The following is a 56407-nucleotide window of genomic DNA, read 5'->3' on the forward strand; positions in this document are numbered from 1 at the left end:
TGATTCTGGAGCTCCTCACCTCGGAGACCCATGTCTGCAAGTCGTTCAGAGCCTTCTGGCGGGCCTCTCCTTGCCAGCGAGTGACAATAAACCCTTCCATGCGGAGTTCCAGGTAGATAATGAACTCTGGGGGTGGGCCTGTGAAGAGGAGGGTACATGGTCAGGGAGGTGGCCACATCACTCTTCCAGTGCTGCCCCTCCATTCCCTCCACACTTTCTGGATCCTCAGGGCTGCCTGCCAATCAACCTGTACTCAATGGTAGGCAGAATAATGGCCCCCAAAGATGTCTACATCATATTTCCCAGAACCTGTGAATGTGTTACCTTACATGGCAAAAGGACCTTTGCAATACGGGGTCAGGAAAAATATGTGCTGCTGAAAGCAGATGAGGGAGGGAAACAGAGGAGGATTTGAAGATTCCATGCTGCTACTTTTGCAGATGGTGGAAGGCGCCGTTGAGGTGAGAAATGACGCAGGCACCCCACAGACACCCCGTAAAGAGCAAGAAAACAGACTCTCTTTTTGAGCCTTGCGAAGGAATGCAGCCCTGTTCACCCATTTTAGACTTTTGAACTCACAGCTGTAAAACAGTATTTGTGTTGTTTTAAGCCACTAAGTTTGTGGTAATTTGTTACAGCAATGGTAAGAAACTAACCCACTCTTAGAGTTCTTGCACAGACTAGGCAGCCAAGGAATGTCCCTGTGTCAGAGGTAAGGCCTACCAACAATTCCCAAACTGTTCAAGGGAACAGACAGAGTACTGGAATTAACATAGGAAATGTTCCTGCCCCACTCAAACCGATTGCCCTGAGACTCCAGGTACTTAATCTGTTCTTTCATCATTATGGCTTAATGCAGCCATTCTGTGGCATAAAACCATCTCCTTCTGTTGTGTTCACAGAGGAGATGCAAAACGAGTGTCCATCTCCAGCCTAAAAGGCTAGAATAGAGAGTTCAGCAACTTCCCATCTGTCTCTGCCTTTGCCGATTCAGGAACTAACACTTAGCCTGAAGCATGGGTTTCATGCTATAGTATCAGAATCATATGGAGGACTTATGAAGAGATTTCTGGGCTGGTCCCCCAATTTCTGATTTTGTCGATAAGGTGTAACCCAAGAATCTATATTTCTAACATGTTCCCAGGAGACATTGATGTTGCTGGTCCCGGACCCATACTTTGAAAACCACCAGTCTAGAAGAAGCATGAGGCTCACTATCATTAGGTATGATGTTTTTGCATAAGAGAAAAGTTGCAGAATTTCTGGACATGAGAGGCCAGGCACAATCCCATCTGATTAAAATGGAATGGACAACACGAGCTGATATTTCAAAGACCTGAGCAGCTGAACTTCTTCCAAGGACTAACTGCTAAAATGGCTAGATCAAGTTTCTGTTTCCAAAATACAAAATATTTGATGATATCTAATTGAACTCTGGGCAAGTAAACGCATCCTGGTGCTTTGCTCAATTGGCAGGGAGAAGATTTCCCATTATTCGCAATTAAATTAGTTTACCCTCAATTAAAAAACATTTGTCTGGTGGCAGGGGGGTGCAGGGAGGGCCCCTAATAAACAGTAAGATTACCATGTAAACCTGGAGTTTTCTTCTTAGAGAAGGTAATGTCTTTGCTTTTTCACAACCTAATAGGAAATCTACAAGTTGTCCTTCCTCAGTCCTTCTCACTCTCACCTACTTGCCTCAGTGCAGTTGTTAACTTGCAGGGCTATAAGGGTTCATGAGTCAAGCCCATTGTGAATGAATAACTCATTTTTGTTGTCTAGATCCTGATGATAATCTGCAAGATTCCTTTTTAGTTCTTCTTTCTCCTTGTTCTTGTCCCACAGGTAAATCTGTAATTTCACTAACAGCACAGAATCATTGTAGCAGAGAAGAATTCTGTGCAAATTCAGAAGACCTGACTTTGATTTGAGTCTCTGGTTCTCTAGACCATTTGTAAAATCAGAGGCCTGTACAATATCTCTAAGAAGACTGGGATTTAATGAACGTAGTTTTCTAGTTAATAGTTCTTTTGGACTTCTCTGGTGTGGAGGTGAAACAGTGGTCTAGTGGGGGATGGAGGACATGACAGGCCATAGTAGAAACTGTCAGTCTGGTGAGAGCAGGATGTCCAGCTGTTGGAGGAAACACTGCCCACAAGTGTCTGAAGGACAAGACTGCCTTTTTACCCCCTTTAGCCACATCAAATCATACTCTACCCAACCCCCCACCTCCAGCAACATTAATATTTTACCAGCCAGATCAAGGTGTTCTGTCTCTAAATCAAACCATAGCTGTCTTTCTACAATTTTGCAAAAAACAACAGATAAAAAACTAAAACTTAACTACAAATGTCCCTTCTGTTTTTTCATATTCTGTGATTTCTCTATATCAAAATCAAATAGAAGCTGATGTAGCACAAGTATATAAAATTATTTATTTTTATTTAATAAATACTGTTTCATAAAGACTATCAGGGAGCCTTAAATATTTTCATAGTCACTGGCTGATACTCTATCTCTGAATCTTCTTCTTGTCCAGCCTTCCTACATCTGTGATCATTTGCATGAGTTCATTACCTGGGGGAAGTGGCCCAGTACTGTTATATGTAGAAATGGCCCCACATAAAGCAATTCTTCCGAATTTTTTCATCTGGGGGATAACAACATTTGAAAACTCTCCACCTACCTAAACAGACAGAAAAAAGATTAAATAATCTAACTACTAGAAAACTCGGGAGAATCATTAAGTCACAATTATCACTTATTAATGCTTATATTAGCAGCAACAAAATAAACTGAATTAGCATAATAGAACAGAAAAATTACAGTTGGAAAAAGACATTAGAAACTAGGCATTTCCGTCTGACTGTAGGAATATAACTTACATAACTGATAAATTTCACTTTATTATATTTTGGGGTTTCTAATCTTAATAATATATGTTAAGGTAGATTATTGCCCTATCTTGCAGTATGAAAAAATACTCAAAAGGCAGATAAAGAACAAAGTTTGAGGACTCACATTTTCTAATTCTAAAACTTACTGCAAATTTTCATTAATCAAGACAATGAGAATTATGGAATTAGAGAATTGAAATCAAGAACAAAATTATAGACCAACAGAGTTAACTTGAGAGTCTAAAAGTAAACCCTTCTATTTATAGTCAATTCATTTCCAACAAGAGCACCAAAATTATTCAGGAGGGAGGGGAAATAGTCTTTTTGACAAATGGTGCAGTATAACTGGATATTCCTGGAAAAGAATGAAATTGGATTCCTTTCTTATACCATAAGCAAATATTAATTTAAACTGCATTAATAGACCTACGTGTAAGAGCTAAAATAATAATAGAACTCTTAGGAGAAATCATAAACATAAATCATCATGACCTTGGGTAAGGCAAAACCTTAGACATGATGCCAAAATCCCAGATAACAAATGGAACAAATTGGACTTCATCAAAATTTAAACATTTTTGCTTCAAATGATACAACCAAGAAAGTGAAACACAACTCATAGGAGAAAATATTTATAAAGCATGCATAGTCGATCCCCATTATTAATAGATTTCGTATTGTGAGTTGGATTACTTGCTAAAATTTATCAGGAACCCCAAAATCAACACTCAGAGCTTTCCCTGCTCATTTGCAGGCACATACAGAGCAGGAAAGAAATGCAAAATTCCCAGCTGAGGTCAAACAAGGCATGGTTCTGCCTTTTTTTCCCAACTCTCACACAGACAGTATCAGAGGATGCAGACAGAAGAGGCAGAGCAACTCCACCTGGGGTCAGCTGGGCGGGCTATGAATCTCAACTCTGGGTTATGAATATAAATCCCAACTCTGGGAGGATTAGTTAATGGGGTGACCTCAGGCAAGCACTTAGAACTGCTGAACCTGTTTTTCTTTTGCAAAGTAAATAAAATAGAAGCTCCCAGAAGAGTTGTTTTTAGGATTTAAGATTGAATCTAGGCAAGATACATGCATATATGTACACACATGCCCTGGGAGCAAAAAGGCTCAATGTTTGTAGTGACTTTAGAGAATACAACTATGAAGAGTATTTAAAATTTACTGTATCTGATAAAGAACTTTCTTCATATATTTTGGAAACACTAGAAGTAAATTCTCTTCTATAGGACTTTGGTAGTAAATCAGGTGTTAAGTCCAATTTGTTACTCACGTTATCAAAATAACAATCATAACCATCAGGAGAGGCTTTTTTCAAAGTTTCTTCTAAAGAGCCTACTGTCTTATAGTTGAAAGCAACATCAAATCCAAGTTTTTTAAGATGGGCAACCTTTTCATCAGACCCTGCTGCTCCAATAACTTTGCAGCCCTAAGTGGAGAAAAACATGGAAACCATTTAAAAGCCACAAGCATGAACCAACATCAGATTCCTAGTCTAGATGGCCAGGCTCATTAAGGCCCCACGGGTGAAATTAGTCCCTGAATCAGTCTACAACTCAACTTGCTTTTGACTATCCAACAGATTCCTTCTATGTTTATTTGGTTTACAAATTAATTTCAACTAGCTGAGTCTTCAAGTTTCCAAGTCATGGCCCCACCACTCTGGACTGACTGTAATGGCCTTTGCAACGGGGCAATGCGGACGATGACTCTTAGTTGGCTGAACTCAAGTCTCTCTTATTATTGGAGCAGCCATGATGGAAGATTAAGCTGTAACAAGAAATCTTCAGTAAAAACTATAAAAATAGTTACTACCTACAAGTCTAGACAGAGGCCATTCCTGACTTGATACCTACCATGTTGCTAAATAACAATGTTCAGGTCATCTATGAGACACTATTTTCCTCATTCACCCATTGCTCAATCATTCTCAATTTCCAACTGCTAAACAGAATTCACTTGACTCAATGACCTGAGACTAGGGATGGCCTGCTGTGTTTACTGTTGCACTCCCAGTGTGGATGTCGAGTGAATGGTTGTTACGGAATACACTTACCTTGAGCTTAGCTATCTGTCCCACAACAGAGCCCACTGCTCCTGCTGCTGCATTAATGATCACTGTTTCTCCACCCTTCAAACCACAAATATCAAGTAGGCCAAAGTAGGCTGTTAGGCTGAGGGAAGAAAAATAAGAATATGTGGATAGATGTGCTTCTATCCCCTATAACTCAATTGCATATATCCTTAAGTCCTTCTCAGCAAGTTAGCCAAACTCCAAAAATGGAGCAGATTGTGTGATTCTGTCCATGAAAACAGAATCCTCCCCAATCTCCTTTCTAGATTATTTCCAAAATTAGCTTTTTTTGGGGGACATATCAACCTAAGATACACAAAAGGCCTTTACAAACATCACTTCTTTTTAAAAATAAAATAGAGATAGGATGGAGAAGACAACAGTAATCTATTATTTTACAAAAAAACTTTCTCCAAGTCCTGGGAGACTTACTCTGAGATTTCCTCATGTCTACCTTTACCCACGAACTCCTCCACTTGGGCCACCATTAAGAGTGAAAAATGGATGGGAAAACAAGGTGGAAGGAAGAGCTCTCAGGAATGGAAGACAACAGAGCAGTCAAGAAAGACTGGAAAATTTTGTCATTTTGTTTGCTGCCCACTACTTGAATGTAAGGCGACATTAAGTATTCTCTAAGTTTACAATAAATCTCCTCTTGGTTGTGGTAATTCCGAGTTCAAATTCCAAGTGGAATATGAACTTTGGGTGTGTGGGGCTGGTTGCTAGCAGCAATCATTTGGGGAGTATATATTTCCATTCATTCTTTTCAAATCCTTCAAATGCATAACAAATCCAGTCATCTATTTTTGGGCATTTGGGTTGTTTCCATAGCTTAGCTATTTTAAATAGGCCTGCTATAAACATAGGGGTGCAGGTGCCCTTTGGAATTAATGTTTCTGTGTCATTTGGGTAAATACCTAGGAGTGGAATTGCTGGATCATATGGAAGCTCTATCTTTAGTAGGTTGAGGAATCAAGAAGATGTACATATACACAATGGAATATTACTCAGCAATCAAAAAAGATAAACTCATGCAATCTGCAGCAACATGGATGGAACTGGAAGGGATCATGCTCAGCGAAATAAGCCAGAAAGAAAAAGAAAAATACTGGATGGTCTCACTCATAGCAGGAATTTAGAAAACCTAAATAAGAAAAACTAAATAAAGAAAAATTCAAAATGAACAAGCAACTATAAATCAGAGACACACTATGGGGAGGGGAGTGGGGCGGGGAGAAGAAGGAGCAGGATCAAAATAAGGGGAGTGCAATTGTTTGGGGAATATAACCAAAATGAAAATGTATACATTGTGCAAAAATGAAAAATGATTTAAGAATTATATAAAATAAAATATTAAAAAAAACAAAAACAAATGCATGAAAGAAAAAACGGTGGGAGGGTGGGAAGAAGGAAGGAAGAAAAAACAGAAGGTGAAAGGAAGGAAGAAGAATGGAAGGAAGTAAAAGATGACACAACTTAGAGCAATGAATTCTAGGCTAGGAAAGTTTTGGGGACACCAAGAGGCATCCAACTGACCTTGCTTCTCTAGGGCATAAAAGGAAACGAGGTCCAAGTGCACCTGGGATCTGGAGCATAGACACAGGATGAATTGACCAGAATCTTTCCTGAGAGATAAGGCCAAGAGACACTTGAGCATTTTATATCTGGGCCAAGTTGAGTGAATATACAACAGCATTTGTGATCTAGCTGAGTTACTCAGACTTCAGGTCTGCTTACACCTCAGGGAACTCACATGCATACAGGGAAAGGTGAGTAATGAGAAACAGTAGAAGGCCAACACAGATGAACTCCTTCCCATTTTAAACTCTGAAATGGAGGCAGAGATGAGTGATGAGCAGCCAAGACCCTCCTAAGGACAGGAGGAAATGGTTCCATTGTGTCACCATTGCCAGCGACCTCAGAGGGATCACGTTTCATGCTGCTTCTCATTGTTAGTTTTTCTTTGTACCTACCAACCTTTGACCTGATTTCTCATCTTTCCTTGAGTCCTCAGGCTAACTCTACCTTACCTGTCTTCTGTGATTCCTGCCATCTCCTCTGATCAGTCCCTGAGCCTGTATTGCCTCAAGTCTTGCTGGCCAAGCTCCAGACAAACCATTTTGGAAAACCCGAGTGTCAAGCATTCAAACAAATGAAATAGACCCATGAAACTCACCCTGTCATGCCAACTGTCCCCAGAGCCAGGGAGAGTGGTAACTTGTCTGGCCACTCTGCAGATAGCTTTTGCAGCCCCTTCCCATCAGAAATGGAGTGCGTTGTCCAGCCTGAAGAAGCTACTACAATAGTTCCTGTTGGCAAAGCTGAGTTTTTACTTTCCACGATTCTGAAAGATAAATTACATAAGACATGTGAAACCTTATAGGAGGAATACAGGGAAACTGTACAAAGGGTCATAAAAAACCTAGAGAGACAGAATTTGCAGGCAAAGATAGAGCAGGGGAGGGGGAGGGGAGATGAGTCAACACAGGGCAGGGAAGCGCACAGGGGCTATGGTGATGCTTCACTGGTGAGTTGGTGGTGGGAGATTTCTGGGAACTACATATGAGTGGAGAATCAAATACTGTGTAAATATAAACAACAATGTAAGAAAGTTAAAAAGTTTAATTAAAAAAAAAAAAAGATGTGAAACCTCTCCCTTTCAAGGGAGTTGGGAGGCTGTGTGTTCAGTATACATTGTATTAGTCTATGTTAACGTATGCTTTCCCGTGTTTCTAAGAATCCTTCAAAAACTGCAATAAGTTTAAATATTCTCTCATCCTTAGACATTTGGGTTATTTTTTCCTAATGTAAATTATACTTTAATCAACAGTCATAAATATTTATTTATTACTTCCTTAGGCAATGTTCTAGTATTAAAGTATTGGTAACTCTTGCTCAATATTCCCAAATTCATCCAGGTGGTCAAAGAATACACACACAGAGATACATAGAATAGAACTATTTGTGCTAGAAAAAACGGAAAAGAGTTGCAGTCGGGAATAAATCAGTTAAATGGCTGATAACAGTGGAATAATTTGCAGTCATTAAAAGGTAGTAGTATTCTTTCAACAAAAGCTAACCATAATATTTTATTTTATTTTTTTTTATTTTATAGAGGCATGTTTTATTATTTATTTATTTATTTTGTTTGTTTGTTTTGTTTATACATGCACTGGGTACAGTCAGAAGCGCGGGAGGGTGAGAGAATTCACCAGAGCCAGAGCAGGGAGCAGAGCAGGCAGAAGGACCGAAGTACACTGCTGAGGGGAGCAGCGGGCGGCAGGAGAGGTCTGCGCGCCATATGGGACCCTCCTCCGGTGGCTGGGGAGCAGCCGGGGATCGAACCTGCATCGCAGTGGCTGCAGGCAGCTTCGCAACCCAGCGCTCAACCGCTGCGCCACCGGGGAGGCCCCTAACCATAATATTTTAAATGATAAAAAGCAAAAAGCAATTTGCTGAAGGGCATTTAATCTCAGTTAGAGAAGCATAAATATTAGTACATGTACTGAACAATTTCTGCAAAACAACACACCAATAGCAGTCACCTTTAAGGTTCAGAGGAAGCGGAAACTTCTGGTATCTGAGATGTACATTTTTATTTTAAGTTTTTACAATGACCACATACAAGCTGAACACATTTTGTTTCTTTAGTCATTAAGAGTAAGGGTAGCGGGCCTCCCTTGGTGGCACAGCAGTTGAGCGCCGGGCTGCGAAGCTGCCCGCAGCCTCTGCAGCGATGGTTCAATCCCCGGCCACCTGCGAGGGTCCCACATGGTGCGCAGACCTCTCCTGCAGCCCGCTGCTCCCCTCAGCAGTGTATTTCGCCCGTCTGCCTGCTCTGCTTTCCGCTCTGGCTCTGGTGGATTCTCTCACCCTCCCGCGCTTCTGACTATGCCCAGTGTTTGTATAAATGAATAAATAAATCTTTAAAAAAAAAAAAAAGAGTAAGGGTAGCAAAGTGAAGTTGAAATAGTGAATTTCACAGCCTTCTCTCCCTCCCCCCCCCACCCAGTTATTCAAAAAAAGGAGGCCAATGGCCCAAGTTACCACCAGGATCCAACAGTGAGTGAACCGGCAGAGACAGGGCCCAGCATCATTCCCAAACAATGGAAAAAACGGAAATAACTACCTGGCCACTTGTTGCCCCATCATCATGTCACCCTCCTTCAATCTTTTGGCTGCCATTCTGGAAAAAAAAATTCCATTCTTAACTATAAGAGCATCTGGGAAAAATTATCTTGAGTTCCACTGCCAAATGGAAAACCACTAGGGAAGTCTGTGCTGAACTGAAACCCAGAAATGTGAGGGCATTTATTTGAGTCAATAGCAAATTAGCCAAACTAAAACAATACAATTTTAGAAAGGCAAGAACATTGCTTCTTCCTCTACCCAATTATTGCCAGTAGTGAAATGGGAAAATTAGAGTTTGAGTTCTTTTTTCTTTTAAATTTTCTAGAAGCAATTCTGGTGAGCAATGACAGGCAAATTGTGCATATTAAAAATGGAGGTAAAAAGAAGGGGCCAGGGTACCCCTTACAAGCTTCTCAGACTTTTGCCTGCAAAAGATGAACGTCCATGAACACTGTTACAGGACTATTTCTCCCATTGGAGAAATGGGGGTGACAGTGTTTTGAAATAGTTGGACATTTGAATTACTTCTAAAGAGGGCCCAACACTCAATTTCAGAATTTTTAGGAGGAAATAACAATACCTCATATAAGGATCCACAGTGAGAAACAAAGCTTCCAGCAGAACCTCTACAAAATAAAGCATTCCAGAGTCAATCAGAAACTCAAGACTGATGTCTTGTCTTTTTTTTTAATAGTTTTTTTTTTTTAATAGAGGCATGTTTTTATTTATTTATTTATTTGTTTGTTTTGTTTATACATGCACTGGGTACAGTCAGAAGCGTGGGAGGGTGAGAGAATTCACCAGAGCCAGAGCAGGGAGCGGAGCAGGCAGAAGGACCAAAGTACACTGCTGAGGGGAGCAGCGGGTGGCAGGAGAGGTCTGCGCACCATGTGGGATCCTCCTCAGGTGGCCGGGGAGCAGCCGGGGATCGAACCGGCACCGTAGAGGCCGCGGGCAGCTTCGCAACCCAGCGCTCAACCGCTGCGCCACCGGGGAGGCCCTCTTGTCTTTTTTTTTAAAAGATTTATTTATTGTTATACAAGAGCTGGGGTATAGGCCAGAGGCGCAGGAGGGTGAGAGGATTCACCAGAGAGAACAGAGAGCAGAACAGGCAGATGGACCGAAATACACTGCTGAGGGAAGCAGCGGGAGAGACAGGAGAGGTCTGTTGTGCCATGTGGGAATCTCCCTGGCTGGCTGGGAATCAAACTGGTGCTGCAGAGGCTGCGGACAGCTTCACAACACTGCGCTCAACCCGCTGCGCCACCGTGGAGGCCCTGATGCCTTGTCTTTAACATTATAGACAAACAGAGATAATGTTTCTGCTTCAGGGTTGAGCTCTCATCTGTGCTTCCTATTGAAAAGCCAAGAAGGGCTGTCATATCTGACTCAGCTGGGTCGTCTTCTTCAGCTTCATTATCATGATCTTCATGATGCTATTACTTAGCACTCACTCTATGCTTTACATAAATTGTTTCATTTAACATTCTCAACAATTATTGATTCCATTTTATTTAAGTTTAGGTTAAGTAATTTGCCAGGGCCACATTTGTAACCACTATGTTATGACATTTGCATAGGGTTTCATTACCAGCCCCAGTTGGTATTAAAAAATATGCATTTTTTGAGGGCCTCCCCGGTGGCGCAGCGGTTGAGCGCTGGGTTGCGAAGCTGCCCGCGGCCTCTGCGACGCAGGTTCGATCCCCGGCTGCTCCCCGGCCACCAGAGGAGGGTCCCACATGGCGCGCAGACCTCTACTGCCACCCGCTGCTCCCCTCAGCAGCGTACTTCGGTCCTTCTGCCTGCTCTGCTCCCCGCTCTGCCTCTGGTGAGTTCTTTCACCCTCCCGCGCTTCTGACTGTACCCAGTGCATGTATAAACAAACAAACAAACAAACAAACAAACAAATAAATAAAACATGCCTCTATTTAAAAAAAAAATAAAAAAAATAAAAAATAAAAATATGCATTTTTGCTGGAATGACGACCCCGCCCCTGTGTGCATTCTCTGGAATTTGTAACTGAGTCCTGGCTGTCAACTGACATGGACTTGATAACTGCCACGTTACTTGCTTGCATGCCCTTTCCTCAAAGCTTACCTGCATATTACCTACACCTCTATATTCTGCCTACAAAGCTAATTTCCAGGTATGTTGGGTATGTTACCATTACTCCCCATTAGATTGCTTTAGACTTTTCCTGGCCCATTACTTCCCACAAAAGGATGGGAGGCTCCTCACTGAAAGATGCAGGTTTTTCCCTCCTTGTCTGCTCACAAGGCAGTCTGAGCTCTCCGCCAGGCAGTGCTTACCCCACTGTCCTCATCTGGCTCACCAGGACACAGAGGAAATCCTCCCCAGGGTGTTTCCAAAGTCATGAAGAATAATGCATGAGTAAGGAAAACAGAAGGATCCCACAACATGGCTTCAACACTCTTCACACAGAGGACCTTGAAGAAGTCTGTGGCAGACAGCAAAATGGCCACCAAAGCCTGCCATCTCTGTGCACCGGCCTGTTTACCATTCCTCCCATTAAGAAGTTTATTTCCGGGCCTCCCCTGGTGGCGCAGCAGTTGAGCGCTGGGCTGCGAAGCTGCCCGCAGCCTCTGCAGCGCCGGTTCAATCCCCGGCCACTGGCGAGGGTCCCACATGGCGTGCAGACCTCTTCTGCAGCCCGCTGCTCCCCTCAGCAGTGTATTTCATCCGTCTGCCTGTTCTGCTCCCCGCTCTGTCTCTGGTGAATTCTCTCACCCTCCCGCGCTTCTGACTGTACCCAGTGCTTGTATAAATAAATAAATAAATCTTAAAAAAAAAAAAGTTTATTTCCCACTACTTGAATTTGGGGTTGGCCACATAGGGGTGAACAAGGCACAGACCTCAGCAAAAAGCCAGCCAGCCACCGGGCCTGTGGCTACAGCCCACTCTAAATGCACCATTTGGCCCTACGCAAGAAGCATCATGTTAACCTAATCAAAACTGCTAACCCTCAGAACTGTGAGCTAATAAATAACTACTGTTTGAAATCAATAAATTTGGGGGTAGTCTGTTGGGCAGCAAAGACTGTAGTCCGTTTCAACTCAAAGCTGAGGGGTATGACTTACCTCCATTTTTTAAGGATGGGAGTTCAACTGTCTTCAATTCAAAGTTACTATCGGTAGGGCTGCCTTCGAAGTGTTTCTTCAGGAGCCAGCGCTTAGCATGAACCATCCTGAAGCTCCTAGAACACAGAGAACATGTAGTTGACTGCCTTTAAGTGAAAGGGTTATTATGGTTCCCTGGCAGAGGCACTGAGGCTAGGGAGCAGTCTACCCGTCCTCACTATCATTTACCATCAATCACACTGATTTAGTATTCACTGTTTTTGTTGACGTGCCAAACATCACACAGGCATCACCACATTTTGTCCTCATTAACTTCCCTATAAGACAGGCATTATAATCGTGCCCAGCGCGCAATGTGTACATGGAGATGGAGACAGAGAAAAGGAGGCTTTCTGAGAAAATCTCCAAGGTAGGGAAGCAGGCAAAAAAGTAACCCAATTGAACAGCTACCCGGAGTGCAAATATTCCTTTTCTCATCTCACATGAAGTGAATAACTATAAGAAAGTGAAAATCAAAATCAACAAAAAACTATGAACCAGAGACACTCTATGGGGGGTAGAGGGCGGGAGGGGAGGGACTGGGGTCAAAATAAGGGGGTTGCAATTGTATGGGGAATATAAAAATAAAATTTATTATAAAATAAAAAAATAAATAAAAAAGAAAAAAAAAGAAAAATAAATAAAATTAAAAAAAAAAAAAGAACGTCGACGAAAGAAGCGACCAGAAGATGCACAGCGGGTCAGGTCCAAGGCCCAGTCTCAGAACCACGCGGTGGCGCTGCTGCGTCTCTCCGCTCGCAGGCGCGCGCGTTCTTTGGCACCAAAAGGAAAACCAGGATTCGCTTGGCTTTAAATCTGCCTCCACGCCTAACCCAGAGGCGATGGCTGAACCTGTCCCCACGCTCGGGCCAGGAGCGCCCTCCCCCGCGCCCTCCCCACAAGTGAATGTGCCGTCCCCGCGGGAAGAGGGGGCAGTAGTGGCCTAGAAGGGACACTTCGCACGTGTCCCCAGCGGCGCGGTTGGGGAAGTCCAGTCTGCAGCCCGGCTGCTCCTTCTTGTTTCTTTTCTCAAAAAGGGAAACGCTAAGAATCTTGAACTCGCCACAAATGGAGCAGCCCCAGGAAAGGGTGTGGCCGCAGAGGGGGCGGGTTCCAGGGGCTTCCCGCCAGCAGAGGACGGGGCTGGGGGCTGGCACGGAGCGCTCCGGTCCGCGGCGCCCACTTCCTCGCCCCCTCCACACACACCCGTGCCCACTAATCGAATTCCGTCCCCTATATCTCTTCTCCTTCTGTTAGGGGGAAATGATGTCCTGCGCTAATCCCATACAAGCTTTGTGGACGCCACCCCCACTCAAGACTAAAGCCATCAAGACTCTGGGAAAGACAAATCCCATCACCACCAAGGGAGGGTGGCTGGGACCTGAGGGTGGAGTTGGGCAGCCAGGTTGGATATAAAAACCAAACTCGTGGGCCTTGGGCTCTCTCTGGCTCGCGATTGCTCGCCTCCCGGCTTCACCGCTCCTGGCTGGCGGCCAGCTCTCAGAGCGCCATTTCGGGATTCCTGATCCGTGGATCGGGTAGGACTCATTTAAAACTTTGTCTCCCACTTTTCTCCCTGAGCTGTACATTTCCTCATTTCCCCTTCCCTTGTAAATAAACCTTTTATTAACCTTTCACGTGTGCCTGCAGTAGAGCATTGATAAGTCCTTTTAAGCGCGCAGGTGAGGACCCACAGTCAGGCACCCCGTTTTGTATCAGGGTTGCTCTACAACACTTCTACACTGGCCTCAGTTTTGCAGTCTCGCGAGTTCCTCCGCCAGCCTCCTCCCTGGGCAGGCCTGTCTCCGATGGCTCCCAGGACCTGCTGAGCAGGAGGCATGGGTGGGGACATCCCGCTTCCAAGTTTTCTCCGAATGCAAGCACCAGGAGAAAGGAGCAACACGCAAAAGCCCCGCAGTAGGGGAATCTAGAAACCCAGCAGGAAAACAACAAAATGGAGGCGCAGGGCGGTCTGCTTACCAGAATCCGCAAGTTGCACCACCTGATGAAAGTGGCTGGGGTTCCGAAGCCAGTGCCCTGCGGAGATTTGGGTTTTGATCCGTCTGGGAGAGGGTGGGGCTTCCACCTGGGCGGGGCTGCTTCAGGAAGTGTGTGAGCCCGGGTGTCCTGGGGTCCTGCGGCCTGAGGACCCGCTGCTGTCACTGGTCCACCCGGCCCTGCTCAGCTCTGCGGCTTGCCCTGCGTACTCTTCCCCCAGGTCGGAGGCATCCCACTTCATCACAGCCTTGCAAAGAGCAGCCCCGACAGAGCCTTTTCTGAACTCAGTGAACACTACCTCCTAGTGATCATCTTTGTGACCTCTGACCCTAAGTGTATCCTGTCGTGTAGGCGTGTATCATGGGGATAGGATTCCTTTTTTCTCCTTCCTAGGCTTTCAGTTAACAAGGCAGCGAGTGAAGTATTCAAGAGATGGACTTCTCAGTTTTCTGCATAAGTTGTGTCATGTTAAGGAATAGTCAGATGTTAACTGTACTACATTGTCAGTTTGGCAGGAAAGATTATTCGTTGCCCTCAAAAACTTTGAACAAATGGGGCCTCCCTGGTGGCGCAAGGGGTTAAGCACTGCACTATGAAGCAATCCGCAGACTCAGCAGCATGCATTCGATCCCCGGCTGCCAGGGAGTAACCCACATGGCGCAGCAGACCTTTCCTGCCTCGCCCACCGCTCCCCTATTTCAGTCGGTCTGCCTGTTCTGCTCCCCACTCTGTCTCTGGTGAATCCTCTCACTCCCCACATCACTGGCTGGTACCCCAGCTCTTGTATGCATAAATGGATAAATCTTTAAAAAAAATTAAAAACAAAAACTTTCAACAAATGGAGGCCTCCCTGGTGGTACAAGGGGTTGTCTCAGCACCATGAAGCTATTCGCAGCTACTGCAGCAGGAGTTCGATCCCCAGCCAGGGAGCTACCCACATGGTGCAACAGACCTCTCCTGTCTCACCTGCTGCTCTCTTCAGCAGTGTATTTCAGTAGATTGCTGCACCTCCCCCTGCCGTGACCTTCAGGGCTAATGGCTGTTGCCATGGTCCCTGAGGTCCGGCGTGGGCAAGGAACCATGCGCACAGGGGGAGAACAGCAAACTCCCTAAGATACAGATAAGCCGGATGCCTGTTAAGAGATAAAGACTACCAGAAGCTGCCACAAAGATTGTTAAAAGGAATGCTGACCACACGGAACCTTATCTCGCTTTCTCAAGGCCCACAAACTTTATTCTACTACAACTGTCTTTCTAAAATCTTTTCTTTTTCCCGGTCTAAAAAGGTCACTGGTTGCTAATTAAAAAACATACGTAATTTAATAACTGGGCTAATTCAAATGAAACATTACTAAACTCTGTGTAATAATGGAATTGTTAGTTTAATGATTTCTCTGTTGTGTGCTTGGCTTTGTTAGCTTTAATCTTAATGAAAAGATATTACTTTGTAAAGAGTAAATTCACCCATGCTAGTTAATAATGATTTAGTGGTAGTGAGTAGTTATTAAAACAAAAAAGTAATTACATAGAACAGAAGAAAAATTAATAGCCTGACTACTTAGGAATGTGACTAGGTCCAGATGTAACTTCGGACATAGATCACTGCCCTGTCAATGATAAGCTAAACCTATGAACAAGCTGATTTCGCTCACTGATGTTCGCCGTTCCTATGCTTTTAGAGAACATATATATACTGGCCACCGACTCAAAGAAAATTACACTCAGATTTTCACTCTCTTGAAGTGTGTCTATGTGTCATTTATTCGCCTAATCCTTGACCACTCTGTGCGATCTCTCAATCCTGAGACGGCCTCATCATCCACTGCTGTGCTGGTCCGCGGCAGTAGATCTCCCTGTTCTGCTCCCCACTCTCTATCTGGTGAATCTTCTTATCCCCCCTACTTCTGGCCAGTTCTTGTATGCATAAATAAATAAATATTTTTTAAAAATTTACACAAATGAGTTGGAAAAACTTGTTTTCTACAAGACAGGGTATATTGGTTGCTATAGCTGCCATAGCAAAATATTAGGTGGTTTTAACAATAGAAATTAATTTTCTCATGGTTTTGGAGGCTGGAAGTTTAAGATTAAGGTGTTGGCAGGTTTGACTTCTCCTGAGGTCTTGATCCTTGCCAATGGTCACCTTTTCTCTGTGTCCTCACCGAGCCTTTTCTCTGTGCACGCACACCCTATATCGCTCTCGCTTTTATAAAGACACCAGTCACGTTGGATTAGAGCCCCAGCCCATGTTTTCCATTTAACTTACTCATATCTTTGAAGGTTCTGTCTCCAAAAACTATCACATGGATTAGTAGCAAGCTGAAAAGAAGCAAGCCCACCAAATCCTTACTTTCCTCCCCAATTCTCCATCTTTTTTTTTAACATTTTATTTTATTTTATTTATTTTATTTTTTTGTGGGGCCCTCGCCGGTGGCCGGGGATCGAACCGTCGCCTCAGAGGCTGCGGGCAGCCTTGCAACCCAGCGCTCAACCACTGCACCACCAGGGGAGGCCCCATCTTTTTTTTTTTTAACATTTAAAAAAATTTCTCATTGAGTTCCTCTTATGAACAAAGTATGTTTCAGATACATAGGAGAATTAAAGATGAGAAGACACTGCTGTTGGATATTCAGTGAGCTAATAAAATGACAGGTATAGAAAGTCTTTGCAAAGCAAATAAGAATTGCAGAAATAAAATGCCAGAAACAAAGTATGTCTCAAGCACTTACTCAGTTGACACTAATGACACATATGGATAACATTTTGGCCACAGCCTCATTTTCCCAGGCATGGTGATTCAACCAGGCTCAATGACTGAAAATAGCCAACTCATGGTGATTAAATGAAATCATGGCTGTTCAATTATCAAACAGAGTTTAAAATATGGAATAGGGGCCTTCCTTGTGGCAAAGGGAGTTAAGCATCAGCACTGTGAAGCAATTTGCAGCTACTGCAGCACAAATTCAATGCCCAGCCAGGGAGGTGACCCACATAGTACAGCAGACCTCTCCTGTCTTGCCCACTGCTCCCCTCAGCAGTGTATTTCAGTAGATCCACCTGTTCTGCTTCTACCCTGTCTCTGGTGAATCCTCTCATCCCCCATACCTCTGGCCTATACCCCAACTCTTGTATGCATAAATTAATAAATCTTTTAAAAATATATGGAATAAAGGGTCAAGGAACAAGATTTCCCTTTCCTTTGCTCTGCAATAAAACTGCCTTCAAATCAATCTTCTGACTTTAGGTTTCCAGGAGCACTTCACTTAAAACAATATTGCCACACAAGTAATAAGAGAATGCATGCATCAAATAATCCAGCCAATACAGATATGGATAGTATAAAAATCCAGACAATGCAAACATGGACAGAAAGTCATTGTTACCTATTTGCTGAAAATTCCTTCCCGATGTTTTCCTATTGTGATGCTCTTCAAAACTAGACCAACAAGGCCTCCCTGCTGGCCTAGCAGTTAAGTCTCAGCACTGTCATGGCTATGGCCTGAGTTCAATCCTGGCCAGAGAGCTAACCCACATATGGCACAGCAGACCTCTCCTGTCTCTCCCCCATCCTTTCTCCCTACCCCTCGACAACTTCCATGACCTCGGTCCGGAGAGATAATGCATGCAAAATGTCATTATAAAACTGGAGAGTAATATTAGCTGCATAATTGAAAGAATCCCTTTATCCACGTGGGACACCATGTATGGAGAGAATGCCAAGGCTTCTTCCCCGGCACGGTGATACGTGGCTGCTGCAGCACCCTGTGAGCCCCACACTGGAGGACAATTTGCCATCCGCTGTTTCTAGCCGTCGTGACATCCAGGGAAAGGCAGGGGGGATAAATGATCTCCCCTCTGCCTATCTAATCTGAAAACCCTCTATAATAAAAGATAAACTGACAGGGAAATAACGTGTATGCTTCTCTCTAGACATGGGAGAGGCCCAGAAGAACCGAGTAACTCTCTGAAAGGGCTCCAGCCATCATCTTAAGTATCACTTTCAGCTAAAGACAAGACACTGAGGGTTGGGTGAAGGAGGTCAGTTATGGGAGGTTACCGGGAAGGCAGAGCAAACTAGGGGATGGCTGCCATGCAGATTTAAGTCGCTGCCTTCTCGACTGACAAGAGCTTTTAGAAATGTAGGCATTCTCCAATTCCTGGTACAGAGTCGGAGATGGCCCGATGAATGGAGATTTCCCTTATAAACGTTAAGTGTCTCCTACAAAAGGGAAATTCTACTTGGGTTTTCAGAGCTTTTCCTATTTTCTGTTTCTTAAAAAATAACAAGCTCAAGGTAATCCTTACACTGAAAATCCAGGTTTGGGGGGTGGTTTACTTTGCTCCCCTTCAGAAGCATATATTCATCCCTATGGACCAAAGGAAATTGAAGCTCTAAATGGTAAAACAACTAAGACAACTGCATAGTTTAGCCAGCTTGTAGCACAGCTGAGATTTGAACCCAAGTTATCCTGAGAGAAACACCAGCTCTTCTTTGTTAATGGTGATCTGGGTGTAAGGGTGTATGTGGGTGCACATGTGGGTTTTCCAAATGGCCCTGTGGCCCCTAATACTTGGAGTGTAAGCGTGGGTTACACTCCATCACCCCCCAAGGTGTCCCAGCTCCAACTGCTGCCTGGCATTCTGAAACTTGTCCTGGGGTCTCTGCTTGCAAATTCATTATCTTATACCAGGTTATCATCTCCCCAACACTTAATTGTCCACTCTTCACAATTCTGTCCTTGTGTCTCCTCTCTTCCTCATAGCCACAGGGCAATCTTATTTTGCCTGTGCCCCACAAACCCCATGTGGACCCTCCCAAATGTTGCTTGTGTGGAAGTGGGGTTTAATTTAAAGTAAGTATTTCCCTGCTAGTGTACTACATGCCCAGCTGGAAGTTTGGGGGCAAGAAAAATACAAGTCAGCAAGAAAGTGGTTGGTATTCCCTGATCTCTCTGGGATGATTGAGAAAAACGTCTCTTGCGTGGGTCCCCACAGCCGAGACTAGTGCCTGGGACACTCCTGTTGGGTGAGCCTGATTGGGCTGAGTCCTGAGGCAATGCTGGTATTTGTACTTGTCAGGACTGAAGAGAGGGGAAGGAGGAGCTGGCAGAGTTGGCCAAGCATAAAGCTCAATCTTAGTAATCTCATGGGGCTGTTATTTATGTTCTCTTCTCTCCTTGGTTTTTACTTTCTGGCCACTGCTAACCACTATCATAGTGAGTATGAATTTTAGTTCAGGTAAGATTCTGTGTTGCTTCATTATAATTACTCCCTGGCAGATGTCTTCAGCTTCCACACTCCTCTCCTCCTCCATCAGCAGCCTGCACCACCCTAACCCCAAATAAAACCAAGCACTGTTTTTTCACATCTCCTGATAAGCAACCAAATATTATTGCAAAGAAAAATCACACAACCAGACTGACTGGTTTTACTTTATCACAAACAACATACAAGCATGCAGTCTGTCTTTATACAAGAACCAGGGTACAGGTCAGATGCGCGGGAGGGTGAGAGATTCACCAGAGACAGAGCGGGGAACAGAACAGGCAGACTGACTGAAATACACTGCTGAGGGGAGCAGCAGGTGAGACAGGAGAGGTCTGCATCGCCATGTGGGTTTCTCTGAGGCCGGTGGGGATAGAACCGGCACTGCAGAGGCTGTGGACAGCTTCACAGCGCTGTGCTCAACTGCCTGCACCACCAGGGAGGCCCGATCTGATCTGATCTTAGGCTTTGTTGAGAAAATAGAAGCCACTAGACCAGAGACTTCATCTTTTCATGAGAAAGTTACAAAGTTCTTTGCACTTGTACCTACCTTCTCTTTTCTCCCTGCTCTGATGAAGAAAATTTCTCTCTTCCTACCAAAGGTTAATGTGCTTGGATCTCATCTCTTCTGTCTCAGGCTTTTGGAGTTGTCTATTTTCTCCTGTATTTTTAAAGGTGTCTGTATCAACTAGAATGCTTTCTGCTGCAAATGAAAAAGCAAAGTCCACATGTAGAGGAAAGGCTCCCAAATTTTTATCTCTCTTGCCCATGATCCAGAGCCATCCAGTGGGTCTTATAATTGTAGAACTTTTATAGGGCATTATAATTATAGGCTGACATGTCCTTAAGCTTCCTGTGTAAAACATTATCATGGAGAATATTTCTGAAGTGACTGCTTACCTAACTTCACAGATTATTGAAACAAAAACATTGGAGATGTTTCTTTGCAAATATTTTTCCTTTTAAAAACAGAGCCAAAGCCAAGTGTTTAAATTATATGTTTGGCCCAATTCTCTTAATTACCACTATCCCCTTACGAAGCATAAGGAGTGGGGCTATGTTTAGCTTTCCTCTTTTATCTATGCAAGAAATCAGGTTTATTTTCCCTTCTTAGATGCTTGGTTTTAAATATAGTTTCATTCATGAATTCTGAAGGAAGCCTAAGAAAAATAGCCACCAGACATCTGTAACCGGCTGTGTAGCACCCTCTGGTGGATAATTTTGGAACCAATATAGTCTTTGCTGGGTACTTCGGCGTCATTTCCGAGATAGGGGAAGCAGGAGGAGTCCCCTCCATGATATTGGATCTGCAGGGTTTTATCTGGGTTCTCCGGAGGTCATAGGTAAGCAGCTGGCTTCTGCCTCCCTGGTGACCTAGTAGGTCCAGGAGTGGGCTGTGTGAACGGTGTGAATTTTCTGCTTGCCCTAAATAAGAATGCCAAAGGAGCGGGGGAAATTAATAGGAAAAGGAGTTAATTCACAGAAGCTGCTGAGTGGGCTGAACAGTAAAAGGCAGTGGATGTTAAAAAAAAAAACCCAAAAACCCAGAACTGGAAGTAATATTGCCAGAACCAACCGGTCCCAATTCTCCAAATTGATGACTAAAAGAAACATAAGGAAGAAATTGGCATTAATGTTTTAAAAGTCAGTATATATGAAGATAGAAGAAGTGAGCTTATATTCCTACAAGCATGACATTTGAAAATGGGTTTGGCAGGCCTCCCTGGTGGTGCAGGCAGTTGAGCACAGTGCTGTGAAGCTGTGCAGCATCTGCAGTGTGATCCCGGCTAGCCAGCGAGAATCCCACATGGCGCAGCAGACCGCTCCTGTCTTGTCCGCTGCTCCCCTCAGCAGTATATTTCAGTCAGTCTGCCTGTCCTGTTCCCTGCTCTGTCTCTGGTGAATCCTCTCACCCTCCCACATATCTGGCCTGTACCCCAGTTCTTGTATGCATAAATAAATCTTTTTAAAAAAGGGTTTGGCAATGAGATTTGGGTATTTCAACTCCACAAACTACCTAGCTCATACCAGCAGACCATTGATATCATCAAAGGAAGTTCAAGAGCAATACATGCATGTGTGTAGACACATACATACACACAAGCACGTATCTGGGAAGGGTAATTCTGACCAAAATCCTCCCACAGCAAGTCCAGAATCTCTCTGATCCTTGTCTGGCATGAAGCTTTTGTGTTTTTTTAAATTTTTATTTAGTTTTTCCCTGACCTTTTGTGGTTTAGATGGTAAATTTTGTTAGGTGCATTTTACTGTGATAAAAAAAATAATCTTAGACTTGGGACAAGAGCTTCCTCTGAGTTTCTAAGTTCCTTATTTGTTTACTTTTCTCTCAACATTAGGGATAGTGACCCTTTTCCACATTTACTATTAAAAATTATTTTCTATTGTGCATAAACATAGAAAAATACTGTCCTAACCATTTTGAAGTGTACAATTCAGTGGCCTTCAGTACCCTTACTATGTTGAAGGAACATCACCATGACCTAGTTCCAGAATATTTTATCACCCCAAAAGGAAATCCTGCCCCCATCAAACATGTATTTATCACTTCTTTTGCTCTGAGAGTATGATTGTCACCGGACACTGGTACTGTGGGGAAGAAACTAACTCTGCTGAGAAGTAACAGCTGCAACCACTCCAGGAACAAAGATACTGACTGGAATTGTGTTAATTTTCCAGGGCTGCTACCAAGTAATCACAAACTGAGTGGCTTAACACAACAGTCAAGGTGTTGATAGGGCTGGTGGGTTTCTCCTAGGACCTCTGAGGGAAAATCTGCTCTGGGCCTCTCTTCTGGCTTCTGTGGTTGCTGGCAATCCTCCGCCTTCCCAGGCTTGTGATGGCATAACTCCAGCCTCTGCACCTGTCTTCACATGGATGTATTTCCTGTGTGTGTCTTTGTTTTCTCTTTCCTGTGTGTGTCATTGGATTAGGGCCCAACCCAATCTTGTGTGAATTCATTTAAAGTAATTTCATCTGCAAAGACCCTTTTTAATTGTCACATTCACAGGCACTGGAGGTTAGGACTTGAATGCATCTTTTGGGGGGAGTCACAACTCAATCCAGAACAGGAGCTATCACCAATGTGGTAGCAAAGAAATGGAGCTGGACAGGGAACTCTGCCTGTTGATCAGTTTATTTTGAGGGGGGAAAAAATGTTCCTTTTCCTATTCCAGCCTTGCTTGCAGTGTGCCTCCAGCGCCCTCTATTGGCAGAGTTTCACGTCTAGCCAGCTAGGGATGGAGAAATGTAGTTTGCAGAGGACAATTCTCCAGGGTAAGGTATGGTGAGTTTGCTGCTCAGAAGAAATAAGATAATAGTCAAAGGCCAAGGTTCTACCTGATGGGAAGTGAGTCTCCTCTGGGCTAGTTTGATCTTGACTGTGAAGTTCTAAAGCAGCTATGGGACTATTATCTGGGGAGGGAAAATCCAAGTAAAGAGATACTTAGGCTAAGTTCCTTGGCTAAGTTCCACAGAAAATAGAGAATTGGAGGGCATGGCAGGGAGGGAGAGATGAAATTTCAGGTAAAAGGACCAGTATAAGCAAAAACATAACACGTGAAAAGCTAGACTGTCACGGAATCCTGACAGCCATGTTAGTTATTTGAACATCCGATGGTAAAGTTGGGTAAGAGTAACATGACCACATTGAGTAATGTAGAAACCACTTTATTTCAAGGCAGTATGACTACTTCTTCCTTTAAGTACTTCACAAGTTCCTTATTCCTAAGCACCTCCCTCGCACCCCCCCCCATATGCCTTTTTAAGTCAAGTTAGATGTTAAGTCCCCCTGGAATTTATCCTAACAATTGTCCCTGACTCTAGTAAGTTAGGTGACTTTCTTATGTGTTCTATATTATATATTTATTTATATAAATATATATACATACATGCATGTGTGTATAAACATGCATGTATATACAGTGCATGACGTAGATGTTATATATTATTACCTTGTTTATTTCTTTAGCTTAAAATTTATTTGCTTGTTGTCATCATCCTCCACAAGAATACATTCTCCGTGAGATAGTAGATCTTATCTACCTTGCTCACCACTGTATCCCCTGTGCCTCAATCAGTACATAGCTCACAATAGAGACTCATTAAAAACTCAACGGATACAGGATTTTTTTTGAGACAAACTTCTTCATGTTGCGGTATTGTCCTATGCAATGCTTCAGACTTCATTATACTAAAAGTATTATTTATCTGAAATTCAAATTTAACTGAGCAACCTGTATTTTCCTGGCAAACCTACATTCAGGACACGATTGGGAGTAGCTGGAGACATTTGCGCTTGTCAAAACTGCGGTGCTGCTACCCCTGGCCGTTAGTGTGTAAAGGTTATGTGTTGTAAAACATCTTACAATGCATACAACAGTCCCTGCAAGACGAAGTATAATGCTGTTCCAAATGTCAACAGTGCCATTCTCAGTCAACAGGCTGAGCGACCCTGAGCTAGGCGGCCATCAACTCTAAGTTTCCCTAGAATCTCCAGGTTCATCTATCTTCCTTTTGAAAGGCAGCAGGTGCTTACTGAGAGGAAGCGGCAGGGGCTGGGGCGCCGGGTTTAAACCCTCGCGCTCCAATCTAGAATGCTGCCACCCTGACAAGAGAGCCAGTCAACCAGTTGCAGGAGGTGAAGTCCTGAAGTCAAAAAGATGGAGTGCAAAGCGCTCTGCGCCCACTGCTTAAGCGCGTCTCAAACACAGAAACACCCTTTCGGCCCGACTAAGGAAAACGCCCTCCCACCGCCGGGCTCCGGAGGGCGTGCAGTGACCTACCCGAGCGGCGCTGCGCCGCGGCGTCCTCTCCCTTGACAACGGTCGCCAAGAAAGTGGCTGCGGCCGCCGCGCCTTGTGCGCCTGCGCGGGGGCGCCGCCGGCTGACGTGGAACTGTGGCCGCGGCAGCCGAGGCGGCGCTCGGCAGAGTGCGGGCGGGCGGCGGGGGTGGCGGAGCGGCGGCGGAGGCCGGGATGGCTGCGCGGCGGGCTCCAAGCGGAGGAGCGGGCGCTGCCGGCCGGGGCTGGCTGGTGCTGCTGCCGCCGCTGCTGCTGGCGCTGCTGCCGGCGCGGCCGGCGGAGGCCCTGATGGAGGGGCTCTACTGCGGCACGCGGGACTGCTACGAGGTGCTGGGCGTGAGCCGCGCGGCGGGCAAGGCGGAGATCGCGCGGGCCTACCGCCAGCTGGCCCGGCGCTACCACCCGGACCGCTACCGGCCCGAGCCCGGCGACGAGGACCCCGGGCGGACGCTGCAGAGCGCCGAGGAGGCCTTCCTGCTGGTGGCCACCGCCTACGAGACTCTCAAGGTGAGGCCTGGGGGCGTGGATGGGCTGCGTGGTGGGCTGGGGAGACGCAACCCTTGGGTCCCCGGCCCGTGGAAACAAGTTCTCCGTGACCCCGGCGCCGGGCGCGGCCACCTGAACTCGAGCTTTCCCACGTGGCCCTGTGCTGGAACCCGCACGGCACATTGACAAAGATGGGGACCCCCCCTTTGGCTTTGGAGAGGGGGACAACCAGCCCCCTCCTTTTCGTGATAATCGTTGTGATGCAAAGTTTTGAGCCTCGTATGATTCAGTGAAAACATTTCAATTACTCTGCAGTTCACACTCAGAAAGCAAAATGATCACCAGGAGCTGTAATAGAACACAGGCGAGGTCTCGGAGTACTGAATGACAGTGTGATCACGCTAATTTGACGTGATAGAGACTTGGTTTCTGGAGATGGTATTGTGACTTTTAGCTTGGGTTGAAGAATCTTGCAAAACACTAAGAACAATGGACAACCAATCAGAAGACCGGATGTTTGACTCTTGGCCCTGACACCCCTGCATGACCTTGGATAGTGACTTTATATGTCGGAGTAGTTGTTTCTTCATGTGCAAAATTAAAGCCTTGAGACGTCTTCGGGTTATTATGAGAATTAAGTAAGTGTGAAAAGCCCCGTATAGGACGTATCATTAGATGGTCAATGACTTTGGGATCAAGAATCTGAGAATTTCTAGTAGGAAATATTTTGGGAAGATATCATTTTACAAAGGTTTCATTGGGTCTTATGGGGCTGGGACTGGGAGACTTAGCCCTACCTTGCATTTCTCTACTATTGCAAAAATCAAATCATATAAAAAAAATCACAAAGTATAAGTCATATTTGCTAGATGTATTACTGCTTCAAAAGCCCCATCATGCTAATGCAAACGCAGTTTTCCATGTTGCTGTATATTCTGCTTTTAATGGCTACTTTGAATGGGTATGCTATAATTTAACCATGGATTATTTCTCTGGATTAACTTTCCAGAGCTGAAAATACTGAATCAAGGAGCTACAAGTTCTTCATTCATGCTTTCCAGAGCAGTATGGATAATAGGAAGTCATAAAATGAGTATGCCTAGTTAACTAAATTCTCACTAGCAATGGTGAGATTGTTATTTTTATTGGCAATTAACTGAGGAATGGATGGGGAGACAAGAGAGTTGGGAGAGTGCTAGTCCAGAGGGCTTCATTTTCTGTAATTTAGGGTAAAGGGTGATTAAAAAAAGACTTCAGAAAAATGGGAAAGAATGTGCCCAAGTCTATTTTTGCAGTGAGGAAAGAGAGTAGTCCTAAAACCAGCCAGACTGGCGGTCCTTCAAAGCTTTGGTGACATAGACAGAGTACTGGACAAACACAGCTTCCAGAATCAGGGCAGCAGAAACACTGTAACTGTTCCTTCTGCTGTGTTGGAGCATGGCAGTTGTGAGCATGTTAGTAAAACAAGTACCCAGAAATAGAGACAGCAGAGAAATTCTTGCTGGAGAGGAACCCCGGGCTCTAATATTCTTGCCATTTTCTTGAAGAGACGAATTTAGAGGCTGATCTGGCAGATCGGTTTGCCTTTTGGGGTGTCTGCCCCTAAAAGTAAGCATGGATCCGTCAAATACTTGATAAAATAATTTGTCCACTCAAGAACAAGGGACTTTGGGGCAGTTAAAATCTGGTATGCTGGCAAAAGTAACTTTTACAGTTGATTTTACACAGGTTTGTCATAGCCACAGGTGCCTCCAAACAGAAAATTCGAAGTGGAATTGCACTGATGGAGGAGGGAGAACGCTTCTGTAGCTCCCCCAACCCCATTCAGTATGACTGCAAAAGAATAAAAATTATCTGAGTGTAAAGGGATGTCTGGGGGTAGTTTGGGCCCTTGAAAATCAGATCTAGCTGAGCTCGATGAAACCACTCAGTTTAATTATATAGAAATGGGCATGGATTCCAGGGCATGGAACACCTTTAGAAACTTTTTTTTTTTTTTTAAATTCAGTGCAAATGTCCTCTCCTTTGGATAAGAAAAGGAGTTTGACTGTGTGTGCAGAAGTTTTTAAAAACTAACAGGGTGGTCTGATTTTATTTGTCATAATGGAAAACTGTGCAGAGGTTGCCAGAGAATATCATTTCTAATGCAAAGATTTAATGAACTGGGGTTATCCAGTTTGGAGGGCCTGAGCCTTCCAAATTATACCCTTGAGACTATAACCACTGTTTTGCTTGGATTGTATCCACAGGCTGGAATGAGGACTTATGAGGGATAAGAAGGCCCTGTGGACTTTGCTAAGAGCAGATCAGATAGAATAGTGGGAGATGTTGATAAGTTCCATTGACTCTGGAATAAAAAAAGGATATGCAGACGTCTCTCCAGAATCCCACCTTATCATCTCTGGGAGGCAGCAATGCAGATCTGCAGCATCACTTCATTTCTTCCTGTTCACCATTTTTGTTATGTGCTCTTTCTCCATAAAAACAAAACAAAAAAAACAGTAAACCCTGTGAGAGGTGTCTTTATCTTGGCGCCAGCCAGAAAGGGAGGAAGGGTGTTGGGAAGAATATGTCCTTCACACCTAAGTTTAGTTATTGCTGGCATATGGAGGAAAAAGTTGACTTGATAATTGCTTTGTAGAAGCACAGGTAGATTCCATCTCTGGAACCGTGTATCCAACAGAAATTGTTTCTTTCTTCAAATCTGAAAATCACTTCCTTGTAAATTTGTGGGAGTCAGGAACCTTTTGTCTCCCCCCCATAATTTATTTTTGATAACCTTTATAATTTCTGTAGTCATCTAAGAAGCTATATCGTGTCCTCATTTACCCTCACAGTGGTCTTCCTCCCAAACGTCTAACAATTGGTAAATGTCAATAATAAATACACCTCCAAAATGGGAACTGGGTCCTGTAAGATATAGAGGGTTCGTGTCTCTCAGGTTTTCTGGGCCAAATGAATGACTCTTTGAGAGAGGGATTTATGGTTTAGATGGTGGTTATTTAAAAAAAATTACGCATACTAACAATTTAAATACAGTTTGTGAAACAAGGAGATATTACCACACTTGTGTGTAGAGAGATTGTACTTGTGCGTAGAGAGACTGAGGGAACCGGGAAAAGAAGGATGGTAATAATGGAAGGCACTGGTCAGACGCTTTCAGCAGGACTTCAGACCATTATGATTTCACACAGTGCTTCGTATTTGCCTCCTAATGTAAGACAGTGAAATAGTATTTAGTATATTTGACAGCTTGGGATTCAGGGAACTCATGGACTTTGGAAGTAAACAGACTCACACTCTCTGGATCACGTGAGGTGGGACGATCTAGTCCCACCTACGTGTTTTTATGTGGATATAGCACTTATCACTCTGCACTGGAAATACCGAGGAGCCCTTCTCCCCTCTCCACTAAACCTTGTTTTTTGTATGTATATCCTTGTCAACTAGCACCGTGTCTGGCACATCAGATAAAAATGAATGTTTATTAAATGAAAACTCATACCTGAAGATAGATTCAGATAGAATGGGAATTGAAAGTGGATTTTTGGCATTTTGACTTGTTATGTGAAGCCTACTTTGCTATTGGACTCCAAATTAATGATAGTTTTAAAGAGTGGTACAGATGATGTCGATTAGATGGGCACAAATAAAATTTTCTTGCATAAGAGAAAAACTGCATTTTTGCTTTTAAAGAGAAAGTATGTTCTGAGGGCTTTAAAATGAGCATGTTACTCATTTTACATATAGATAAGAATTGGATGAAATATTTGGGATGGCGTAGAAATAAACAAATGAGAGAACAAGTGGAAAGAATACACTTAGAAAAACCATGATTGATAGACTTGGGAAAATATTAGCATTTGACAGCATTTTGCAAGATCACAAGAGAACATAAAAAAGGTCGTGGAAATATTAGGAGCGTGAAGGTTAGCTGGTAAGTTGAAGGGTGATATAGAGAGGGCTTCTACTTTAGCCTTGTTTTGGCAGAGGATTAGCACAAGAACACTTCAGTTTCTTTTTATCAGTTGATTGATGTGACAGCGATTTAGCACTTTAGATTTTGGTGAAAAGGGGGATCCTAAACTCTCTGCTCTGTTATGTTACTGTTGATTGTTTTGCCTTTGTATATTCTCTTACTCAAGCCTTCCTCTTACCTGCACTGCTGTAGACCCTGGGGGAGGAGGCCATAACAAAGAAAAGGCATAGTTCCTGCCTTAAAGCTTTTATTTTAACAAGAAGACACATACTTATTGTTTCGTTATTTACTTAAGTTATATAATGAAAATATCTTTAAATTGCAGTACTGATAGGACAGAATTATTTCTTCTTGGGGAATTAGAGAAGAATATACTCTTTGATCTCGAACTAGAACAAAAGCCAACAAATGGTGAAAGGACATTTCTGGAAGAGGGAAAAAACTTGATCAACAAAAATAGGGAGTTCTAAGTATCCAAAGCTTGCTCCAGAAATGAGTGGTAGTTTAGTGATGTATTTTAGTAGTGCATAGTTTCTCCACTTTTATTATACTCCCCCAGGGATACTTCATTTTGAGGAAAACATTAATTATACTTATTAGTGTTACTATTTTTCTAGCATCAATCCAGATTTTGATCAGCTGTTCATAATAATTGGGTATTCATAAAAATAATAGAAATGATGTAAATTTCTAATACTGTTACATTCTGATGAACAGCCAAATTAAGTAACTTATAGACCAGGAATGACAAATCACTCTCATTTCACATGCCAAGTCTGATTGGACTCTGTTCCCTAGAACACTACAGAGGTTTTGAGGCTTTGTCTGGGTTTAGCAAGAAAGATGACATGTTGGATAGTGATTTCTCCATGGGCTCAGAAGAAGGGTGTGGTAGCCTATCTGCTGTATTTGCTATTTCTGCAGTGAACTCTCAAAATGTTGTTTACTTTTTATGGATTCTTTAATTTTAACTGTTATTCCCTACTTATGGCCAAGGTTGATTATATACCAGATGTGTTTAATTCTAGTGCTGTGACTACCTGACACATTGATGTCATCAACACCCAATCTGAGCTTCTATCAACACAAAAATTACTGCATTGATATAATTTTAGCCAGAAATTGAGCACTTGACATTTTAATTTAGCTTGTGCAGATTTAGCGTGTAACTTTTGGAGATATATTTACAAGCCCAAAGACCTTTATTGCACTGTTCACAGGCTTTAGGGGATCACCTACTTATAGGTTAGAAGCTTGTCAATGGGAGAATGTTTCAGGAGACTATAGCACAGTTTCAGAGCAGAAGATGAATGACCCTTTAAGTCGTGTTCAGGAATTTTAACTTTATATGTTGAATAGTTACCAGAGGTTTTCAAGTAGAGAAATAATACAATCTGCTGTTTGTTTTTCTGGAAACATCATTGAGGCTGAGTTGGGGAAGGCTAGGGAGGTATTCTAGACTACACTCATTTTATTTTCACCATCTTCTGGAATCTCATGATTCTTTGGTAATTTAAGAATCTCCTGGTTCACTTCTTATTTCCTTTTGCTCAGTTTTGCTTCTTTTAAAGTGCTGATCACATTTTTCTTCTTTTTTCCCCATTGGCTATCTTTGTGTCCTCATCCCCCTTCCATTCAGTCTGCTGCTTTCAGCCACACACTTGGCATTCTGCAGATCCATGGCAATGTGGGGAGCCGGCTCTTCATTACTTCCTACCTTCATGGCTCTTGTTTGTGGTTGACATGCATGTAGTGCTTGAAGCTGTTCGTCCTTCACTTCCTTGATATAATCTCTCCCTTTTCTCCTGTTTCCAGTCACTTCTTGTTGATTTTTATAGTCTTCTTTCCCTCTGCCCATATCTTAAACATTGCGTTTCCTTACAGTTCTGTCTTTTGTGTCCTCTTTTTTATTTTCTAAGCTCTTCCTTACTTCAGCCACTGCTTTTACGCAGATAACTCTAAAGTCTATGTTTGCTATGTTCGTATTTTCAGTTGCCTCTCTCTCCTCTATGGCACAGGCCCTCACAATTAAACATGTCAGAAGGCAATCTTGGTATCTTCGCTAAAACATACATTTTAAAAGAGGACCTATCAGGACTCAACAAATACAAAATTAACATGTGTCACAGATTTTATGTAACTCACTGAGGAAGAAACCAGCAAGATACTAAAACTGGTTCAAAAGAGAAGTACCAGACATTTATAAATAAAAAAAATGCTATAAATATGGCCAGTATGGATAGGGCAATAATAAGTTGCTTTCCGCTGGACACAATTTGCCTTTCTGTGAACAAGAATTGTTTGCATTACTCCCATTTTTTACAGTTGCTCTCTCAATGAAGTTAAAATGGGTTTGTCTAAAACAAACAGAAATATTCCTCTCCTGCAGGAATGGATGTGCCCTGGAGGCTCCAGGGATTGAAAGGATATCCAGTAGCTTTTTCCCCCCACTACACAATCTTCTGTAAGTTTGCCCGGCAACTCTGGACTTGTTAGCCTTGTCCTCTGTTCATTATCTCAGGGGTCTGCTTAGTAGCCATGATTAGCAACTTCGCCATCATGGTCAACATCTCCTATACCGTTTTATCACCGAGTCCTATTTATGCCACTCCTTAGTCTGTAAAATCTGTTTTCCTTTCATTTTAGTCTTTATGATGCTATCAGTTATTTTTAAAAATAGATATATAATATATATGCAGTAGTGCTATTCTCATACTTTGCAACATTTTGTATAGTGTAGGCCATAACACCCTAACTCTTTTTTTTTAAATTTTTTAAAGATTTATTTATTTATTTTTATAGATTTATAGATTTATTTATTTATTTATTTATTTATTTATGCAAGCACTGGGTATAGTCAGAAGCGTGGGAGGATGAGAGAATTCACCAGAGCCAGAGCAGGGAGCAGAGCAGGCAGATGGACCAAAGACACTGCTGAGGGGAGCAGCGGGTGGCAGGAGAGGTCTGAGCGCCATGTGGGACCCTCTTCCGGGGGCTGGGGAGCAGCTGTGGATCAAACCGGTGCGGCAGAGGCTGCGGGCAGCTTCACAGCCCAGCGCTCAACCGCTGCACCACTGGGGAGGCCCAACACCCTAACTCTTTAGCGTTGGCACATAAGATCTGCTACAGTTATAGCCATACCTGCCTTCCTGGCCACATTTATTACTTCGTTCTTTCTAAATTTCCTCAATACTCAAGCTTCACTGAAGCCATTGGAGTCATTGACGCTTCTGTATCTTAACACTGGCTGTTCTTTTGCTTAGAACATATTTTACCACATTGTACTTAACTTTCAAAATCTAGCACTTGTTTCGTCTCTCCTCTAAGTCCAATTACCAGTAGTGTCAGGTACAGTTACTCGGTCCTTTACTCCTTAGCACCTGGAATTGTGTCATCTTGCTTGCTGGAATCTTCAGATGGGGGAGCGTTCTTGCCCAGGACCATATCTTACTTATCTTTTATCCTCCTTCGTGTTCAATACAAGGCTTATTGCTCTATATAACGATCTGCTAAATTGCAAATTGCTAATATTTGTAAAGCTTAGGTAACCAAGTAGGTGGTGATACTATAACTGAAACACAGAAGAACAGTTTTGGATTTTGAGCATGTTGAATTTGAGATATTTATTTTACTATATTCGGGAAATGTTCAGGATCTATTTGAAAATAGAGGCAGGAAAAACTGATGTGATCGTCATTAGCATATAGGTGATACTGTGAATCTTGGAATTTGTTGAGACCACATGTAGATTAGAAGAGAAGGTAGTTGCATGAGTGGTAGTGGGCAGAGTACAAGAAAAGAAATGAAACTGATAGCAGCTAATTTTCTTCCTCTTTAGTAGGGTGTAATGGCCTGGAAAAAAAATAAGGGAACAGATTTTATTTTTTAACAGGATATTTGTGTATGTGCATTTCTGTTAAAAAGAGATTAACATATTTTTAAGAATGAACAAAATTTTATGGCATTTTCATAAATTTTTGTTTCCTGGCCTTTACCATCCTAAAATGGTTTCTACTGTTCATTTAATAGAACAATTTTAATGTGAAACTGGCTGCAGTATGAACTTATTGCAATTTGTGTTTGTTGAGATGAAACAATTCATTATTTGAAGGGCAAGAACATAATATATTTTGCCTCTGGGGAAGGGGGGAAGTGACCAATTTCATAAGAGAAGGAAGGATTCAGTGCTTTCGTTGCTTGTGGGTTTCCTCTTGTTCACTTTTGATCTAGATATTGGTGGTTGTGTTCCAGTCCTCCTGCATATGCCCAAGAGGATTGGGAGTGGAGTGGACACCAGCAGAAGCACCATTTTTTTCCTGTAGAGATTAGAAACAAGGAGCTTATTGCCCTGCTTGTCAAGACTCAGGACAGAGAGGAGGAAGAAACAAGTATAAAGGTTTTGGTTTTGGAAAGAAGTTGGAATCTCCTGACCCTGGGACCTTAAGATCCACAAAATTGCTGAAAGAGTACTACCTTATTGAAAGGTAAGATATTAAACTGTTTTAAGGTTTAAGCCATTTTAGCCACATTAGTGTATTTTCATAGCTGTGAAATCAAGCCAAACTTTTTGTGACATGATAACCATCCAGCCTTCTTGGTGGGATGGAGACCTATGTGGCTGGAGAGAGGGTTATAGCAAGGGAGAGCCTTTGCAAAATTTCACTTAATTTTGAAATGACATTTTTTGAATGCCAGGCACTGTGCTAGGCTTTGGATATACAGAGATTGAGTCATCCCTATCTGTCTTCTAGGTGTTCTCACTTAAGGGAAAGAAAAAACTGATTAAATGTGATAAGTGCTATAATAAATGGTTAATAAGCATAATGAGAGTGGTCTGTCTGAGGTAGTTACTGTTGCGTCCTAGAGGATTAACAGGTGCTCATGAAAGGGGAAGAAAGGGGTGGACATTTGATTTAGAAATTATATGTTTAAGGACATAGGTATGAAAGAGAATGCTGTCCTGGGAGAACACAACCAAATTCTAGAAACTGCTATCAGAATGTTTGCTATGGGCAAAAGAGGGGTGGTGAGATGTTGCTAACTTAGGTAAGTTTGGGCCAAGGAAATTTTAACTTACTGGCTACAGGGAAGCACCAGGGCTCCCTTAGTTCCAAGATGGCTAGAAGGGAAAAATAAATAGGTGATATTCAAATAAGAATTTACCTATAGCTGTCTAATTGGGTCCCAGACTCTGTCTTTTCTTTTTTGCTAATATTTCAGGTATTCTAGTTTTCTTACTAGATTGATTCAAATCTTTGAAGGTCACTAAAGGATTTTGACTTAGCCTCTTGGGAACTCCTGCTTCTCCAATTTGTGCCGACCTTGAACACCTAAAGTGTATTATGGATACCTCAGGCTATAAACTCAGAACTGAAGTTTCTGATTGAATAAATGCTTATCAAGGAGATCACTGACCTTCTTGTCTCTAACCAGGGCCAAAACAGGGTCATACATTTATAGTGACCCCAAGGAAGAGAAAATCATCCTAAGATGTGTCAGGCTTGACTCTGAAACTGTTTGCTGGAATCACATAGTTTGAAAACTCTTTAGAGGGCCTTGAACAGACCCCAAGGTTCTGGTTGCCATAGAGAAGTCAGACACAGGGCCAGATTGTGGAGTTGCTGGTGCTGGAGCATTTGTTGACCATTCTGTTAGAGGAACTCAGGACTTGATGAGTCACAAATCTAAGGATCAGTGAGAAAATGGTGATCCTGGGTAAAGATCTGGGCAAAATGCTTAACAAGGAATATTTGGCCTTCACTAAGACAAGAAGAAAGAAGACAGAAGAAAAGCACGGGATGTCGACATCTACATAGCAGTTTAACAACACTCAAAGATCTTGGTGATACTGCAACCAAAAAGAGTCCAGTCAGTCAGGCTGGGCAAGGGCCTCTGTGTAGAGAGTGATACTGGAGGAGTCTGATCTCAGTGTGGCAGTTCCTTTCAAAGCTACATGTAACCTAGTTGGAGCAAGGAGAACTGTATTTAAAGAAATGCATTTCAGAAGGCATATGCCAAAATTGGGAGGCTGAGTTAAAAAGCCAAGGACTTCAGGCCTAAAGCAGAGTGTTTCTATAAAATCAGCCCTGAAAGCAAAGAATAGAGGGAGGATAGAAAAGTTCTCAAAAGTTCTTGAAGTATCCCAAGTGAAATACATCAAGAGACATTGACTTTGGTCTTCAGAGACACATGACCTGTAAAGTGTAGGCCTCTTCAGGTAGGATGCTCTACAATGTGAAATGAGGGTTTCTCTAAGGAATAATGGAGTTACAGTTGTGGTTAGTGGCACTGAACAAGAAAAACCTTTTTGACAGAAGAGAACATATAAGGACTTAATGTGAAAATAGCCTGAATTCAGCCCTCTAAAGAATTATGTAATAGATAGTTCTCCTGTTAGCACACCACCTGTAGTGCCATGGTGTAGACTTTAAATATATTTGTATGTCAATATATCAGATACTAGTTTAGCTAGTTTCAAATTCTAGTCAAAGGTAAAAATATTTTGTATATATGAACTCTCACTGAGAATGCTCTCACTCAATCCAGAATTCTTAAGAGAAAATACAAAATGATTTTCATGGGTACTGGGAAGACTGTGTCATTAGCAAATTAAGGATCCAGCATGTTGAGGGTCTCAGAAGGCCTGCAACAGGCCCCAGAGCATTTGTTTACAGTAGCAAAGCACTAGGTACAAATTTTGCAATGCCGTTAGCTAAGAATCTGCAACTTTATGAATGCTGAATAATTTATCCTAGCAGAAATCCTCCTAGATTAAATTTTTTTAAATGAATTCTGTTGCATTCATTTATAGAGAGTAAAGAATCTTGTGGTTTTAGTCTTTAATATGTTTTTTAAAAAACAGCACAAGTTGAAAAATAGCTTTCCTATGGAATAAAAAGCAAATCATAATATATTTTAATAAATCTTTGATCTGTGTAGCTTATTAAAAGGTTAGCATTTATCCCTGTTGGAAATTTACTACTATTAGTGAATTTTTATTTGCAAATAGTCACAACAGCATTTCCCAATGCTATAATTTTTTCAATTTGTATGCATCACTGAGAAAGTGCTATATGTTGTTACCTCACTTGTGAACTAGGCTGTGATAATGTATTTTAATAGTAAAGTACTACATATCTGTAACGTGTTTTTATGCCATTTGATGTTTAAAACAATCTTATAAAATTTGCAGGCATTGATCTCTCTTTTACAAATTAAGAAGAGGGAGGCTCAGAGAGGCTACAGAGTTTGCCCAGGGTCACAGAGCCACCAACTTTGACCACTAGCCTGACACTGTGTCTTATGGTTTCTTTGACAGGAGAATAACTTAACTTTATAAGGACAGACTGGCTTCGTCTCCTTTTTAATTGTCTTAACATTTGCTTGCAACAGAAATGTTCTGCACAAAGCTGGAAAATGATTGTGAATATATACAACAGAGAAAAACTCTTTTTTTCTATCAACAGTTCTTGAGGGTAGGAGTCAACTTGTTCTTAAGTTACAAGAACACAGTGACATTTAAAGTTCTGAAAACACATGTATGTGTGTTTTTGTGGAATCATGGAATTTTTTTTTTTTTTATTTTGACAGTGTCAGTTCTTTTACTTGGATTACCCATACATTAATTCTAAAATTCTAGATCTGACTTAAATTGTAAAGTAAGGCCATTCTATGAAATGTCTTATGAAATCGGACATCTCATTATTTTACAGGATGAAGAAACACGGAAGGATTATGACTACATGCTGGATCACCCAGAAGAGTACTACAGCCATTACTACCAGTATTATAGCAGGCGCCTGGCCCCCCCAGTGGACGTCAGAGTGGTGATTCTGGTCAGCGTGTGTGCTATTTCACTGTTTCAGGTGTGTACTGATGGCAGGTGTATCTACATAAATGCACATGAGTACACGTTGCCTAGTGGTTCTGGGTGACCTAATTTTTTACATTACAAAGATATTCCTTTATTCCACCAGTTGATAACATTGGAATCTTCATCAATGTGAGCTCCAAGGAACTGATAATGAATGTCTTACACAACCACAAAAATAAACAAGCCAACTGCTCTTTTTCTGATGGCCCCCTCAATTTTTCTTACAACAGCCAGATCATATCAGTTACTTTTGTAGGGCTTTTTTTTTTTTTTTTCTCAGTGATTTCCCATTAAACTTGGGAAAAACCTGACTCCTTAATATGTCCCAAACAGTCTTGGCACCTGTCTACCACTGTGCCAGTGGTACTTTGTATCACTGTAGCAACCAGAAATAGTAGTTTCTGCATGCTGCTATAGGTGCTGCTGCTTGGGAAACAGATTAAAAGAGCTATAGTAATTTTTATGTTGTTTCAAACTACCACAGAAATTTAACTTCAACCTTAAATGAGTTTTTCCTATTATTTTTAAAGTAATCACATCTATCATGACTCTTTAGAGGAAGAATATATATTGTCAGGTGACTAGGATGAAGTAATTTGCTAATTTAAAAATGCTTTTTCTAGCTTAAGTCCCAGAAATGAGATTGAATTTATATGACCAAAAAATTCCTACTGAAAACTGAGATTGTATATTTTAACTGTATCAACTTTTGTAGAAGCATTTCAAAGAGGAGAGCAGGAATAATTTTATTTTTCTGTTTTAGATAATAAAACACCCTAGACACTTTTCCCCCTATTATTAATAGATAGCTATGGTAATATTCCAAGATTTAATTGATATAACTGCTATATTTACTCAGTAAAACAACAGCTGAAATGTGTAGAGCTACTATGTGAAGAACAGACTTCTTCAGACAGGTAATAAAGCCTTTTGGAAGTGAGTTAGTGTTTTTCTGTACAAATAAGTGAAGAATAAACATACTCTCATCTTTCCATTTAGAATATGATGAGCATTACTGTGATACAGGTAAATGGTTTAGGAAGGAGAGGAGGAGGAATATAGTTACCTGAGTCTGTGTCCTGGATTTTCAAAATCAAATTTGTCAGTGGCTAGTTTGTCATTTCACTTTTCCTCCAGCATGCAGACTGCAGTCTTAAAAGGAGAGAAGTTTCTTCAGTGTGACCTGGGGAAGAGAAAAGGGGTTGGGCTGTAAAATAAACAGGTGTGGTGTGATGGTCCCTTGGTCATCCTCTGTGTTTGGGGATCGCTTCTCTCAATCATGGCTTTTGGTTCAGCTCAGGGCTTACCTGACATATTTAGCCTGACGATCCACATACATAGAAGCATTATTCAGTTATGTCCTTTACTTGCAGAGTAAAATGTTTGAGGTGCCTATATTTAAGCAAAATGGGTTTTTGGAGTAGTGGTATTTACCAAGATGAATTCTGGTAGTAAAAAGACTTATTTTTGTTTGTTAAATATTCTAGTTTTTCAGTTGGTGGAATAGCTACGATAAGGCAATCAACTACCTAGCCACAGTGCCCAAGTACCGTATCCAAGCCACGGAGATTGCCAAGCAGCAGGGATTGCTCAAAAAAGCCAAAGAGAGGGGCAGAAACAAAAAGTCCAAAGAGGAAATTCGTGATGAAGAGGAGAACATCATAAAGAACATTATAAAAAGTAAAATAGATATAAAAGGGGGCTATCAGAAACCCCAGATACGTGACCTTCTCCTATTTCAAATTCTCTTAGCCCCTTTTCACGTGTGCTCATATATAGTGTGGTATTGCCAGTGGATCTATAATTTTAACATCAAAGGCAAAGAATATGGAGAGGAAGAAAGGCTGTATATAATACGTAAGTTTATGAAGATGTCAAAGTCTCAGTTTGATAGTCTAGAAGATCATCAGAAAGAAACTTTTCTTAAACGGGAGCTCTGGATAAAGGAGAATTATGAGGTAAGTAATTACTCTGCTGTGATTTTAGTGTCATGTTTCTTACCGAGTGAAAATTAGATATATAAGGGGTCACAGAAGTGAATAAAAATGTTTACTTTTATTGAAAGTATGACTATTTGGTAGTGAAACAATGGGTTTTTAACCTTTGTCTTTTTTTTTTTTTTTAAAGATTTATTTATTTATTTATACAAGCACTGGGTACAGTCAGAAGCACGGGAGGGTGAGAGAATTCACCAGAGCCAGAGAGGGGAGTACAGCAGGCAGAAGGACCGAAGGACACTGCTGAGGGGAGCAGCGGGCGGCAGGAGAGGTCTGCGCGCCATGTGGGACTCTCCTCTGGTGGCCGGGGAGTAGCCGGGGATCAAACCGGCACTGCAGAGGCTACGGGCAGCTTCGCAACCCAGGGCTCAACCGCTGCGCCACTGGGGAGGTCCACCTTTGTCTTTTTAAAAGATGAACTTCAAATACTTTAAGAATCATCTAATTTGTTAAATTGCAGTGGGATATTTGTTTTGCAAGGATGTAACAGCTCTGTTTATTGCACTAACTCAAATTTGGTCTTCCCTTCATAACAACTTAGCCACAGAGATCAAAAAAGCAAACAGCAACACAATTACGCTTACATATATATAGAGAGAAATTCTGATGGAAATTATTTTGAAATAATTTCATTTCAGCATAAGTGAGCACAGAATCTGCATAATTAACATATATGAAAAGTTACTTCTATCTTAAATTAATTTACTATAATACCCCTAAACCTTGGGTATTTTAATAAGTGCCATATTGCACAATTTACAAGAGCACTTACTTTGAGATGATCAGCTACTTAAGTTTTAAAGCAACTAGCAGTCTCATTCTAATATTTTAAGTTCTGGCTAAAATTAATTGGTTAATGTATTAATATAAGAATAGAGCACAGTAAAATGTTCATTAAAAATTTAAGATATAGGGCCTCCCCGGTGGTGCATCGGGTTGAGCGCCACACTGTGAAGCTGTCCGCAGCCTCTGCAGTGCGGGTTCGATTCCCAGACAGCCAGGGAGATTCCCACATGGCGTGGCAGACCTCTCCTGTCTCACCCGCTGCTCCCCTCAGCAGTGTCTTCGGTCCGTCTGCCTGTTCGGCTCCCCGTTCTGTCTCTGGTGAATCTTCTCACCCTCCCGCCTCTCTGACTGTACCCCAGTTCTTGTATAAATAAATAAAAATTTTAAAAAATTCTGATATGTATTAAAAAAATTTTAAGATATACTTATGCTTTTAGTTTTATATACTTTTTATATGTGGTATCCTAGATAGATTTTACCAAAAGTGAAATTTCAGTCTGAATTATATGTAAATAATTTAATTTGATGTGAAATGCCAGAATGCTTTGGCCAGTAGATATATTTAGCCTGTTTATAAATAACACAAAAATGAAAGGTGATATATTTAACTCCCAAACTATATGAAATTTTTCTCTTTAAGTTAAACAGCCTAGTCGACAAAACTTCTTTTTTTTGTAAAGATTTATTTATTTGTACAAGATTTATTTATTTATTTGTACAAATAAATTTATTTATTTATTTGTACAGTCAGAAGCATGGGAGGGTGAGAGAATTCACCAGAGCCAGTGCAGGGAACAGAACAGGCAGACTGATGAAATACACTGCTGAGGGGAGCAGCAGGCGTGGCAGGAGAGGTCTGTCACGCCATGCGGGACCCTCGCTGGTGACCAGGGATGGAACCGGCGCTGCAGAGGCTACGGGCAGCTTCGCAGCCCAGCACTCAACTGCTGCACCACAGGGGAGGCCCCTAGTCCACAAAACTTTTTCATAGAGTACTATCCTGGGCTGAATGTTCAGATTTTACTATATGAGGTTATCTCAGTTATCCTGAAATTTGGAAGTGAAATAATTTCTTTTTAAAATTTGATGTGGGACCTCCTTGGTGGTGCAAGGGTTAAGTCTCAGCACTGTGAAGCTATTGCCAGCCATTGGGACATGAGTTCAATCCCCAGCCAGGGAGCTAACCTGCCTGGCACAGCAGACCTCTCTTGCCTCCCCCACTGCTCCCCTCAGCAGTGTATTTCAGTCAATCTGCCTGTTCTGCTCCCCACTCTGTCTCTGGTGAATCCTCTCACCCCCAGCCACCTCTGGCCCACACCCCAGTTCTTGTATACATAAATAAATAAAAATAAATCTTTAAAAAAAATAAAATTTGATATGGCTGTGAAACTGGTTTTGATAGCCACTAAAAGTTTACAGAAATGCACATTGTTTTTGTTCTTAATGTGTATGGTTTATTTAACCTTCTTTGGGAACTTTAATGAAAAAAATAGAAAAACCAATAATTATCCTTGAAGATAAAAGTAGATGTAAGTTCACTTTGGAGGCAGCATATAAATAAGGTCACTTTGTTCCTTGGATAGGATCAACAGATACTAAAAGTCATCAATTCTACTTACAGAGCACCCTCTTCAAAAAAATAAAGTGGTGAGCTTTCATATTGGATGTTAGTTGTACAGAGGAAATGTTTAAACCTTTTAAACTCAGTTTATGTATGATATCAGTGAGGAAAATAATGTATTCCCAGATTGCAGAAATGAGTGGCAAAAATTACTAGTTCTTGGACAAGTTTTTCTTTTTAAAAATGTTAAAATGGGGCCTCCCTGGTGGCGCAGGGGGTTGAGCGCAGCGCTGTGAAGCTGTCCACAGCCTCTGCACTGTTGGTTCGATCCCCACCGGCCTCGGAGCAACCCACAAGGCAAGCAGACCTCTCCTGTCTCGCCTGCTGCTCCCCTCAGCAGTATATTTTGTCAGTCTGCCTATTCTGTTCCCCACTCTGTCTCTGGTGAATCCTCTTACTCTCCCGTGCATCTGGCCTGTACCCCGGTTCTTGTATAAATAAAATAAATCTTTAAAAAAAAGTTAAAATGATTAATTGCTTAGTATTTTTAGATGCATGGTCTTCAGAAAACAAATCAATACATTAACTGGAAACTTTTAACCTAAGGTTATATTTGAGAAATGCAAATAATACCCTATAGCTGATGATAAATATTTCTCTTTGGATTGTAAAGTCAATTAATGTTATTTATACCTATAGGTCTACAAACAAGAACAAGAAGAAGAACTAAAGAAAAAATTAGCAAATGACCCTAGATGGAAGAGATACAGGCGATGGATGAAGAATGAAGGGCCGGGCCGGCTGACATTTGCAGATGATTGAAGAGTGCTGAAATGCTACTATGCCAAACCTTAATTGTAATATTATTTTCATAACTAAATTATTTTAGAAATTTATGAACTGCTCTTCAGCAGTAACTAAAATTCCTGAAGTATTTGATCAAACAGAATGATGGAGAATTGTAAATGTTCCCTTAAATCTTTATACATAAAACATTTATGATTGTTCAATTTTTATAAACTATTTGTGGATTTTGTTAAAAATTTGACATGAAGATTTATTAGTTGCCTTTTAAGAACTTTATATGTTTAGGGCCTCTCCTGGTGGCACAGTGGTTGAGCGCTGGGCTGCATGGCTGCCCGCAGCCTCTGCAGCGACGATTCGTTCCCCAGCCACCGGCGAGGGTCCCACAAAAAAAAAAAAAAAAAAAGGAACTTTATATGTTTAGCTAAAAGATTTGACATGAAAATTTATTGGATACCATTTGAAATTTTTGTGTTAAGTGTTTATTCTTCAAGTGTTTCCTTTTGTTATAGTGTTACATTTTTCTGCTTTCATGGCCTCTTATATTCTCACAAAACATAAAAAAATTCAACAGCATTTAAGTACATTATTGTGAGTGTCTTTCCAGACACAGAATTCTTCACCAAAATGATTCAGCTATCATGTCATCTTCATTACAGTCATTCTAGGATTGAATTGTTCAAAATATCTCTCTAGGAGAGTCTTCTGCTAGAACCTCTATGTACTCTCCCCCGCGCCCCCCGCTCCAGTCATAATGTTCTTAATAAGATCAGAAACTCTCCAGGAGAGTGAATCTACCTTTGTGTCCTTGTAGGATGATCTTGATTACAGTCATTATAGGACTATAATTGTATTCTCAAATATTTCTCCAGAAGAGACCTTGTGAAAGGGTCTTCTGTACCATATTGCTCCCCACCCTTCAATTAAAAAGACAGATATAGTGTTCAGAAAAGTTGTTCATGTTATGAAGTCCTTGAGCAGTGAAAAATTCATTGTACATGGGTGCATTTACATGCATTTGAACCAGAAAGAAAAAGTGCATGACTGTGTGCTGTTCTTTTCAACATTGAAGTATAAATGTTTTATACGTGTGGAAGTGAAAGTAATTCAGACATAATTTGACTGAAGCAGGTGTAATACTATACCAAAGTATAGTACTACACATTCATGGTAGTGAATCAATACTCCTGTTAAAGGATTTATCCTATTGCTTCATATTAATAAAGTGATTGCCATATGTCATAAGTTTGTTGGTATGACATTTTAAATCAGATTAATAAAAGATGATTGCTTTTATATTAATAATTAAGAAATTTCTGATTGACTATTTTTTACCTAGTGATAAGGAAAAATAAGAAGATGGGATATGTTAGCATTCATAAAAATTGACTGATAAAAACATATCTTTGGAGATTATTTTGCCTATCTGTTAGATTGCCATATTTACTCCTGCCTTTCTAGAAATCTCATTTCTGGACTTTCTCCCAGCAGCCCTCTCACTTGTTTAAAGTTCAGTCAGCCTTTTGAAATCATGGTCATTACATGGGTCAAGTTAAAGGAACTCTCTCATTAACAGGTAGTTAGGACTCTTCCCTACCGTCCTCTATACTTCAGAATCCTAGCAGGAAGGAAGGATCATTAGTTGCTACAAATGTCATTCAAGTACTTTGGGTATCTCTACTATCTCTGAGCTATGCCGTCCACCTTCCCACCAAAACCCAAAAGTCTCTCCATTTTGGAAACATCTAGAGAGCAATCCCGGGTCGAGGCTCACAATCCTACTATTTAGACAGTTTTTCTGTATGCTTCATTTTAGGGTTACCAAATAATGGTTACCCTAAATATATTTGGTGTTCAGGGGTTTACACAACCTATTTGTTCATTACTTCATGTAATTGAGGTCTAAGCTCATTTACCCTTAAGGTTACATTCATATCAGATATCTTCATAACAGGTTCTACCACTAACACCTTCCCCATTGGTCTTACCATCTCATGGATTCTCCAGGTTCTACAAATCATAAGTTGCTGTTTCATAACTTACCTGTTAGGTAGGGACAGTGCAAACAATCTTAAAAGCTACAACTGGTATACAGGATTTTTAAAATGTTACATAAAAAAAGTTGGATTTAGAGAATTAACTATTTTAGTACTGCATTTATAGCTAGGAAACCATAGTTCATTTCCTTTCATAGTCTTTTTTTTTTTTTCTTTTGATACTGAAAAGGACTAACTTTTAACACCCACACCATGGAGATATTTTGCTTGAGTGGAAGCCAATTGCTAAGCTAACATTCAGGACTGAATGGAAAATAACTGCTGGCCCCAGATGGAAAGTTCTGTAGAAATTAAAGAGAAAATTTAAAGCCATTAGTATAAATAGATTTAGTCACTTCAAAACATTAAATTCAACATATCTGTTGAGTTGTTAATTGTGCACTTGAGGCAGATAAATGTTGGTATTTGCACAAACATATTTGGATGAATTCTAATTCACCTTGTTTGCAAATATGATACTTTCACATTTAACTATGGACCAAGGGGCCTCTAGGGGTTAAGTCTCAGCACTATCACACTATCACTGATGTGGCCTGAGCTTGATCCCTGCGGGGGAGCTTACCCACACAGTCCACACATGGGCAGCAGGCATCTCCTGTCTCTCCTGTTGCTCCCCTCAGTGTATTTCAGTAGATCTGCCTGTTCTGTTCCCCATTCTGTCTCTGATGATTCCTCTCACCCCTGCACCTCTGGCCTTTACCCCAATTCTAGGCAAAAACAATAACAAGAAGTCTGTCTATGAGGAAGAGCAGACAGCTTTAAACATGGCCCAAAGCTAAATCTAGAACTTAAGAAAGTTTGTTAAATTATTTAACCTCTCTGGTTTCCTCATCTGTGAAATGAGGGTTGTTTTTTTTTTTTTTAGATAATCAGGATTTAAAATTCTGTAAGCCTGCAAACTCAAATAGGTTAGGGTCTGAGGTATATTAGATTGCCCCCAATCAAGAAAATGAGTATCAAAGTAAAACGTGTTTATTTGTAAACTTGAACCAATTTTGTGTGTGTGTGTGTGTTTTTAAAGATTTATTTATGTATACAAGAGCTGGGGTACAGGCCAGAGATGTGGAGGGTGAGAGGATCCACCAGAGACAGTGGGGAACAGAACAGGCAGATTAACGGAAGTACACTGCTGAGGGGAGCAGTGGGTGAGCCAGGAGAGGCCTGCTGTGCCATGTGGGTAGCTCCCTGGCTTGGGATGGAACTCATGCTACAGTGGCTACAGACAGCTTCATAGGTTGCGTCTTAACCCCTTGAGCCACCTCTTGAACCAACTTTTTAAAGGATTCAGGATATCCTTGACAATTGTATATGGAATGGATCATATATTCCTAGCCTACTGACATGGGTTTCTTACGGATTCCTCTTCCCCAGTTTCATTAGGTGATGGAGAAACTTCCAGCCATTTGGGGGGGGGGGTTCCCTTTTATACCCGCAAGAAGAGTGATCTGGCTGCAATGGAATGGCTCATGCTTTGTAGCCTGATAGACCAAGGTTTGGTTTCTGATCAACTCCTAGTGGCTTGACTTTGGGAAGGTTAACCTCTGAGCCTGTTTTTCCATCTTTAATAGTAGTTACTAATTACAGTATTGTTAAGACAAAACAGAGCTAAAGTGCCTGGCATATAGTAAGTGCTCCATCAACGAGTTTCTTCCCCTTTAAAGGGGCCTAGAAAGAGTCTCATGCTTTACAAATGACAGTAATACAGAGAGCCATTAAACCCATTGTTTCTTTGTCCTTTTAATAGGCTGAATCCCTGACTCATGCAATTTGCAGCAACATGGATGGAGCTGGAAGGGATCATGCTCAGCGAAATAAGCCAGAAAGAAAAAGAAAAATACCAGATGGTCTCACTCATAGCAGGAATTTAGAAAACCTAAATAAGGGTGTCAGGAAAAAGACTAATTATAATAAAGTAAAAATCAAAATCAACAAGCAACCATAAACCAAAGACACACTACAGTGGGGGAAGGCGGGATTAGAGTCAAAATAAGGGGGGTGGGAATTGTATGGGGACAAGAACCAAAATTAAAATGCATACATTGTGCAAAAATGAAAAATGATGTAAAAATATATAAAATAAAATAAAAATGCTCACACACACAAAAAAAAAACCTGTAAAAAAAATAGGCTGAATTCCTTGCCTTATCCTGGGTACTGTGCTAGAGTGAAAAGTCACTTCCTTTGGGTTGGAATTGTGTTTGGGTGGCTCTGGCTACAGGTATTTCCCAGAGAAAGTCTTACCTTGGAGGCACGAGGGTCTGTTCTCCGCTCTGGGGAAGGATGAAGAGCACAGCATCCTAAGTGGGGACGCTGGGGCGGTACCGCAGCACCCTGTAGCGCTGGGGCGGGCCCACCCAGCGGGCCCCCCCAACCCCCCCCACCCCCCCACCCCCCCCACCCCCCCACACCCCCCCACCCCCCCACCCCCCCACCCCCACCCCCACCCCCCACCCCCCACCCCCCCCACCCCCACCCCCCACCCCCCACCCCCCCCACCCCCCGCACCTTGCTCTTGGCCGCGGCCGCTCCACACACTCTTGCCGTCGAATATGACAGATTCAGGGCTGGGCCCATAGCCGTGAGAACCAGGACGCGGAAACCTCTAGCAAAGAGGTGCAGTTTTTCTCGGGTTTGCTTGGGTACCAGTGAGGCCTTCCTTCACACTCCTTCACAGGTCTGTCTGCCACTGGAGAACACGGGACCCACATTGTGAAGAAGCAGAGCCAAAAGATGGAGAATGAAATCCTCGAAGCGATTAAATCCAGCACGTTAAAGTCCCTGGGCTTTTTGGTCACACAAGCCACTCTGTTACCTTCTTGCTTGCCTCTGTGGTTTGTCAAATACAATGGAGTGTGAGAATAAGGAAATATTCATGATGCTTTCAGTGAAAAAAAAAATCACAACAAAATGCATTTGCATATCGTCATGGTGCCAGTTTTGTAAAACAAACTTCGGTGCACATCTTTTAAAAAGCACATGCAGCGCAGCAGAAACAATGGTTATAATGAAGCGAGTGGCGACATGGGGGTGAGGTCGCTGAAGTTAATTTTCATCTGCATGTTCCCGCCTCGGGTTCCGGGGGTAGCTGCAGGTGGCACGGCGATCAGCATGGGAGCTCCGTGTGCGTGACCTCGGGCCCCGCGCTGCCGCGGGCCGGGGCCTGTCCCCGCGGGGAGCGGCCGCGTGGCGAGGCCCGGGCGGCGGGGCGGGCGCCGCTCCTTCTCCGCCCCGGGGCGGTGCCCGGGCTCGGGGCCTGGCGGCTCTCCCAGCCCACTCAGTCCCCCTCGGAGCCGGAGCCAGCGCCGCCGCCATGTCTTCCGGGGCCAGCCTGAACGCCCTGCAGCGCCTGGTGGAGCAGCTCAAGCTGGAGGCCGGCGTGGAGCGGATCAAGGTGCGGTCGGCGGGAGAGCCCCGCGCTCGGAGGCGCCGGCTCCCGCGCGCGCCCCGCGGGCCGAGGCCCGTGGGGGAGCAGGAGGCCGCGGTGGGCGGCGGGGCCGGGCCCAGCGTGACCGCCCCGCGGCCCCAACCCACGAGGCGGCGTGGGCCCCGGCTCCGGCCTCAGCTCGGGGCCCGGCCTCGGAGGGTGGGAGCCGGCGCGGGCCCGGCCAGGCCGCGGGCCCGAGCGCAGGGAGGGCCCCGGCAAGGGTCTGTCCCGGCGGGGGTGGTCGGGACCGAGGGCCCCGAAATGAGGCGGGTCCACCGCGGAAAGCGCGCCCCGTTGGTACCAGATGGACAGGGGGCGCCGGGCAGGCGCCGAGGGGGCCAGCAGTGCGGCGACGCGCGGCGGTGCGGAGGGAAGGATGGAGCCCAGGGGTGCAGAGGGCCTGCCGGGCCGGGCCGGGCCGGGCGCTGGGTGGATGGGCTGCGTGCGGGAGGGAGGGAGAAGGCGATGCTGGCCTTTCTGGAGGGTGTCGGGATGGAGGGCACTGCCCTTCGCTTCGGTGGAGAGTGGGCGTGGGGGGAAGGAGTAAGGGGAAGGGGAAGAGCAGGTACGGGGGGAGCGATGAGCTTAAGTTGGATACGTGGCCATGGGGAGACACCGCGAGGTGGATTTGGACTGAAGCGCAGAGAAGCGCCTGGTGATTATAACGTCGGGGAGTGGAGTCTGCTAGGGAAGGGGCCAGAGCGCCGCACTCAGGGAGCTGCCAAAGGAGAGGACTGCGATAAGAAAACCAAGAGAAAGCCAGGCTACTGAGGCAAGGAAGGAGGGGTTTAGGAAATTTTGGAGCTTAGTCAACAATCCAGTGTTTAGGCAGTTGCTGAAAAGCATAATTGTGATTAGCATAGCATTATTTTGTAGAGAGTTTGTGACTGAACACTGCTGTGGAATTCCCTTCAACAGTATCTGACACTATTCTGGGTACTGGGAATAAGATGGTTCTAGAAGGGAAGACAACCATAATTACATTAACCAATTATATTGTGAAAATATATATATATATATAAAGGTATATATATAAATATAAAGGTGTGTATATATATTTGCTTTGTTTTTGGCACAGAGCTCCTAAAACCCACGGGATTGCTTAATGAGATGATACAGGAGTCTTGTTATTTAATGAGGCAACTTTTGGAGTGGGCTGGTTGTTGGAAGAACCAACCAAATGATTAAAGCATTGGAACTTTCAATCCCCTCTCACCCACAAGGGAGAGGTGCTAGAGGTTGAATCCACTGCAAATGGTCAATGATTTAATCATCACACCTATGTAATGAAGCCTCCATAGAAACCCAAATGATTAGGTTCAGAGAACTTTCAGGTTGGTGAACTGGTGGAGGGTGGGGTGCTCCTGGAGAGGATATGGAAACCCTGTGCCCCTTCCCCATACCTTGCCCTGTGCATTTCTTTCATCTGACTGTTCCTGAGTTACGTTGCTTTATAATAAACTGGTGCTCGAGTAATTAAAATGTTTCCCTGGGTACTGTGTGCACCTCTAGCAAATTAATGGAACCCATGAGGTGGTCATTAGAACCTCTGGTCTCTAAACCATAGGCCAGAAGCAAGGTGACAACCTAGACTTGGATTGGTGTCTGAAGTGGGGGGCAGGGGGAGGCTGTCTTTAGGACTGAGCCCTTGCTTACCTTGTGGGATCCCAGGTTATCTTTGGATACATAGAATCCAAATTGAGTGGAATTGTAGAACACCCAGATGATGTGAGAGAAGTTTAGCCACACCAAATTAGGAATCAGAATTGACAAATAAGTAAAATAATTTCAAGTGATACATGTGATGATTATAAAACAAAATAAGGAAATAGATATTTGTGGAATGCAGAAGAGGTTTCAGAATGTAGTAGTAGAAGCAGAATCCAGATTGTAAGGGTGGACAGATGTAAAAGAAATCTGGCTTTAAAGTGGAAACTTCTGAAAATTTAGGAAATGAGTAGTCATGTTGAGGTTAAGGGGAAGGAACAAACTATTTTGGTTGAGGGGAAGAAACAAATGGAGGAGAACTGGAGGTAGAGGAGACAGGGTTTATGGGGCATATGTGATTGGAAGTGTGTTCTAAGGCTGGAAGAGTGATAATATGTATAAAGGGATGTTTCTAGATACTGGCTGAAGGACTTGTTTGATGACAGTTTTCTTAGTGAACAGGACATCAAATTTCTGCTAGGGCAGAGGAACGGAAACTAACAATGAGTCATAAGAATGGATGGTAGTGTGCTTTGGGAAGGGAGTGGACGCCCTAGCAGCCATAGCTATAGTCACTTTATGATTCTGGAAACCCAGTTACTATGAGATTGGAGACTGATTGCCCGACTTGTAATTTTTTAATGAAGTTTCTCCAACAGTATTTGACCACCCAGGACTCCATCAGATAAGGCGAATGAGAAGAACGACAGTTGATCAAATTAGGAGGGGAGCAGGGGAGTCATGCCAGAAGTTAAGATGGGGGTAAAGGATAAGGGGTTTGAGCATCTGCCCAGAGAGAGGCAGCCTCCTGGTAATGGACCAGACCAAAGGGCAGGAGGTGTCTTTCCTGAGATCAAAGAGCAGGAGTGGTGAGAATGAAAGAAGCAATATCCTGGAATGGGAGGAGAGATTATGATCAGGCCATAGGGCGTTGGGAGTGTAAAATGTCAGGTGTGGAGTAGTTAGGGTTGTTAGCTGTGGTTGTTAACTTTGGGTTGTTTGAAGAGAGGTCAGGGAACTGAAAGGAGCATTGTTGAAAATGTTCAAGATGATGTTGGAAGCTGAGGTAGAAAGGAAAACTGAATGCTGACCCTGTGATGAAGCTGGGGGAGATATTCTTTCTGCATTGAAAAAGATAATTATGGGAATTATGAAACTGAGACCCAGAGGATTTAAGCGAATAGTTAAGATGACATAAGTTTACTAGACAGGTGTCCTCATGATACTATGGTCTGGGGTGTCTGGCAGGGCTTCTCTCAGGTAGCACATGAGGGAGTCAACATTCTAGGGTCTCTCTCAGGACTCTATGATGAATGTCCTCAGTACACCTAGAGAGGTCTTCTCTTTGACAGATTTGCTCACTGGCAAATAAACGAGGACACCAATTTTCTAGTATATAAAGGAGGGCAGCCCTTCCCAGTGTTTGGGAATTCTCGGTATCCTTCAAGGACACCTTCTTTGCTCTGCAGAAGCCTCTCAGAAGGAGCTGAGTAAGCAAATGAACTCAAACCAAGGACAGTCATATAATTTTGGGATTATCCCAGCTCCAGTGACAAGTGACAGCTTCCGAGTATTTGATCTTGTATTTTCCTGGTCCAGAGTCTCTCCCGTGAAAGTGCTAGAGACATGCTGACCACTTTTACTCCTTTTCTCTGCATATCCCCTGATCTAGTTAGTACCATTTCTCCAGGGGTCCTGGAAGACAGTCTACTTCCACTCAGTTTACCTGTTCCCTCTGATGCTGAGATAGGCAAGAACTACAATTGGCTGCAAATTTCTTTTGAATTAATAATTGTTATGTATTACCATTAATTTTGATTATAATATGAAAATGTCTAACTTCCTAGGATTATGTTTATTTTTATATAACATAGCAAACTGTTACTACGTTAATGAAACCAAAATTCCTAAAATGTTCCAAGGTACTAGATAATAACTGTAACAGATGGGGTTAGTTTTCCAGTTATTTGGAAGTTTGTAAACCTAACACAAACGGGTATAGTAATTGAATAGCAACTGGAACCATTTTTGAATGATGGGGGTTTTAATACAAATACCTTTTCAATGCAAGAAAAACAGGAAGCAAGGAAAGCACCTAAGTACAAATATGCATCAAATGGAGGATAAGAAGAAAAGACATTGTATCTTTCTTCGATGCCTAATTAACTCCAAAGTTTAGTGGTTTAAGCTTAAAAGTTTAAGCTAAAAGTGGTTGACACAATTCTTGGGTCAACAATTTCAGTGGGATTTATTGTATAGTCCTACTGATCTTAGCTGGCTCTCCTGTGCTGTCGAATGGAAGATCTGGGATGGCCTTACTCACTATCTGGAGGTTGTAGGCAGCTGGGTTGGGCTGCCTGAAAGTCTCCACATGACCTCCGGTAAGCTAGGTTGGGCTCATTAAATGCTGGTTCTAGGGTTCCAGCAGTAACAAGATAAATAGCTACAAAGGGTCTTGAGCCCCAGGCTTGGAACTTGCCTGTTACTTCTGCCATATTCTCAATTAACGCAAGTCACAAAGCCAGCCTAGATTCAAGGGGAGGGTAAAGTTTCTGCTTCCTGGATCGAGGAGCTGCAATGTATTTGATTAATTTTGCAGCCTACCACAACTTTATTGCTTACTCTATGAGCACTATTTTAAGTGTGAACTAAATCATCATCTCAACCCAGTGAGGAAGGTACTACTACTAACTACACTGCACAAATGAGAAAACAAATCACTTGCCCAAGGTCATTCAGATAGACAGAAATGAGTTTGAGTCCAGCTAGTCTGGTTCCAAAGGCTGTATTTTTAATCAACCAGCTATTCTGTCTCAAAACATGGTGGAAGAACTTTGTCATTTGTTTTAAGACTGGATATGGCTCCATCCAGCCTTATGTAAACACTAGAACAGTTTGCTCAAATGGCAAACCTGGGTATGTCAATGCATGCTTTGTAGAGGGAACATGCTTTATTGAGAGAGACTCTGTAGAGGGAACACTAGAATGAGCTATTTCTGCATCAGTTCAATCTCAAACTAGGATTCTAAGTAGGCAAGTAATAGAGCTTTCCCCTACTTTGTTGAATAAGCAACTAGATCAAAAATACCCTAAATCAAAGTTCATAGATATACTTTCCTCTTTGGAATTCAGTTCTAGGACTGTTGGCAAAAAAAGAAACGAATAGAGGTCACAAAAATGTGACCTTCATCAGGTTATAGGATCACTTTTCAGAGTATCAGATGGTCACTGGATGGACCTGACTTGTACTTTGTTTTAGGTCTCCCAGGCGGCGGCAGAGCTTCAACAGTACTGCATGCAGAATGCCTGCAACGATGCCCTGCTGGTCGGCGTCCCAGCTGGAAACAACCCCTTCAGGGAGCCCAGATCCTGTGCTTTATTCTGAAGACGGTGAGCCCTGATACACCATGCTGTCTTGGGGCCATGGCATTATCATGGGGCTTCCCAAAGGATTTGGGCAACTAGTTTAGGATATCTACTATTCCTGGGGGGAATTAAAATAAGAAACAGAAAAAGGCACAATTTTCCCTGAAGGGTGACTCCAGTCTGCCTGCCTGGGAAAACATCCAATTAGGAGAGTCTCAATCCTCTGGCACTAACTAATGAGATGTTAACTGCCTTATGAACCTGAGCTCTTCAACTGAGTTGGCTGGTGGTGATTTCTTGACCTTAATCCCACTCCCATCCAGACCTGTAATTTGCTGCTTGGTTGTTGCTCTGAGGACCAGTGACTCCCCTGAGAAGACAGACCGTTCCTACCACCAGCTGTGATTTCTTTCCCAAAAGCTTTCAAAACATACCTTTGAGATTTAATGAAGGAAGAAATGTAGTTACTGGGGGAAACTGTGAGTAGGTATAAGAATTTGAAAAATGGATTTCTGAAATGAAAACACCTCTCTGGTGTCAATTTAGAAACTATATGTTCTGAGGGGCCCCTTTGCACATGCTTACAAAAAGAAACTGTTCACATTAAAAAGGAGGGGGGCCTCCCTGGTGGCACAAGGGTGTAAATCTCAGCACTATCAAGCTATCAGAAGCCACTGTAGCACGAGTTCGATCCCCGGCCAAGGAGCTACCCACATGGCCCAGCAGACCTCTTCTGTCTTGCCCGCTGCTCCCCTCAGCAGTGTATTTCAATCAATCCACCTGTTCTGCTCCCTACTCTGTCTCTGGTGAATACTGTCACCCCCCTCCCCACACCTCTGACCTACACCCCAGTTCTTGTATGCATAAATAAATCTTTAAAAAAAAAAGGAGGGCCTCCCTGGTGGCGCAGCGGTTGAGCGCCGGGTTGCGAAGCTGCCCGCGGCCTCTGCAGCGCCGGTTCAATCCCTGGCTGCTCCCCGGCCACCGGAGGAGGGTCCCACATGGCGCGCAGTCCTCTCCTGCCGCCCGCTGCTCCCCTCAGCAGTGTACTTCGGTCCTTCTGCCTGCTCTGCTCCCCGCTCTGGCTCTGGTGAATTCTCTCACCCTCCCGCGCTTCTGACTGTACCCAGTGCATGTATAAACAAAACAAAAACAAACAAATAAATAAATAAATAAAACATGCCTCTATTAAAAAAAAAAGAAGGAAGTGATCCTTCTATCAGGTACAACTGTGTACCTCGAAATGGAAAATGCCCACATTTCATCTTTTTTTTTTTCCAAAGCACTTTCACGGTGCCACTCATTCAGTGGTGTGGTTTGGATGTTTTTTGTATTAACCTGTTACTTTCTACTTTAGGAATGCTATAACGAGCTATGAAATGACAACTAGTTAATTTTATGTATAAATCTAACTAAATGAAAACCTACTAAATTCTCTTTCCAGTATGGAAGATGTTCCCTGAGGAATGCTTTCAGCTGCAAAGTAACGAATGCCTGCCTCCAAGTCTCGTGAACACATGTTTCGCCAGCCAAATGACTTAGGTGTTTCAGACCTGTTCTGTGGCCCTATCACAAAATTCTACAGAAATTGATGCATTTCTATTCAAATAAGGAAATTGGGTGAAACCGTGACTTTTAAATACTAATGGCCTGGTTTGTTGGTGAAGTGCTTTATACTTAAACAAATACCTTATCATCAAATACACCAAAATGCACCTCTTTCATAAGCAAATTCCTGGTGTTTCTATACCTGGAATATTATGTGTTTTACTTACTGGTTTATATTTTGGGAAGGAAACATTTTTGTTTACTTAAAAACCCTGCATATTAGTAACTTTTTTATATTATAACAAAATTTGTTCTTCATGAATTTACAATTTCTAAGTGAAGACAAGCAAGAAAAATTGGGGAAGAATAAGTGCTATTAATGAAATGACAGGTGGACTTTTCTAAATGAGGAGATTCTCTTATTTTTAACACTAAGTATGGGAGCTATTTCTTAGCAAACTTGTTTGAAAAGATTAATGTTTATATAAGATTGCCCCGTTCTGTGTTTGAAGCAGAGTTGATCTTTGTTTTTTAAATGCCTCTATTTTATAGTTGTGCTTGTACTTTAAAAACAATATTACTTGATGTCTTTAAAATGTTAAAAATATAACCTATAGCATATTGCAATGGTTAAAAACTAAGTAGTATGCAAATGTTACAAGTGAAATGCATTCTTACACATGTGTTTATTTTGATGATATGCCTTTGATTTAATTTGTGACACTTTTAAAGAATATTTTGTGTTTGTAATAATAGTCTCTGAAGAACTTGGAAATAAAATTTCTGCTTAACTCATTTTCTACCATAGCGGCATTCAGTGTCTAATTGTGTTATTATTTTTTTTAGAGTTATTTATTTATTTGTTTGTTTATTTATACAAGCACTGGGTACAGTCAGAAGCGTGGGAGGGTGAGAGAATTCACCAGAGCCAGAGCGGGGAGCAGAGCAGGCAAAAGTACCAAAGTACACTGCTGCAGGGAGCAGCGGGTGGCAGGAGAGGTCTGTGCGCCATGTGGGACCCTCCTCCGGTGGCCGGGAAGCAGCTGGGGATTGAACCAGCACTGCAGAGGCCGCGGGCAGCTTCGCAACCCAGCGCTCAACTGCTGCGCCACCAGGGAGACCCTCTAATTGTGTTTTAAGGCTACATGGATATCTGATTGCTTGTGAGAGTGAGTGCTGAGAGTGATGATGGAATTTTTGTTTGTAAATTCGTACAGAATTTTGTAAAAATTAGATATGTATAATATACAGATATATCATAAGTAATGACAATAGTATGCTTGCTCTTTCAAACTGCTATGTTTTAACCCATAAATAAATAAATGAAAATATGTTTGCACCTAAGTCAGGTTACCATAGAGAAAACAGGAGTTAGATGAAAACTTGGTTAATATTTGGCCACTAACAACTTCCAAATCTAAACAGTCTGAATTCCTTCCATATGATCATCATTCTGGTATCCCTTTTCTAACCACTCCATGTGTCCTCGGGATCTGTTTCACCTTCTCTGATACTATCATTTTTTCTCTCCAGCTTCTTTTTTGGATCCTTTCTTTCAGAATTTAAACCTATTCCATGCCCATCTTAACAACAACAAGCATTTTAAAAAATATCCATTAAAAAAAAATTCTGGGTTTGTAAGATGAGTAAGTCTTAGAGACTGTATGTGCCTATAATTAGCAATACTGTATCATATAATTAAAATTTGCTAGGGGGTAGATTTTATGTTGTGTTCTTACCACAAAATATAATAAGAGGGTGAGTGGCAACTTTTGGAAGTAGTGGGTAGGTTTATGGCATAGATTGTGTGATGGTTTCACAGGTGTGAACTTATATCCAAACTCATCAAGTTGTACACATCAATTATGTATTGCTCTCTGTGAAAAAACAAAAACAAAAACTTTCATTCTACTTTCCTCTTTGGCAAACACTTCATAAGGTAGTACAATAAAACTATAGATATCTCAATTGTGAGTACAGATGTAAAATGTCCTAAATATAAGAAAATCAGTTCAGTACTATATATTAAGAGAAGATACAACCTGAAAAAACTAGTTTAGTATCAGGAAATCTATCAATGTAATTTATTATGGGAATGGTTTAAAAAGAATGTATGCTAACAAGTCATTTGATAAAATTCAGTAACTTCTGAATAATTTTAAGTGAATTAGTGAAACAGGAATAAAAAGAAATTAAAGATGATAGATAATCAAAACCAATAGCAAATTTTATACTGTGTGATAAATGTTGGTACATTCAGCATATTAAGAACAAAACAAGGGTACTTTTATCACCACATTTGTTCAGTATTACTTTGGAAGTCTTACTAATGCAATAAGGTTAAAAAAAAAAGGTATAAACATTTTAGAAGAAGTAATATCTGTACCTATGGACTATATAATTGTACACTTTGGAAACATGAGACTCTAGTAAAAGAAACAGTGAATTTGTAATAGAATTTGGGAGGCTGGCTGTATACAAAAT

The 56407-nt window shown here is 42.3% G+C and overlaps 3 protein-coding genes across 3 annotated transcripts in view; 2 read left to right on the top strand and 1 right to left on the bottom strand.

The window, feature by feature from the left end:
* The window catches only part of PTGR1 (prostaglandin reductase 1), a gene marked incomplete at both ends in the record, with an annotated part of 16724 nt that extends 4405 nt beyond the window's left edge, over positions 1 to 12319 (bottom strand). The window contains 8 exons of the mRNA XM_084237501.1: positions 20 to 138; positions 2578 to 2686; positions 4183 to 4338; positions 4966 to 5083; positions 7160 to 7327; positions 9113 to 9169; positions 9695 to 9740; positions 12214 to 12319. Coding sequence (XP_084093627.1) covers positions 20 to 138; positions 2578 to 2686; positions 4183 to 4338; positions 4966 to 5083; positions 7160 to 7327; positions 9113 to 9169; positions 9695 to 9740; positions 12214 to 12319 — 879 coding nt within the window. The remainder of the gene's footprint in view (positions 1 to 19; positions 139 to 2577; positions 2687 to 4182; positions 4339 to 4965; positions 5084 to 7159; positions 7328 to 9112; positions 9170 to 9694; positions 9741 to 12213) is intronic.
* A 12190-nt stretch (positions 12320 to 24509) lies between these two features.
* DNAJC25 (DnaJ heat shock protein family (Hsp40) member C25) lies at positions 24510 to 41839 on the top strand (the record flags this gene model as incomplete). The annotated part of the gene is made up of 4 exons (XM_084236973.1): positions 24510 to 24842; positions 36513 to 36665; positions 38161 to 38631; positions 41717 to 41839. The coding sequence occupies 4 exons, from the start codon at positions 24510 to 24512 to the stop codon at positions 41837 to 41839; spliced, it is 1080 nt and encodes a 359-aa protein (XP_084093099.1).
* Positions 41840 to 47188: 5349 nt separating this feature from the next.
* Positions 47189 to 52394, top strand: LOC311173166 (guanine nucleotide-binding protein G(I)/G(S)/G(O) subunit gamma-10; the record flags this gene model as incomplete). Its single annotated transcript, XM_084236974.1, has 2 exons — positions 47189 to 47269; positions 52269 to 52394. The coding sequence occupies 2 exons, from the start codon at positions 47189 to 47191 to the stop codon at positions 52392 to 52394; spliced, it is 207 nt and encodes a 68-aa protein (XP_084093100.1).
* Between the last annotated feature and the right edge of the window lie 4013 nt (positions 52395 to 56407).

The sequence above is a fragment of the Talpa europaea genome (assembly GCF_964194135.1).
Source record: "Talpa europaea genome assembly, chromosome: 7".
Classification (NCBI taxonomy): Eukaryota; Metazoa; Chordata; class Mammalia; order Eulipotyphla; family Talpidae; genus Talpa; species Talpa europaea.